At 34.6% G+C, this 72,089-nt stretch overlaps 3 protein-coding genes and 1 long non-coding RNA gene across 4 annotated transcripts in view; 1 reads left to right on the top strand and 3 right to left on the bottom strand.

Annotated features, from left to right (window-relative positions):
- Positions 1–4,347: 4,347 nt before the first annotated feature.
- On the bottom strand, positions 4,348–23,992 carry LOC128215043 (uncharacterized). Its single transcript, XM_052921773.1, has 26 exons — positions 23,862–23,992; positions 23,111–23,211; positions 21,680–21,808; positions 19,794–19,855; positions 17,403–17,650; positions 16,624–16,758; positions 15,699–15,843; positions 15,285–15,431; positions 14,747–14,895; positions 14,306–14,473; positions 12,475–12,512; positions 11,650–11,763; positions 11,153–11,266; positions 10,692–10,805; positions 10,182–10,295; positions 9,234–9,347; positions 8,757–8,870; positions 8,316–8,429; positions 7,553–7,666; positions 7,027–7,140; positions 6,743–6,856; positions 6,259–6,372; positions 5,683–5,796; positions 5,475–5,588; positions 5,088–5,248; positions 4,348–4,788 (listed from the first exon to the last, which is right to left on the bottom strand). The coding sequence occupies exons 1-26, from the start codon at positions 23,990–23,992 to the stop codon at positions 4,348–4,350; spliced, it is 3,537 nt and encodes a 1,178-aa protein (XP_052777733.1).
- A 2,684-nt stretch (positions 23,993–26,676) lies between these two features.
- On the bottom strand, positions 26,677–59,209 carry LOC128214492 (integrin beta-like protein C). Its single transcript, XM_052920987.1, has 15 exons — positions 59,032–59,209; positions 55,868–56,115; positions 54,939–55,073; positions 54,339–54,483; positions 53,954–54,100; positions 53,496–53,644; positions 53,068–53,235; positions 51,395–51,432; positions 50,218–50,337; positions 49,742–49,855; positions 28,907–29,020; positions 28,336–28,449; positions 28,072–28,185; positions 27,692–27,852; positions 26,677–27,319 (listed from the first exon to the last, which is right to left on the bottom strand). Exons 1-15 carry the CDS (start codon positions 59,149–59,151, stop codon positions 26,879–26,881), a joined length of 2,328 nt encoding a protein of 775 aa, XP_052776947.1. The 5' UTR covers positions 59,152–59,209; the 3' UTR covers positions 26,677–26,878.
- On the top strand, positions 36,333–42,238 carry LOC128214493 (uncharacterized). Its single transcript, XR_008257929.1, has 3 exons — positions 36,333–36,462; positions 41,634–41,756; positions 42,162–42,238. It is a non-coding gene; the product is annotated as an uncharacterized LOC128214493 (long non-coding RNA).
- A 6,403-nt stretch (positions 59,210–65,612) lies between the features above and the next one.
- Positions 65,613–72,089, bottom strand: part of LOC128214994 (uncharacterized) — a 7,892-nt gene continuing 1,415 nt past the window's right edge. The window contains exons 2-7 of the mRNA XM_052921729.1: positions 69,603–69,821; positions 68,903–69,027; positions 68,382–68,449; positions 67,122–67,255; positions 66,259–66,424; positions 65,613–65,956 (exon numbers count right to left, since the gene is read on the bottom strand). Coding sequence (XP_052777689.1) covers positions 65,934–65,956; positions 66,259–66,424; positions 67,122–67,255; positions 68,382–68,449; positions 68,903–69,027; positions 69,603–69,764 — 678 coding nt within the window. The 5' untranslated portion in view covers positions 69,765–69,821 and the 3' untranslated portion in view covers positions 65,613–65,933. The remainder of the gene's footprint in view (positions 65,957–66,258; positions 66,425–67,121; positions 67,256–68,381; positions 68,450–68,902; positions 69,028–69,602; positions 69,822–72,089) is intronic.

Below are 72,089 nucleotides of genomic sequence, written 5' to 3' on the forward strand. Positions count from 1 at the left end.
TTATAAAATCCATATGATCGTTGCTTTGTTTTGTTTTTATATAATATATACTAGTATGCACTTTGTTCTTTGTGGAATTTGGTGCTGTTGTTCGATGTGTCTTGTTTGTGATTTTTTTTGTTTTGTGTTCTAGGTCTTTGGCGTTTACCCTGGGCAGTTAAACAGGTTAATGTTTAAACGTTTTGCTACTGACTTTGTTTCAGTATTTATTTTGCATATATATAGTGTTACTCCAGCAAGCCTGTCCCGGTATTATGGTTCATAATCATTTAAACCATTCCGTTACGCTCCCATACAACGTATATCATCATTTATATTTTTATAAGCTCTGCCGTAATCTCTATCGTCATGTATTCTACGTTACTTCACCCGCTATGTCATTTTGTTGCGATCTCTATATTAGCATTCGGACATCTTAGTTTTTTAGTTCCAATTAAACAGTAGTTACCAAACAGAAAATCTATGATCTAGGTCAGCTTAATTCAAATATGAAAATAAACATTTAATTGGCCCAACAATATATTTGATAATTTCTCTACATTAAAGTTACTATGTACAGAAAGTTGTTGCTCTCGCTGCATTATATAATATTCAATTTAAGCATAATTCATCTTAAATATAAATAAATTTTCATACAAACTCCAAACAAATGCACATTTTCTATTTGAAGCGATAAACATTGACCATTGGCATTCCAATATTATGCCAAACGGACTAAGATTAACAAGTGTATTTTTATACGAATTAATTCATTCGTTTCACGTAAATGATGAATGATAGTGGAACTAACTATTGTAAACATACAGACAATTGTTTTAAGAGTTGCCGAGACGGCCATTTTCTAACGTTGTTATAACTTTATAGAATTATATTATTTGTTGAAATGATTTATATGACGTGCGTATATCATATACAATAAAATACGATTAAACTAAGAGTTGTGGTCCATTAAGATCGTTTTGAATGCTTTATTTCAGCATTTCAACGGAAGTAGAGTCGTGCCCTGAAACAGCAATTGATGTGTTGGTACATCTACTATCAGTCAAAAGGCAGCCGTCAATTTGTTGCAATGAATCGCATGATTGTCTTTGACCTCTTTATGGCAGAGTATATATTGAACTCAAAACCATTGTAAATGCATCCAAACTGTATATGGTACGAAGAGTGTCAACATGAATTAAACGGAAGTAAATGTCCATGCAGATTAGAACTTAACTAAAAAGATTGATCTTCTATTGATTTGAGTACTTTTAATTTCGTAGAACATAGTTGACATTTGGATAATGTTTTAATTTCAAATAAACATTTTGTTCTTATTTTCTTTTGTGCCTTTTTATATCCTAATCTTTATTGCCCATTAGTGTCTGTAATCATCGATCAGATCAATCGATATTGATTAGTCAAAGCACAATCGGTTGTCCTTGAACACAGCACTAAATGACAATTAACAAAAACAGGAGAAAGCACAGCTGGGGATAAAGAAATGATTTTTTCTACCATTTCAATTATGTGGTTTTGTAATCTCCCTCTATATTCACATTGTCAGATCTAACAAAGGAATCAAAAAAATAAAGTACAGCTGTTTTAATTCCATACTGCTTGAACCATACCTTTAGGACCCTTATATTCATATTAAAATGAACAAATGTTTTCATGGCCAGTACTTTAATAGATCGGATTTGAATAGGTCTAGATACATATCGATTTATTTATAGATCAGAATTGAATAGGTCTAGATACATAAATAAATATTGATTTATTCAATTGTGTATTATTAAAATAGGCTGTACAGAGATATATCACACTTAGACTTATAGGTTTTTACAAAAAAAAACACCAACGAGAAAAAAACAACACAACAAGTTTAAATGGATCAAGATCATTGGTTAATCATAGCAAGTTTGAACCATATCATGAACTATTGATAGTTGGCATCAAAGTCACTCGAAATGTTAAATATGATGCAGTATGAACGTTAAATCTACTGATAGCAAATCAAATAGGTCATCCGTGTTAAAACAGTTGTGTTTGGCGTTAAACAAAGGAATTGAAACGTTGCTAAAATTCAAATTTTAAAAAACTCGATGCATACGCGCTGAATACGCCAGACAATGAATGGAAAAGTGTATTGTATTCCAATTCAGTTAGAACATATTACGGTTATCGTATTGGTTATAGCTGGGCTTGCCAGCTGCGCTCGCTTTGCCACTTCTTAATCAATACCATTTCCTTAGATTCTAACTATCACGTGTTCTGGGCAGAACATATATTATTACATTCCACATGTTACATAATATCTCGTTGGTGCAGAGCAGATGCACAAATTCAATGTCTAACATTTACTCAACGAAGTACAATCAAAAGCAATTATGTAAGCGACCCTATTAGATGGCACACATTTGTAAACATATTGAATTCACCCAACGAAAGATACACAATAACAATCATGTTAGTGACCCTGTTAAATTGCACACATTAGTAAACATTTTAAATTCACTCAAAAAAGACACACACTAGCATGCTAATGACCCTGTTTAGCGGCAAAATGTGAAGCCTAACTTACCCTGAGTGAAAGACATACATAATTATGTTAATGACCCTGTTTAGAGGCAAAATGTGAAGCCTAACTTATCCTGAGTGAAAGACATACATAATTATGTTAATGACCCTGTTTAAAGTTTGATGTTAAGGCTAACATACACAAAGTGAAAGAGATGCAAAAGCAAACATGTTAATTACCATGTTTAGAGACAAACTATTAACCCTTTTCATACCCTAAGCGAAAAACATACAGTAGCTAACATGTTAGTGACCCGGTTCAATGGTACATTGTTAAGCCTAACATTTACTAGTTGAAATACACACTGTGGCAAACACATTAATAACATTGTTTAAAGGTCAATGTTAAGGTAAGCCTAACATACACTAAATGAAAGACATACAGAAGAAAACATGTTAATGACCCTGTTTAGAGGGACACTGTTAAGCCTAAAGCCTAACATTAATTATGGGAAAGACATACCGAAGTAAACATGATAATGACAGTGTTTAAAGACACAATATTAAGCCTAACATTTACTAAGTGAAATACATACAGAACACAACATGTTAATGAATCTGTTAAGAGACAAAATGAAATACATACAGTAGCAAGCATTTTAATGACATTGTTTTAAGACACACTGTTAGGCTTAACATTCACTCAGTAGAAATCATACAGAACACAACATGTTAATGAATCTGTTAAGAGACAAAATGAAATACATACAGTAGCAAGCATTTTAATGACAGTGTTTTAAGACACACTGTTAGGCTTAACATTCACTCAGTAGAAATCATACAGAACACAACATGTTAATGAATCTGTTAAGAGACAAAATGAAATACATACAGTAGCAAGCATTTTAATGACAGTGTTTTAAGGCACACTGTTAGGCTTAACATTCACTCAGTAGAAATCATACAGAACACAACATGTTAATGACCCTGTTTAGATGCTCAATTTCATGGCTAACACTCACTAAGTAAAAAGCATATAGTAGAATTTTTTCCTGTCAATGTTTAAAGGCATACTGTTAAGCCTAACGTTCACTAATTGGAAAACACACAGTAGAAAACATATTTATATGTCTGTTTACAGGAACAATATTAAGCCTAACATTTACTAAGTGAAAGACATAAAGTAACAAATATGTTCATGCTCTTTTTTAACAGCACACTGTTCACAATACAATATAAACTACAGGGACAAGACTAGTAGGCAAATAAACCTAGACATACATGGCACGGGCTCAAACTACTATGGACCCAAAATGTTAAACTTTAAATTCACTTAGTGAAAGACATACAGTAGCAAACATGTTAATGACCCTGTTTAACTGTACACTGATTATGCAAACTACACCTATTACCCCAATAGAAAACATGTTAATGTCCCTTTTTATAGTCACAATGATAAGGCCATACAGACACTCAAAGAGATACAAACAAAAAACAATCATGTAAATGACCCTGTCTAGCAACACATGTGTAGAGATACACCACATCACACAATACAGCATAGGCAGGCATGCATCAAAACGTCTTATAAAATAAATATTAATACCGCCTTGGAATGCGCAATGAAACAGAATTTTCTTGGATGTCAACTAGTTAAGGGTACTCAACCTTAAACTTGTTCCATTATTTATCAACAATGTGTTTGAGTAAGTCTTTTCACAAACGGAGTCATCACGAAATATGTAACACAACAGAAAATAAATAATTATTAATGTTAGAGGATATACAACGTAGCATCAATCGACGAACATAGAATGAAGAATAGTATTACAGCATGACGCTGTTAACTCAATATTTCTTAAAATCCTTCCTGTACCACAGTGGGGCAGGCGCCTTGTTGTATTTAACTTCGCAAGCCCAACAGTGATGTTTGCGCTTTTTAGGTGCGTCCAGCTTTTCTAGAGGAGATACTTTCACTTCTTTATTTTTCTCCAAGTGCGTATCACACACTTCATTTTCTTTTTCTACCCTTTCTTCTTCTAGTGTATAAGAAAAGTCATATTTTTCTTCGTGATCCCATTCTTGCGATATTCGGTTATGAAAACAAGGTAGGGATTTGTTGAAAACGCAGTAAAATAGAAAATACAAAATCATCGATGACAGGATTCCAAGCAGGACGGCAAGAACTCCAAATCCAGAGTGCTTGTTAAGAGTGTACATATAGCAGTAGTCTTGGCGACCGGAACCAAGTACACACTCACAGTCGGAGTAGTGAAGATACTCGTCCGTCTGAAAGTCAAAAAAGATAAAAAAAAAAGTTTTTTTACTTAAAATGCAAATATTGAGCGTTTCCATATCATAAAAATATAGAAATGCTATCAAATACGTGTAACCATCGCTCGATATTACTCTATATTTTCTAAGGGCTATCATTTACCATGCTGCTTCAATTCGCCAAGTAGAATGATCATTCTCTCTATATTCACAATAAGGTTGACATAAATGCCGTGAAGTTATTATACTTATCATTACAATCGAATCCCAAACACCGAGTTTAAATACTCCCTAGAGTGAGCTGTAATACCTACCATTCCAGTTTTATCACCCTTGAAAAACGTTTTGTTCTCTAGCCTATGGCCACATTGTCTGCCAACCCACCCATCTTGACACTCGCAAATGTATCCACTCGACTCGTTAAAGAGGCAGTGTCCGTCGTTTTCACACGGCAGGGATTCGCATGTGTCAACGCCTGGTTTATATTTGTGAAATTATTTGTATAATGTATATATAAGTTTTGAAGCAAAACACCACAGCTTAAAGAATATTTAAATGATGAAAAATATCATTTATACGTATTAAGATAATGTCAAAAGATAAGTTTATTTTAGGCATGTTTCAATATGCTAACTCCTACAGAAAATGTCTATACTAATTAAGTGAAAACTTTTCAAAGCAAAGTTTGTAACACACTGTACCTGTTTGGCAAATGTTGCCAGTGAACCATGGTGTGCACTGACAAACGGAAGTTCCGACCAGATCAACACATGTCCCGCCATGCTTACAAGGCTGAGCCTTACATTCATTAATATCTGCAATTTGTTTTAAATAAAAACATCAACATGTGTTAGAAATGAAAAAGATGTTATTTGAAAGTGATCTTCACGGTATGAACAGTGTGCTTACCTATTCCACAGTCAAGGCCAGAGTATCCATCAGGGCATCCACAGAAGAAATCGTTAACTAGGTCAAGGCAGGTCCCATTGTGTTGGCATGGGCTGCTAGCGCACTCGTTAATGTCTTGAAAAGAAAATAAGGTACATTTAAAGGTAACTTTATAGTCAAGATATCGGTTTATTTGATTGTCACAAAGTTTAACGCACATATGTACACTGTTGCACCTTTGTTCAATTATATAATGGGTGTAAACAAGGCGATGAAGGTATAACTATATTTAGCCCAGCGCCGACCTATCAATAGTACTTCTTGCATCACGAGTTACCATCCAACCAAATGTCGCTACTGGTATATAATGAACAACATCATGCTAACAAACGCGCCGACATATTAATGATACTGATTACCTCACGTGTATCGAGCACGAGAAATTCTCAAATGTTATAGATATGAACATCGTGCTACAAATAACGCTAAACACGGGAATACTGTTTCAAGTTGTGTATTTTTTCAAATGGTTGAACATATTGATATATTTACACGTTCTTACGATAGTTAGGTCTATGATACAAATGTTTAATCTACCTATTCCACAGTCAAAACCGGTGTATCCATCCAGACATCCACAAACGAAATGGTTTACTAGGTCAAAGCAGGTCCCGTTGTGTTGACATGGGCTGCTATCACACTCGTTAATATCTGGCAATGCAATGAAAGTGCATTCAATGATAATATTACGGTCTTGATATCGGTGTACATGTTCTTTATATGATTATAACACAGTTTATAGTGCACATTTACACTGAAAATAATTCAGATGAACGCGGCAAACCATTCCCGATATTTTTAGCAAAGCGCCGCCCAATCAATGCTGCTGCCTACATCACGCGTAGCTAGCAGATCTACGTTCGCCATATGAATTTGCTTAAGAAATTATGCTACAAAGAACCCTTTCCTCAAAAATACTATATGGAGATATCTATGTTTTTTTTAAATAACTATTTAAACGGATATATTTACAAAAATGGTGTAACAAAAGTAGGATCTACGTTATAAATAATCCCTCTACCTATTCCACAGTCAAAGCCAGTGTATCCATTATGACATCCGCAGAAGAACTCGTTAACTAGGTCAAAGCATGTCCCATTGTGTTTGCAGGGGCTGCTAGCACACTCGTTTATGTCTTGCAATACAAAGAAGGTACATTTAAAGGTAATATTATAGCTAAAAAGAACTCTTCACTCAGAAATACTATTTCAAGATACGTATGTTTTTAAAACAAATATTGAATAATATTGATGTACAAACACGTTGTTTCGATAGTAAAATCTACGGTATAAATATAATGCCTACCGGTATCACAGTCATGGTCAGTGTATCCATCCAGGCATCCACAGAAGAACTCGTTCACTTGGTCAAAGCAGGTCCCATTGTGTTTGCATGGGCTGCTGGCACACTCGTTAATGTCTGGCAATGAAAAAGAAGTACATTTAAGTATCATTATAGTCACGGTATTGGTGTACTTTAAATGGTCGACACAGAGTTTAACGCATACATGTACACTGTTGCACCTTGTTTAAATGGCGTAATTAATGTAAAAATGGCGATGAATAGCTAGCTTAATTTACAACAGGGCCACCCTATCAGTAATATCAAGAATGACCAGCCAACCAAATGTTGCTGTTGGTATGCAATGAGCAAACTCGGGCTAAAAAGGACGAACCAGAGAATGTCGCAATTGTTATACCTAGGAACATCGTGCTACAAGGAACGCTAAACACATATTATTAGCTGTGTATGCTTTTAACCTAATTGAACAGATTGATATATTTACACGTTGTTACGATAGTTATGTCTTTGTTATGAATGTTCAGTTTACCTATCCCACAGTCAAAGCCGGTATATCCATCCAAACATCCACAGACGAACTCGTTCACTTGGTCAAAGCAGGTCCCGTTGTGTTGACATGGGCTGCTAGCACACTCGTTAATATCTGGCAATGCAAAGTACATGCATTCACTGATAATATAATGGTATCAATGTTGTGTATGATCAACACCCGGCTCACTATATTCGTGGACTCGAACTGGATTAAAAGGACCGATTTCTTTACTATATGTCCATATAAAATTTGATCGGACGACTCGATTTCTCGATGGTCGATATTTTACCACGTTCGCATTCATTTTCGCGGTCCCTTCTTAAGAATTCCACTCTTTGTTTTGTTCTCTTGGCTGGATGTATTTTTTACGGCCCATTATGTGAATTTACACCTTGATTTCTTAGCTTGGCTTGATTTCGCATAAGGCGCCTCTTAATAAGTCTGGCTTGATTGGTATCATAATAGTTATCAAATCAAACTGGCTTAACAAATTGAGCAAACATGCCATCACTTTAATTCCCATCTTCCTTATATTATTACATGTATATATTTTAGTTGTCCTATCAATAATAATGCCAGCAACAATATCCGCAAGCCAACTTAACGTCGTCAGTAGATGTGCTGAAATAAACGTGCTAAAGTAACACTTTACTCATAAAAACTATTTCCAATCACATATGTTTTTAAAAAGAATTGTAAATAATGATATACAAACACGTTGCAACAATAGTTAGCACCACGGTATAAATATAATGCTTACCTATTCCACAGTCAAGGTCAGTGTATCCATCAGGGCATCCACAGACGAATTCGTTAACTAGATCTACGCAGGTCCCATTGTTTTGACACGGGCTGCTAGCACACTCGTTAATATCTGGCAATGCAAAGTAGGAATATTTAATTTTAATATTCACTGTTGCACAATTGTGTCATTACAAATTGAGTGTAAACACGGGGATGAAAGTATAGCTTTATTTAGCACAGCGCCGACCTATCAGTTATTTTTCCGGCATCACGAATAACCAGCCAACCGAATATCTCTGTTGGTATATAATGAACAAAATTACGGTAAAAATAACGCGCCGACATATCAAAGTTGATACTATTCCAAGGGTGTGTATGATTTAAACCTAAATAATCATATTGATATATTTATACATTTTAACGATAGTAAGATCGATGTTTTAAAAATCCAAACTACCTATTCCACAGTCAAAACCGGTGTATCCATCACTACATCTACAGACGAACTCGTTAACTAGGTCATAGCATGTCCCGTTGTGTTTACATGGGCTGCTAGCACACTCGTTAATATCTGGCAATGCAAAGAATATGCATTCAATGATAATATTATGGCCACGATAGCGGTGTACATTTACTTTACATGGTTATAATCACACAGTTTATTGTGCACATTTAGACTGTTTCACTCTTATTAATTACAAATTGCGGGTAAAGGCGGCGAAACAATTCCCGATATTTTAGCAGTGTGCCGCCCAATCAATGTAGCCACAGAATAGAACGTCACCATCGCTTAAAAATGTGCTGCAAAGAAAGCTTTTCACATAAAAACAACTATAAGGTATCCATGTTTTAAAAAGCCTTTATTTGAACGTTTTTTATGTATGTGTTACGATAGTAACGATAGTAATATCTACGTAATAAATAGTATGTCTACCTAAACCACAGTCAAAACCGGTGTATCCATCACTACATCCACAGACAAACTCGTTAACTAGGTCGTAGCAGGTCCCGTTGTGTTGGCAGGGTATGCTAGCACACTCGTTAATGTCTAGGAATACAAAAAAGGAACATTTAAAGGGAATATTATTGTCACGATATCGGCATACAGTACATAATCATCACACATGTTGATTTTCAAATTTTCCACTGATGTATTTTTTATATTTTTATATTACGTGACGCGGCTAAAGACAGCATTGAATTTTAGAATACAATTATCTCAACGCCGTGCTATAAATCATACTGCCAGCATTGAGTGTCACCATCACCCTGAACATCGCCACCTGATGTGCTGAAGTAAAGCGTGCTAAATATTTACGCTTAACTCAGAAATTTTATTTCATGATACATATGTGTTTTACAATTATCGAAAATAGTGATATACAAACACGATTTTACGATGGTAAGCTCCACGGTATAACAATTATGCTTGCCTATTCCACAGTCAAGATCAGTGTATCCATCAGGGCATCCACAGAAGAACTCGTTTACTTGGTCAAAGCAGGTCCCATTATGTTGACATGGGCTGCTAGCACACTCGTTAATGTCTTACAATGCAAAGTAGGTACATTTAAAGGAGACATTATAGTAAATATAATGGTGTACTTTAAATGATGATCACACAGTTTAAAACATACATGCACATCGTTGTACCTTTGTTCAATTACGTTATGGGTGTAAACTCGGCGATGAAATTCCAGCTATGTTCCGCACAGCTTCGACCTATCAATAACGACATCACGTGTACACAGCCAACCAAATGTTGCTGTTGGTATATAATTAACACTATTGAAGGTGTGTATGTTTTAAACACAATTTAACGTATTGATATATTTACACGTTGTTACGATAGTCAGGTCTATATTTTAAATGTTCAGTCTACCTATTCCACAGTCAAAGCCGGTGTATCCATCCGGACATCCACAGACGAATTCGTTAACTAGGTCAAAGCAGGTCCCGTTGTGTTTGCATGGGCTGCTAGCACACTCGTTAATATCTGCAAATAAAGGTAATAAGTAGGTTCGTCAAATGATAATTTTATGATCACTATTTCGGTTTAAACCATATACAAGTTATCACACAGCTTATAGTGGACATTTACACATGTTTCACTCTTACTAACTTACATAGTGAGGGTAATCGCGGCGAAAACAATCCCCTGATTTCTAGCAGAGCGCCGCCCTATCAATGATACTGCTTACAACACATGTAGCCAGCAAACCGAACGTCGCCATTGGTATGTGCTGACGCAATTATGCTATAAAGTCCGCTTTCCACAAAAGTACTATTTGAAAGTATCGATGTGTTTTGAAACAACAACAACAATTTAACGTATTGATCTACAAATATAGTGTTATGCAAGTAAGATCTACGTCATAAACCTTGCGTCTACCTATTCCGCAGTCGAAGCCGGTGTATCCATCAAGACATCCACAGATGAACTCGTTTACATGTTCAAAGCACGTCCCATTATGTTGGCATGGGCTGCTAGCACACTCGTCAATGTCTGGAAATACATAGTTGGTAGATTTAAAGATCATATTATAGTCAAGATATCGGCGTTCGGTAATTTTTTATCACACAATTTGTTTGATGCACTCTTTTTAAAGTACATAACGCGGATAAACACGGCGTTGAAATTTAGGTTTTATTTATCTCAACGCCGTCCTTTAATTGATACTGCCATCATCAGCTGTGCATCACCACTGGATGGTCTGAGAAAAGCGTGCTCAAATAAATGCTTTACTCAGAAATACCATTTCAACATACATATTTTCTTTTAAATAATTGAGCATATTGATGAACTAACATCTTGTAAAGAAAGTAAGATCACGGTATTAATATTGTGCTTACCTATTTCACAGTCATAGCCGGTGTAGCCATCCAGACATCCACAAGAGTACTTGTTAACTAGGTCATAGCAGGTTCCATTGTGATGGCATGGGCTGCTAGCGCACTCGTTCATCTCTGGCAATGCAACGTAGGTACATTTAAACATTATATTAAAGTCACAATATCGATGTTCTTGACATGGTCACCGAACAGTTTGTCGTGCCCACGTACACTGTTGGCCGCTTATTCAGTCACATAATGCGGGCTCTACCGGTGATGTAATTCCGGCTTTAGTTCGCATATCACCGGCCTATTTATTATACTGCATGCATCACGTGTAAGCAGCCAAACGAACGCTGCTGTTTGAACGTGCTGAAGAAAATCGTGCAACAAAGAACGCTAATCACAGAAAAACTGCTATATCAAGGTGTGTATGTTTTAGAATATATAATTGAACAAATTGTTATACAAACCAATTATTACGAAAGTAAGAACTACAGTTTACTTATATTTTCTACCTATTCCACATTCAAAGCCTGTGTATCCATCAAGGCATCCACAGAAGAACTCGTTAACTAGGTCAATGCAGGTCCCATTGTGTTGACATGGGCTACTAGCACACTCGTTAATGTCTGAAAATACAGAGTTAATACATTAAAAGGTTAACCTTTTACACATTTTCTCGATATCGGTGTACTTTACATGCTCGTCAAACGATTTGACGCATACAGTACACTGTTGTACATATATAACATTACACGGCCTTGTAATACCGCCTGTATTAAGCACAGCCCCAGCCCATCATGATTTTGGCTGTATTACGTGTAAACAGCAAACCAAAAGTCTGGGTTTGTATGTGCTTAATGAAATCGTTCTACCAAGAACGCTTAAAAGATATATACTATTCCAAGATATCTCTCTCAATATATATGTTGTTTTAAAACGAAATTTGTTGTTTACTTCAACTATTCAATTGTCTCAACAGTGAAAGATACGTGACCTATTATACAGTTGTGTCCCGTGAAACCTGGTACGCATGCGCAGTTATAGTTGTCCATGTGTCCTTGACGTTGACAGGTTCCATTGTGTTTACATGGTGAACTGTCGCATGGATTGATATCTGAAAAGAAAAACAATACCAAATTTTCAAAACGTTCTTGTTCTTTATTTGAAATAACCAGAACGTCATTTGATTGCACAATGTAATAATTTGCCTAATAAGAATGACCTCAAGAAACCGATGTCACAGGACGCTTACATTATTGCATTAAACATAAACGGTCTTTTAGAACATTCATAAAAAGCTTAGAGATGACCAACATCATATAACGTTCAGTACTTACCCAAGACAAGAAGAGTCACACAATGTTGGGTACTCATCCTGAAAAATTTAACATTTTCTATTTGTTCTTGAAATACTCATTAGATTTGCACTGAGAAATTGCCCTGAACATTGTAGCGCGGTAAATATTCTTTCAATGAATACAGAGAACAATTGAAGTCGACAATCATTCAATATGAGGACGCCTATTATTTCTTCTTCACCTGTTCCCTATATCATGCAAAAAACAACATATTCATACAGCATCACCTACACGATCAATTGTCTGCTATTAGGCATATATCACTTCAAGTTCTATTATTTGGATCCAAACAACGCCACGGACCTGACCAACAAAATCAATCACGTTCAACATTTCATTCGGCAAACTAAAGCTTTTTTTTATCTCTTTAAGATAAAAAAAATATTAATCAACTATCACGTAATTGACGCGATACGGGGACAATCGCGGTATCAATACCAGATAATTGAAGACAATATATGCCAAAACTCGTCCAATATTGATCCAACACGGCCAATATTAACCAAACTCGGCCAATATGAGTTTCCTCCATTTTGATTGGCTGCAAAACTCACCAATTATAGGATTTGAGAAATGGACCATTTTTATCGGCTGTTGAAACTCGCCTTATATGAGACTGGAAATTATTTTATAAGGGTAGACATTTCGTTATCCGTTTTACCGTTTTGTGCTTTGTTAAAACCTTTATGCAATTGCTAGCCTATTAAATTCTTCAACCTTTTTTGTGTACGGTTTGATGCTAAAGTTGTATTTAACCCGTTGGTGGATTTTACGACTATTCTGATTTTGTACATCGATACAATGGACGACAAATGTGAAACTTTTGACGTTTTGGCAAAAGATTTACGAAATTAAGACGAAAAGGCATGCTTCCTTAGACTGCATAGCGCTTAATTCAAAAGTATGTGCTATGTTACTGAAGGATGCATATCAAAATCAGCATAATAAAATCTAGAAAAGCAGACACCATGAATGAATAAGGGATAACTACGGCTTCAATGTGAACTTAAGATAACTTATTTGAATGTTTTTAACCAAAATGTTGTACCATACGTAATTGTTAATTAATACTTATTAATAAGGTGATTTTATATTGGACGAGTTATTTTTCCTCGGTCAGCTGTATTTGCCTTCGCCCTTTTGGGCTTAGGCAAATACAGCTAACCTCAGAAAAATATTTAGCCAATATGAAATCACCTAAATGAAATGACCTGCCCTGTACCTGCCATCCCCCCCTCTTTCTGCCCTGAACGTTGCTACCCTTTGGCTACTTTCGTACTTCAAACGCATTTTACCACCTACTACTTCATATATTTGTCATTCACCTTGCAACTTATCCACCAAGTTAAAACGATAACATAAATCAACGAACAATTACAACATTAACAACATTACAAGAAGCTTGAAAGAGTGACAGACGCAGAGCTAACACGCTTCCTTCTCAATTCTGTCGAAATTATTTTGTTTTTTGCATATATAAATTGTTTAGCTTTCATATATTATTACCTTAGAAAACCCCCCATTTATTTTTGATTATACTATAACTTTGTGTAACCGTAAAATGCTCTTTTGAAAATATTTTTTAACCAATATGAATTTAAGTCTAATTTGTATTGCATGAAATTAGGATCCAAGCAACAAACACATCAATTATACGATAGAAAGCCAGACATGTCATTAAATTGCATATTATCAATAAAATAGAAAGTTGGATTCATAACAAAACGAGGCTTTTATAAATGAAAACATGAGTTGCATACACCGATATAACAGGGATATATTCAATACATATTATTGAGTTCACTCTTACAAGAAGTTGTCAGTCGCCTCCACACAGATGGTTTTAGAGCCCCTGGCAGCAGCCACTGGTGTCCATGTGAGGTCCATTGCATAGACGTCAGGTCGGAACCTGTCGTCATTGCGCAGAGCAGACTGTCTTACATTGGTTGGTGGATCAAGTAGTGTAAATGATATAATCCTGTGAAATGATTAAAAATGACAATTTCTATTAGCTCCATGTTGTCCACGAATATTATCAAATGAGGTATCTTGATTTACATTGAATGCTTGTTCCTAATTCATTCTCTGTTCATATGTTGTTGTTTTTTTCATTTCTCTCACTCTATTAAACTGAAAACACAAATGTTGATACTGTATATGTATATGCATATGATACGTACGAATTGTATATTTAAACTTATTTTTTTACAGAAGAAAACATGTAACACAGTGAATATGAGTGAATTCTTACGTTGCTGCTCTTGATGTTGCATAGAACCTCAGACTAACAGTATCCCCTGGTTTGTACACAAGAACGTCATTTTCTGACGGAGTTGGTTCAAGAAACATAGGCTTATCAGAGCAAGATCTGTTACGAGGTTCGGGCGTCAACAAAACAAACTGTAAACATAAGATGAATGTGTTTAAGTATTTTGACCACTGTCTAATAGTGCTGAAAGAGATGCGATAGCCGATACGTATGTGTTTGTGTTTGCCAAAGGCGCTTTTTGATGTTGACGCTTATATTTTTCTTATACACACAATTTGAACATCATAACCAACGCCTTATACCAAACATATAGTGACAAAGAGTATATGCTTCGATGGTGCATACGTTTTAATATCAGCGCTTTACATAAAAAATAGAGAGTCACTTAGGATTTGACCTTGGATGTTGCATACGTTTGAATATCCTAACAAACGTCTTATAGCATACAGCTAGGGGGCTAAGGATATAAATTTCCAAGGTGCATACGTTTAAATACCTTAACTAATGCCTTATTGCAAACCTGTAGAGGTACCGATGATATGACCCTCGACGGTGCATACGGTGTGCTCCCGATGGTTATTGTTGATGTAGGTTTGTCCTCAATCGTAATTGCCAAGGCGTAGACACCATATTGGTCTAGGCTAGCATCGATCGTTAAGTCACAATTCTAAAATATTAAATAGGGAACACTAAAACCTCATTATAATGGAACAGCATAATGTTAAATATGTCGAACAGAATGTTGCCATACTTCAATGTTGACCCAATTTTGGCCAGATGTTCTTGGGCGCATGTATTATAATACACCACAGGAATAGTTTATATAATTTTCAAGTCGTTTTGGGTTAATAAAACTTGATTTGTACGTCTTGTATCATATAGTTCTAATTGACAAACTTTTATCTCAATAACTTTGAAAGCCAGCATTTTATACCGTTTGAAGGGTTGCTACTGGTGCCTTTCCTGCAGAGTAGCAAACGCCTTCACACTCAAGACCCGTTGACCATCTGCATGTCACGCGGTCACCATCTTCATCTGACACTGGTAACCGGAGCGTTTCCTTACATCCGTTTTGAACACTGCATGAATAGATATGTAAGAGATCATCAGGACACCAAGTGTTGGCAATTTGTAAGTTGAAAAGGTGCCATAACTTAGTAAAAAATGTTTAGTTTGTAGCAACAGTCGAACTTTAACTGTATTACTTCAATACTGATATGCATGTATTATCAAAACTCATTTAAATCTGTCTATCTGTCCGTTTTTGCAAAATCTAGCTTGAAAAAGGGATAAGACTGTGGTGGTTTGTAACTAATTATCTTGATCCATATTTTTATCAAAAATGATATCAATCCTTAAGCTATTTCATGAGCAAATTTCTTGACACTGTAATATTAGCAAATTTAGAAGTTGAAAAGGGCCCATAACTATGTTAAAAATTGGCGGTTTACAACTACATGTTTATAATGATAGTAAACTGTTGAACCACCTAAACGCATTAACGAATAACTGTCAAACTCTAAGTTGAAAAGGGGACATTTCTCTCAAATGAATAAAAATGTTAGTTTATATCAATGGTCAGAATTGACATGTGGTTTCCACACACGTGTACCAAATATAATTTGAAACCGTCAATCCTTTCATGCATTAAAATTCTGACAAAACCGACCGACCGACCAACGGGCGGACCGCCGACCGTCCGAACTACGATCAGACAAACTTACTCCTAGATGACCACAACACTGTTAATGATTAAGTTGATTTTTTTTTATCAAATGCCGATGCGTTTTCATTTTTCCCTGGTTCTCACTAACAGTTCATTAGGAAACATATAATTTATTTAAAGTTAATACACCCACTAGTAAACAGGTTTGGTTGGCACAACGGGGCTGAAGTTTGGGGCGAGAGTGTCTGAACGTGTATGCAAATCCACCGTTGTAGTTAATCGCCAGTTTCCACTTCCAAGTTCGCTTATCCATGCTCCACCTGTAAACCTGATTGAACACGAATATAGTATAATACATTCTTGAACACAAACCCTTTGCAAGTACCAAAATAATATAACGTAAGGCACAATTTAACTTTTCATTGAAGAAAGTTACATGCAATACTGCAAATGCCCAGTAGCCTCGGCTGAATATAAATGTTTTTTTTTTCTATTTTCAAAAATAACTGAGTCATATTAAACTATAAAGAAAAAACCCAGACAATATTCACCATACGGTAAACGAATAAAATACTACTTAAAAAACTATTGACTTATAACATATTTCTAACTGGATAACATAATTTTACTTTTATTTTATGCATTGTCGTGTTATTTAGTTTACCTCTTTGAGAAAAAATTGAAGTTTAAACATATCTTAAATAAAAAATGACCGTCATCACGTGTCACAGTAAAGTAAAGGGTAGGAACCGTTTTGTTTTCAATGATTGCATAACTTGAGCGCTAGGTTTAACTACTACCAGATACACTCTTCGTAAAACGTTTTATTGTGGTACTTTACAGTTTACTGATGAGGTACTGCATATATTTACTGTATGAGCATAAGCTCTAGGACAATGGCAATCTATTTCCAGTTCATTTTCACGGATACAACATAGAGAAAACGTTTTCATTTATAATGGAGATATATACTCAATGACGTAAGGTCCTGGCCCAGGAAAGACGTAACTGAACGTGCTTTCAGTCCTCTCCCAATTTTGTGAAGCGTCAAACCCAGTGCACGTAAAACCTGGCCTGTTTGCGTTAACCATCGTTCTGTTCCCTGGACATCCAGAAACGCATATCCAGGAAGCGATGGATGAGGGTTGGTACACGTTAAGGTTACTTGAACTACACGCATTCGTTCTGTATGCCCATCCTAGCTTAGCACTGAATTCGACCTGGATAAAATGCAAAACAGTTATAAACTAAACTTATTGTTATGACACTAACAAGATTTGGCTTAAGATATGAAGCAATAATTAATGCTTGTTAAGTGTAAGATTTTAACGATCATAATTTGCTTTTTGATACACTACAAAGTGTGTAAGTTGCACAATCACTGATAAGATTAATATGTCACATAACGATTAAGTATTTAAATATAAAATAGTGGTCATTGAAGAAATGGATTGGTGACATTATCAGGATAGGGACGCAGTTGGGCTGGTTAAAGTGTGACGGACTACATGAGTACTTTAATCATCCCAACTACGTTCATATCCCTGAAAGCCATTTATCACGTGTGAATTAGGTACGTTTGGAATACTAACATTCAGTATTCATTGGGTGAAATGGATCTCAATTGTTATCTACTGAGTAAAACATATTATTTTCATTTGTATATTCTACAATGAGATGGAATTGACAGTTCATTTTACAAAAGCGCTTTAAAGTTTAGCCTACGGTCGCCATTCCAGATATTACTTTCATTTTTATGAAAATATAAAATTGACGAAAGATAGGCAAAAATCGACCCAATGAAGATTATTAATGAATTTACAACATTATCGCTAAGACAAGCGAAATAAATTTACCGTTGACACACTCCATTTGCAGTAATGAGTGCAACTGGTTTTAAAGGTTGAAAGAGTTATGTTGAAAAGTGTTTAATTTACTTATTCAGATAAGAAATGTTCATATTTTCAGGGAAATTACTAGGGTCTCTCAAGCTTATATATTAATGAATCTGTTTCTAGGCTTCATAGACCCTAGTCGTGTTCACATTATAGTATGATCATCATAATAAATCGACATTAAAAATAATTGAGAAATGGATATATTGATGTTGAAAAAACAACATGTAAAATGTTAGCTCTTTGATTTCTTATGGAAAACATATGTACGAGTATTATACAGAATAAGTTAATGTTGATAATTGCTGAGGTTGATGATTTTCCCAGTGAAAAACAAGAAGAGAGACATCAAGTCATCGCTAAACATAGAAGAAAACAAACAAGCATGTAGATCACAAAACAATGTTGTTATTTACGTCAATTATAACATGTTAAGTGTACATATCTTTGAAAGACATTATTGTTGAAATTACTGTAACAATTGTATATTGTTTTTGTTTTTATGAACTCATTTTTCTGTTATGAGTAAATTAAAACGGGTGAAAAAGGCTTTAAAGGAAATAATCTAAAATATATTCTTTTGAATGACATTTGCAAAACTTATTAAGCTTAATTTTAGTATTTCAAAACTCCCTTCATCGCTGCACGCCAAGGGAGATTACTGTTATTGAGAAGCAATATTTAAAAAAAAAACATTATTCAGGGCCGTTATAATTTAAGACTTCGTTATCAATTAAAGTTAACATTTTTAAAAAAAAAAACACACTATAATTCACATTTTATCTTGCAACGTGAAAAATATCGAAAGCATTCACTTAAGATAAAGCTATATTTTAAACAATATCAAATATAGTCGGCGCACTCCTGGGCGAGATATCGTCCGCTGTTTGCTACTAAAAACATTCTCTATTGATCTCACCTGTTTAATTTATTTCTTATTAAAAGATAATGTTTATACTGTTATCAGTTCCTGTCTGTTCGAATCAAAATGATAAATTTATTATGAAGATCGTGTGAAATTGGCCAAATGTAACAAATTTCATTATCCTTGTTGTCCTTTCTGTAACATGCTTTCCTTTAAGTAAAACCTGGTATATTGAAGCAAGTTTCAAAAGAAGTAATAACAAAATTTTATTTTCAAATATCTTGAATAATGCAATCGATTTGTATTTAAAGTTACGCAATTCTTTCTGGAACCCACATTATCACTGCTTTTTAAGGTTAGCATTAATATGTTATCAACAAGCATACATTATAAAAAACATCAACACAAAATGGGATTGAGTTTTCTTAACTTTTACCTTGACAAAAATGCCCAAATTAAATATTAGTCTTTTTAGAAACGGACTTGGTTCAAGTTATCAGTTTTTTACCCATCCGTAATTAATAAATAACTTAGGCTAAACAAATATTCTGACACACATCACAGGCAGAGGCAGGTGTTTTATGGTCCAAGACTTGTACATACCTCGTAACCGTTACCAGTAGGTTTCCAGAAAATGGAACCACCCCGAAAATGGCTGGATGTCACTATATTAATACATCCTAGACCGATAACGAGAATTTCGAAGAAGAATATTGGTATCATTTCTTTTCGTATAATTAGGACTTAGTCCATACACTTTGAGAATTAAGAAAATATTACGCTGTCACCTAAGCCTATACTTACTTTACATAAAGTTTCATATATTTCTGGCGAATGCGTAAGATATGTATGTTATATAGTTATGATGTATTTATATCTCAAACCCGGAACACTTTCGTAAACCAAAATGTATTTTTCTTCTTCTGAAGATTGCCTGATGTGTTATCTGCTTAATGAATCTGAAAATAATTTGCATATGAAGGTCTTATAGATAAAGCTATTGTTAGATATATGACGGATACATATATCTGAGGCTAAATGTAAAGTATGTAAATACCCATTCATGTCAAAGACATTAATCTTTGTTGTTATCTTACAGTAGTATTTGTATAAAGCTTATATATTGCATCCCGGCCATTTGTTGTGCAGCATTTTTGAAGAGCAAACATACATCCGGGTAATGAAATGTGGGACCCTCTTGAACACATAGATATGCTAATCGCTTAAATATAGCATCGAAAGGGAAGTTATGCATTCCTTCCTTTTAATCCATTGGTCATTTAGCTGCACATAGATTATATTACTGATATGATTTGAGAAGGTGGCTTTTTATCTCAATTCAGGAAGACTATTACTTCACTGTAGAGATAAAACGATGATCGAGTATTACCAAAAATCGAATGTTTACATTTGGCGCTATTTGGTTATATTTTCAGTTTATCTTTCAAATTGAAAAAAAAAAAATACAATTTATCTGTCTATTGGTATTCCATGCACAGATGCAAATTTATCAAATACTTTCCTGTGGTTTATAGCTATTTATCAGTGAAACAAAATGATGTCTCACTGTTTCAAACAGTGAACATATCTATTTCATATTATATACAGTTTTGATATTTTAGCCTGCTCTAATGCCCAAGATGAAACGTCAGTTCGCACAGGTTTGGTTAAAATTTTGAAGACGCCATCTGAAATGAAGTTACGTCCGCAAATGTTTTTAAACTTTCCACTTATTTCATTAACTGTCACTTTACATTAACTGTCATTTCATTAACTGTCATTTCCCTTTTATACATAGAATACAAAATATTCGTAACAGATAAGATCGCCTTAAGCTTCTTCTCGTGAACACCAAAAGTAACTATTCACTCTTTTGCGCTGTGAAACACATACCGCGGCTTTGATATTAGCCGTGGCGGGCCTAAGATTTGACAGCCACAAGGCAGAACTTGGTGTTGCAACGTCTGAACGGCGCCCCTCCCAACAGTTGACAAATATATTGTTAAAGTGTTTAAGGAGGTATGGAGTCCTACACTAAAATATTTTGTCTCTATTGAGTTTTGAATGGTGCATTTAACTGCATATAATGTTTATTATCCGATAATGACATACACACTATCAATTGGTCATTTTGTGGTCCCATGTCAAGCTTTTGATTATACACATAAGGTAAGAGTAAAGATATATGTAAGGAAGATTTAAGTCTAAGTATCTAATAAGCATATACAGCAACTACATAAGTTATATAAATCAAAATATTTCAAATTTCAATTATTCAATTTAGGGTTACTAAAACCTGACGATGTAAGTGTTTACTACACTATATTCATATAAACTTAAATAATAAAAAGTAAATCGGTGTTCTGTCTGTGTAAACATAGAGAGAAGACAGCCGTTGTTTAGTCTGACGTGTATACATTAGGGTTATTTAATCGTTGTTCAGTCGGATCTGTATACATTGAGGTAAAAAATTCATTGCTCTGTCTGACGTGTATATATCAAAGAAAGACAAACTATGCTCTGTCTTACGTGTATACATCGGGAAAGGCAACCGTTGTTCCGTCTGACGTGTATGTATCTTGGGTAGAAACCGTTGTTCAATCTGACGTGTATACATCCTGGGCAGAAAACCGATGTTCAATCTGGCGTGCATACATCCTAGGTAGACAACCGTTGTTCAGTCTGACGTGAATACATCCTGGGAAGATAACCGTTGTTCAGTCTGACGTGTATAGATCCTGGTTAGACAACCTTTGTTCAGTTTGGCGTATATACATCCTGGGTAGACAGCCGTTCTTCAGACTGGCGTGTATACATCCTGAGAAGACGACCGTTATTCAGTCTGGCGTTTATAGTTCATGAAAAGAATGCCGTTATTCAGTCTGACGTCTACAAATCTGGGGAAAGACCACCAGTGTTCCGTCTGGCGTGTATACTAAGGGAATACAACCGTTGTTTAGACTGACGTGTATACATCGGGGGACGGCAACCGTTGTTCAGTCTGACGTGTATCTATTGGGGGAATACAACCGTTGTTCGGAGCGACGTGTATACATCGGGGCAAAACAAGTGTTGTTCCGTCCTGTGCGTATACGTTGGGGAATATATGTTTTGGCTTCCCATTATACGGTTTGGTAGAACCCGCTGAAAAGTAAAGTTTGGGACGCAATTTGCGGCCTTGGAAACCAGTGGCCGAATATGGTCCCAGGCACCCCGAAGAGTGCACAACGTAGGTAGTAGAAAACCCTAAACAACAATACTAAGCCCGACTTCTGCACGTGCAGGGATGCTGAGCTATCTTCGACGCAAGGTACCGCATTGTACGGTGTTTTGGCGCAATTTTTACAATAAATGATAAACTGGTACGCGAATGTTAACGGCGACAGTTGATATTCGTAGGCAATCGAGATACCTATAGTATAAGACCGGTTCCGAACACGTGGCTTTTGTGGCTCCGGAGATATCGTCGGCATTTACTTCCCATTATAAGGTATTGCAGAACCCGCTGTTATAATAATAATGTTTTGGACGCACTTTGCGTCATTACAAACCGGTGAAAGAATAACGTCCAAGGCACTCCGAAGGGTGCATTAAGTAGGCATAAGACAACCCTAAACAACAATACTGTTCCCGACTTCCGCATGTGCAGTGATGCTGAGCTATAGTCGACACAGGGTACAGCATTTTTCGTTTTTTTTGTGCCATTTTTACAATATAGGAAAAACTTGAACGCGAATGTTAACAGCGACGCAGGTAGGTCAGAGATGCACCGACGGTCGCGTTACGTAGGCAACCGAGATACCAAGACTACAAGACCGGTCCTGTTAACGTGGCTTCTGTGGTTCCGGAAAAATAGTCGGCATTTACTTCCTATTTTAAGGTATGGCAGAACCCAATGAAAAGTAACGCTTTGGACGCACTTTGCAGCCTTAGAAACCTGTGACCGAATAACGTTCCAGGCACCTCGAAGGGTGCACTACGTAGGTAGTAGAGAACCCTAACTTCCGCACGTGCAGGGATGCTGAGGTAAGGATGGATACGTAAGAACAATTAAAATAAAAGATTATCAGTGTCTTTAAGTTTGAGACTATGAGAATGTGCATCATTTGGTCGGTGATGTTGTTTTTAGTTTGACAGTTTAAGGTGTTTATATCATTCCATTAGTATTTAATTTTCCCGTTCTTTGATTTTCATTTGGTTGCCCAAGTGCTTAAAACACTATTAAATATGAAATGCTTAAAATGCGTCTTGAGTTATTTTTGTAGTTAGATATGGAGTATGTTCGTGGAACTATATTATAATTAAGGTTTTGGGTTCCCAAATAAAAATAATTAGAGATGATTGGCAGAATATCTAGGTAAGCTTAATTCAACTATGAAAATAAACAGTTAATTGGCAAAACAGTATATATGATCGTTTCACTACATTATAATTACCATGTATAGAAAACTTTTGCTCTCGCTGCTTAATCTGATGTTTGCTTTAATCATGATTCATCTTCAATATAATTATGTATGTATACATTTCAATTATACATCGGATATATAAAATCACGAAAAATTGACCATTGACTTTTCAATACTGTGCAAAACGGAATAAGATTTACAGATATATTTGTATTGAAATTATTTCATTGCTTTCACGATAATGATAAATAATAGGGGAACTTACTGTTGGTAACTTATGGACGATTCTCGTAAGAGTTGTGTTCCATTTAGATCGTTACGCTTGTTTATTTCAGTTTTTCCACTGTCGTTTCCTGAGGCAAACGATTTATCTATTGGCGGACATGCTCTGCTCATATTTCAATGGACAACTGTCAATTTGTTGCAATGAATTCAATGAAAACTGACTGTCTTTTACCTCTGTGTGTTTGAGTATTACTAAACTTGATCTCCAATACAAGTATAACGAATCAACGGCAAAAAAACACGATTTAAAAACACCAGAAATGTTTTATGATATCAAGAGTTGCAACATAATTTTATATTATGTATTGTTCTTTCGTTTTTCTTACTTTTTATATCAAACCAAACATCATTTTAATTATATTTTTTTGTAAACCTGACCGTATCAATATGGTAATCGCAGAAAATTATTATGCGCCAAAACATTTTTTCCCCATTTATTATACATCAAGTATTTTTTAGTTCTCGTATCTCAAAAAACTTAAAGATATGCATAAGGTTGCGCTCTCGGAAACCTTTCGAAACATTGACAGTTCAGAGGCGATATTACCAAACTCACAGAAAGCCCAATCATTCTCGTTGATATTACCGCAGCACTCACCAAACATTCAAACAATTCATTGTTTATGACCTTTGTTCGAGGGCTTAAATAATAATGCAATCAAAACACTCAACGAAAGACACCAAATGTTAAAGGCAACACACACACGCACGCACGCACGCACGCACGCACGCACGCACACACACAGTGTCAGTGTTACCATATTTAGAATTTTTTATTTTTACCCTTTCAACCACGACATGCGGTATGTCAACTGTTTTTACATTGTCATATCAAGCAGAGAAATCAAATTAATACAGTGAATGATTTTTTTTTCATTATTTTGAATTTATTCCCTAAGAATCCTTATAAGAAGCGATGAGCTCCAGCCCAGTATTTTAAGGAAACCTGAAGAAAGTAGATTTAGGAACATCAATATTTCGTTATTTTATTTTAAATAGGTTGTATCAACATCAACAAAAATCAACAAAAACATAAACAAGAACAACACAATTAAAAATATTCGATAAAAAAAATATTTTGCGTATGAGATTCACTGGCTATTTTAGTTAAATGATACAGTTTTTTGTACGAAAAAATAGAATCCTTTATTCTAATTCTGTCAGAACTTATAACGTTAATCGTATTAGTAAAGGAGAAGCTCACTGCGCTTTCCTTACTCCTGCCTTATTAATACTTTTGTCCTTAATATATTCTAACCAGTACGTAAAAGTAAATAATGGATGAAAATATAAATATGGGCAAAATGATATACAAAATAAATGGTCTTTTATAAGAAATGATGAGCTCAAGCCCGGTATCATAAGGAAACCGGAAGAAAGTAGAGCTAGGAACATCAATTTTTCCTTATGTTATTTTAAAAGTTTGTATAAAGACTTGAAAAAAATCGTCTACTTAGACTTTATTTCAATAAAAACATAACCAAGAACAACAAAAGTAAATTCGATAAAAAATATTTTGCGTATGAGATTCACTGGCTGTTTTAGTTAAATGATTCAGTTTTCTGTACGAAAATAATAGTATCATTTTTTTCTAATTCTGTCAGAACTTATAACGTTACTCGTATAAGTAAAGGAGAAGCTGGCTCATTGCGCTCTCCTTACTCCTGCCTTATTAATACTTTTGTTCTTAATACATTCTAACCAGTACGTAAAAGTAAATAATTGATGAAAATATAAATATGGGCAAAATGATATACAAAATAAATACAAACATTCCGTGCAGAAGATGGTAAGATACCTTGTTAATGACCCTGTATAGATGCAAAATGTTAATACCTAACATTCACTCAACGAAAGACACACAGTTGCAAACGTGTTAATGAGGAAGGGTTGAACGCCTCACATAAACTAAAATTTATTATACAACTCTGAGGGTCAAATTAAATTATAAGGACCGGCCAATCGAAGGTGTATATGAGCGTGCGTAGGCCGATGTCCATTCGCCTTCTGGGGCTGACTGACCGGTCCTTATAATACCATATGGCCCGAATTGTTGTGTTATATTTCTTATATTATACCGAACACTTTCTTTTACCATTTCGAATTTTTAATACGCTTTTGATGTTTCCTTGAACATAGCTTATTATGTTACTTCCGAATTGTTTTCGCCTTTGTTAAATTGTTATATTTTCGCGAGGTCCGGACCGGCCAAAAATATGATACTAACCGCTGATCTCAAAAAAGGTGGATTTATTAAACTACATTGATATACGGACCGTCAAACTATATACACACAAGGAAGGGACGCATTTATGTATGGTTTATTATCAAACAAAGCAATCATGTTAATCACCCATACGGCAATATTATGTCAACTACGCATAAAAGCTCAATAGCAAAGGCGGCTGGCATTGACATAGTCAACCCGAGAGCACAATGTCACCCGAGGCGTTAGCCTACACTATCAGTGTCAGACATGCTGCCATTTGATATGTATTTTATTAAACCGAACAAAATAAAGTACACAAAAAAAATTAAAATGTGTTTTATTCATTTAATTACACAGCTTTATTAAGGTAAACAAAATATAACATAAAAAATAACTATATCTAGAACAAAAATTCACTGTGCTGACAGTTCCTATCGTCTGAGAGTTCATGTACACATTGTGAAGTCACTGCTGTATGTGTAAAAGGGCGGCAATTGTGTCGTGATTTAGGTAAAATATTGGAGGAGTTATTTGCCGTTATATGGCATTCAAAATATCCCTAAGGTCACATGACCTGACTGTGAATTTTCGCTTGATCAAGTGCCAAAAAGATTGAAAATGTATCTGATAGTCAAAATATCTGTTTTTTGGATAGACTTCAGAAAAGGGTATTCAACCTTAAACGTATTCAAACATTTATCAAAATTAATTATGTGAGAGTATATACAACGAAACACCAATCGACGAACATAGTAAATCGAATATTACAAAAGCATGACAGTGTTAACTCAATATTTCTTAAAGTCCTTCCTATACCACAGTGGGGCGGGCGCATTGTTGTATTTAACTTCGCAAGCCCAACAGTGATGTTTGCGTTTATTAGGTGCGTCCAGTTTTTCTAGAGGAGATACTTTCACTTCTTTATTTTTCTCCAAGTGTGTATCACACACTTCATTTTCTTTTTCTACTTTTTCTTCTTCTAGTGTTTCAGGTAAGACATCTTTTTCTTCGTGATCCCATTCTTGCGATATTCGGTTATGAAAACAAGGTAGGGATTTGTTGAAAACGCAGTAAAACAGAAAATACAAAATCATCGATGACAGGATTCCAAGCAGGACGGCAAGAATTCCAAATCCAGAGTGTTTGTTAAGAGTGTACATGTAGCAGTACTCCTGGCGACCCGAACCTAGTACACAATCACAGTCGGAGTAGTGAAGGTACTCGTCAGTCTGAAAGTCAAAAAAGTTAATTTTGCTTTAAGAGGCAGGGATATTGAACACTGATGGAATCCTTACACTCTGTTTAAATGACAAGCACCTTCAAAATCAATGCATTTTATTTAAAATCCATAAATTGAGCGTTTCCAAATCGTGAAAATATAAAAAATATTATACAATATGTCTAACCATGACTAGATATTAACATATATTTTCTAACGACTATCATCTACCATGCTGTTTTAATTGCCCAGGTAGAATGATCATACTCGTGAAGTGAAGTTATTATATTTGCTACGCAGACAGGTGAAACCAATGCCATCATTACAATCGAATCCAAAACTCTGAGTTTCAATAATTCCTAGAAATAGCTGTAATACCAACCATTCCATTTTTTTCACCCTTGAAAAACGTTTCGTTCTCAAGCCTATAGCCACATTGTCTGCCAACCCAGCCATTTTGACAGTCGCAGAAGTATCCTCTTGACTCGTTAAACAGGCAGATCCCGTCGTTTTTACACGGCATGGATTCGCATGTGTCAACACCTGGTTTATATTTGTGAAAATATTCGTATGTAAATATAATCAAAAATCCACAAGTTTAAAAATAATTAAATGATGAAATATATTATTAATACGTATTTAGATAATGTTAAGAGTTTCTATTGGGCATAATGCTTTCTTGAAATGTGGTCACTGGTACAAAATATCCATTATACTTAAGCGAAATCATTTGAAGCAAAGTCAGTTTGTTACACACTGTACCTGTTTGGCAAATCTTGCCAGTAAACCATGGTTTGCACAGACAAACGGAAGATCCAACAAGATCAACACATGTCCCGCCATTATAGCAAGGCTGGGCCGTACATTCATTTATATCTGCCAAAAATATAACAAAACAACATTTAATTGTGCTAAAAATGTTAAACGTTGCATTAATGTGATTATGAATAAATAAAAAGTTTTCTTTTTATATATACAAACACCTTCTAACAATAGTAATCTCCATGGTTTAACTAGTTTACTTACCTATTCCACAGTCAAGGTCAGTGTATCCAACAGGGCATCCACAGAAGAACTCGTTAACTAGGTCAAAGCAGGTCCCATTGTGTTTGCATGGGATGCTAGCACACTCGTTAATGTCTGAAAATGCAAGGTAGGTACATTTATAGATAATAATAAAGTCTAGATATCGGAGTACTAAAAATGGTCATCACACAGTTCAACGCATACATGTACTCTGTTGCACCTTAAATCTATTTCATAATGGATATAAACACAGCGATGAAATTCCATCTTTATTTTGCACAGCGCCAATCTATCAATAATACTTCCTGCAACACCAGTAACCAGCTAATCGCACGACGCTGTTGGGTTTAAAAAAATCATGCTAAAAAGAGCACGCCCACATATAAATGCTATTGACTGAGTCACGTGTATGCAGCAAAGAGAACGTTGCCATTAGCATACTTAGGAACATCGTTCTACACAGAGAGAGCTAAACTATTTCAAGGTATGAAGGTTTTAAAAAATATTGAAATATTGATATATATACACGTTGTTTCGATAGTTAGGTATATGTCATAAATTTTCAATCTACCTATCCCACAGTCAAAGCCGGTGTATCCATCCAGACATAGACAGAAGAACGCGTTAACTAGATCAAAGCAGGTACCGTTGTGTTGGCATGGGCTGCTAGCACACTCGTCAATATCTGGCGATTAAAAAAGGTTCATTCAATGATTTATACTATTGTATATACATGTATCAAACACTAGGGATAAATGACGTCTTGACTAAGCCATAACATAATAAAAGGTTATAGGTCGATAATTTTCAAGCCGGCTAGGATCTCCTTTGTTTTTATATATAGGATTTAAATTCCATTTGTCTAACCTTGACGAACAATTCCCTTGTCTAAAATTTAATTGAATAGTATATATCTTTAAACGTTTGATATACTCATTTGACCAATTCCACAGTCTTTATTATAGATCAATGTTTTTACATGGGTTTCAATCTTTTCAACAGTCATTTTTGAATTGATTTCTTCATTAATTTCATTATTCATCTAGTGTAGGCAACGTTTGTCAACATTTTAACGAATCCATTACGTTTTATTTTTCCATAGTTTTAGTTTGTCTCCCTTGCCTTAATCGTTATGTTTATCATTCTCTTTTTTAAAAGTGTACCTAAAACTAACCGGAGTGTGTGCATCAGAAAGCATTGGGCAAAATTCCGTCACATTACGATAACACATAAAATAATCAACAATACTAACTCTACTACAGGTAGGTTTTCCTAATATATCGCCATTTGTACGGCCATTCAATATATACATATAAAAAACAATAGAAACTTTTAAGCCTATAATTAATGCTTGATTTGACACTATTACTTCTTTTAATGTGAACATTTTTCGATTGTTCAAATATAACAGCATCCGGATTAAGTTTGCAAATCCGGAATTTTTGCAAACTTATTTTTTTTATTTTTCACCCAATGTTTTTTATTTTTGTATTTTTAAAATGTGTTAGGTAATACTAATAAGAGATATTTTTTGTTTCCTGAAATTTAATTTAGAAATATGTTTTTTTGGCATTTAAAGTCAACTTTTCCAATGGGAGTCCCATTGGAAAATGGCCTTCCCATTGGAAAATGGTTTTTTCCAATTGGAAAATCAGCCCAACATTTTTTGTTGGAAAATTCTCCCACATCTTCAAAAAAAGAATTAGTGATTAATAACAATCATTATCATTAATGGTTAAAATGTTATCTAGAAAAAGTGCGTTTATAGTACTTTTTATCATTTTTTGTAAAAAAAAATCCCCTCGACCAATTTTTCCAATTGGATATTTCCCACAATTCAATATGGGAAAAGTCAGGAAATTGGTAAACTCCAATTGGAACATTGTTCCATTGGAATCTTCCAATTGGTAACATTGGCAATGGGCGTAATCCAATTGGAGGTTCTGGCAATAAATTTTAATGGGAAAATATTTCAACTTTCCTAAATCTCTTAAAAGAATACCTATTTATTTATTTAGGAATATATTTGAAGTTTTGTTTTATTGTTTACCTGTGTCCTGACATTGTATCCATCCAATTCCAAGCTAATACTTCTGTGCCGATATATTAGCGATAAGATTTAAGCATCTTTTAATGAATTTGAATGCAATAAATCATATCAAAAATTACCTGAAGTATTCTTATTCAACCAGTGACACAAATTCCATTTTTTAAATATCTTTACACTAGTTTCATCTCCTCAGACGCCATTTTTAATCGATTAAGTTGTGGTTACAAACGACTAAGAACTTATTCATTTTGGGACCAAAGCTATTCTCAGTTTTACGCTTGAAAATGTTATTTCGGTTGTCAGTACCTTTACACAAAAAATGTACCATTTTATTGATTTTTAATGAAGATGTAATTAATTGATGGAAATCCATATGAAATGTTTTACCTAAGATAATAGTTTATTTCATACACACTGTTCTGCAGGGAAGCAGGACCTTTCAACCCCAAGAGGCTTTTCAACTCTTCTAAAAAAGAACACTTTTCAATTTTCAACCCATAGACTTTTAAACCCCTATTTCAAAGACTTTTCAACCCCTACCTGTTTGGACTTTTAAACTCCTATATCAAAGACTTTTCAACCCCTAGTTGAATTATTTTAATAACCATATTAAAGACTTTTTAACTCCTAAACCAAAGACTTTCCAACCCCTATTATTTGGTTTTGAGCTGGTCCAAGCTAAACACCATTAAAAATGCTGGAAGGCATTTTAGAATGTTAACATGCATCATGTGCCCATGAAATGCCTTCTTCAAACAGTAATACTAGTATATGTTTTAGAAAAAAATATCGAACTGTACAAAAATATAAGGCTGGTGAATTTTGCATTACAAAATAAACGCTATTGGTAATTAATGCCATGGTGTCACTTTACTACATACCCGGTAGTAGTATATAAGCCAGTCATCCTACAAGATAGCAGTGAAGCAAAAATACACATATGATGATTACTTGTAAATCATCTTGTATATGTGGAAAAAATTGAACTTGTTATCTAGCTGATTGTAAAAACACTTTGTCATTCTTAAAGGGACTCGTACCTCATTGGCACCAAATTATCATTTTCCAGGTAATGTGTCTGAAATAATTAGTTAACTCTTTGATACTGAAATTGCAGAACAAAATACAATGAAAGTATGAAAATAAAGTCTTGTTTTAATCAGGGGTGAACCTACGCTTGTTACGTCAAGGACAAATAAATAGCATAACCACTCAGCAAAAGGGACTCATACATAATTTATGAATATTTTGATCATGCATACCTTGGAAGCAACATCTTTTATTTCGTATTTAAAACAAATCTGCTAAAGAACCACATTTTACAAACTACGAGCTATAACTTATAGAATAAACTCATACCTGGTTGAGCATTTTTGAGGTAGAAATGAGGCACCCAAAATGCCAACAAGTACATATGCAAGCATAACTATTGAAGCAATGGTTAACATCGTCGCTTAAGTATATCCCTCACGCATCAAAATTAATTTTGCAATTGCACTAGTGGCCAGAAGGAGGGGGGGGGGGGTGACCCCCCCCCCCCCCAACCACAACGTACCGATGTCGTCCAAGTTAACTTTTCGTTTCGAGGTAGGGGATACAGGGTAATCCAGAAGAACTGGAAAAAACAGGACAACCTTTTAGGTTGTGAAATTGCGTAAATTTGTTTAATTATTTTTTGTTTAGTGACACTGTTATTCAAAATCAATACATACACATATATAACAAACATCAATTGTGACTGATAAACCTTTAACTACATACTAAATAATGCATTGATTGAAAATATTTATTACTGATAACAAGATTGTAACCGTGTTTTTAATAGCAGAAAGCGCAAAAAATATTAAATGATTGGCAAATGCTAAAAGATGTATTGTGGTCTACTATAGTCTCATAAGGTAGAAATACCGTGTGTAATGCTCATTTCTTTCAAATTTAACTCGATATCCTTTATAAGAACCATTGTTTTCGACATTTATTCATCCTTTTAGGAATATTGAAACAATATTATTAATTGTGGTAAACCTTATCTGGGAGTACTTAAGAGTGCATCTTTATTACTCGAGTGAATGTACGTTCAAACCGGTTTAACACAAACATGTCACAGTAATCAATACCATCTGCGTTAAGATGTCGGGGATGTGTTAGACGAATGATTTTGTTTTATGGAGCTTTGAAGAGCGATGAATGGCACTAAAGTGGTGCCAAATTGATATCTCAAACACCCATTGGTAAGTCATTTATCTTTTCAATTTATTTTTTTGTCTTGATTTTTTAATATATAAACAGTCAAGAAGTAGGACATCTCGTAAAGAACGTTCACTTGAAACAGGCCTCTTCTTATCCACACTTCGACAGAGAGTGGGGATACTCTGCCTAAATAGCCGTCAACGAGTATTTTAAGAAATATCAAAATAATAAAAAATGGTGTCCCAGTGGTTGCACCAGTCAATTGTAGCCTTGCCCCCCCCCCCCCCCCCCCATAGTCCACCTAAATGACCGTCAATGAGTCTTTTGACGATTTTTAGACTATGGCAGTTACAGGGATACAAATGAAATGTCAAAATAATAAAAAAGTATCCCTAATCGCTCATTATTGTAGCTTCCCCCCCCCCCAGTCTAAAATTATAGACGTGTAATACATTCTTCCAATCCTTACTGGTTGACGGTACATTTCCGAACAGGGCACAAATCCCGAACACCGGCTAAAACACGCGTTTGTTTACCGTGATCGATTATTCGATGATCTAGATCAATACAGAGGCTTGCCTTGGTCACACTTGCGAAGTTTCATCTTGTTTTGTTAAGTATTTTTCTAAAAAATGCCATTCAATGTTTATACGCTTAAAGATCAAAATGTAGCACATGGGGGAATGACATCAGAGGGCGCACGCACATCTTTAGGTTTTGCAGTTAAGATATTTATAAATAGAAATCACAGTTTACATTTGAAGCAAATGTTTTGAAAAAACCTCGGAAACAATAAATCACTTTGCAGCTAAGTGTTTATTTAATATAGCATACTTTTTAATTATAATTGTATGACCATGTATTTTCGCTTTTCAAGTGTTCGGTATTTGTGCCCTCCATAGCGTAATTTGAAGGGTGATTTACTGTCCATAAAATAAACGATTTTCGACATAATATTGACAAGATCGTGAATCTGTACTTTGACAGCTGTTTTCACATGAACCAAAGATGTTTCATACGAAAGTTTAACTTACTACAACATAAACTCTCCAAGATAATTGTAAAAAACATCAGAAAGTGTTCGGATTTGTGACCTTAGCCAGTAACGTCTTAGCAGGTTTGTGCAAAAACCGGGGGTGTTTTGAAAAATATTGAAATTGTATTAAGTGAAGTATTTTATGGTTTATATTGATCATAAAGGTTTTTATTCATATTTTACCATGTAAGTGAAAAGTTATTTTGCATTAAAACACATTATTTACCTTTCCAATAAAACGAAAGTTGACTGACACAGACAACAATTATGCCAAGCAGAACAACTCGACCCAATCGTAATAAATCGGCCACCACTGACAAGCTTCTAGATAGACCTCGTAAATACAATCGTAACAACTCAGCCATGGCCGAAATGTTCTGATTGTTTAAAAATTGTGCCCTGAAGCCTTGCAGGTGCCCTTCATGTATATATTGCTATGTTTTGACAGCAAGAAATAAAAAAAAACACGTCAAACTCATAATTATTTGTAGGATATGACATTTTTATGTATGGAACTGATATAAAATAACATAATCTGGTAATATTTCTTGTTTTATGATATTTTTGAGATGTTAAATGCTTTAACCCGGAATCCCGATCGGAATAACTACCAACTTTTGATACTAAACAATTTGTACGTGAAGGATTTGCCATATCAAAAAACGTAAAAAAATCTGTAAACATACAATTCTTTGGTCTACTAAGATTTAGATGGGTTGGCTGGACCGAAAGTAAAAGTCCCGGCTATTCCCCGAACCTTGAGGGGGGGCATGGTTACAATTGACTGGTGCATTATTGTAGCAAGGGGGGATAGAGATGGCGCATTTCCCACTAAAATTGTGTAAGAATTTACTTATTTGATAATTTAATATAGTTGACTAAAGAGTATTAAACTAGTTCAAAATGAGCTATTTCAGACAAAGTCTCTGCTATCCCCCGCACCTAAAACAAGGAAAGCTGTTTTATTTTTTGTTAGGCATATGTAATAACAGCATTGAGGAACAACGTTTAAGTAATATCTTTACTAAGCTTTTAAGGTTTTTTAAACTGCATGTATATTTAAAGGTAGAATACCCCTTATGGGCATCATTTCAAACTATGATCAGCTTGATAATTTCTTATTATTATGTGTATCATTTCCTGGTTTTAAAATTTAGAAGAATTTTACTGTCAAATCAACAAATATAATCAAACTGTACTTAAATAGTAATTAAAATTTTAACACAATGTTTTGACAGCATAAAAAATGGGTCCTTGTGAATGTCATTTTACAGCGATATCAACAAGTTCAAAAAATACTCATGACCTGTTCCTTATCAATATGAAATATCTTTAACCTTTTTGGAACATTATGCAAAAAAAAACCAGTATGTTTTACCTTCGGTATAAGAAAATAACTATTTTTTAATAAAACTACTGTTGAAAAATGTAAGCTAATGAAATGGAAAATAAAAAGACGCTTCTGGGTTGCTTTGAAGTTGAACTGCTCACATGAACCCACAAAAGATGTGTAGGTATGTGCTTAACAATAAAGGATAAAGCATTAAAATGAAGCATTTCAAGTGGAGGTTTTCATTAGGGTAGTGCTACCTTAAACACACACTTTACAATTATTGTTTCTCTTTTTTAATCTATTTTCTTTAACCAATGGACTATACAAACAGTAGGGTCAGTCCCAGTATACAGGACAATTATTCAATAAAATGTTTATCCTTTTGATATCATAATTGTTAAAAAAAATATCAAAATGTAAAGAAAAAATAACAGAGACCGGGTTCAAACTGTGGTCGCCAAAATTGCAGTCCAGTGTTGTATCCACTGCTACGAAAGTTTACACTTGTCTATTTAATTTAATATATACCTAGCTTGGTAACATTAAGTGATAACATCGATAATTTAATGGAAAAAAAAAATGTGAAAAATCAATTAATTGTAAACTATGTGGTACTTCAGTTAGTTAGTTTCAATGCATTGTTCACATTGATACCAAGTTCATGTCAGTTTTCGGCAATTTTCTCTTCTTTCGCTATTTCATCATACGGTGTATAGCCCCTGAATAAAGTTTCACTCTGTTTCATTGAGGAATTATTTCTTAAAAATCCTTTCTTTGTTCTAATCTGCTAAAAGGTCAAAATGTCATAGTCATGTGAGCATCTTTGAGGCCTCTCAGTTATTATAACCAATGCACCAGTCAATTGTAACCACGCCCCCCCCCCCCCCGGTCCGGGGGATACCGGGAATAGTCGGGGAAATGGGCCGTGTTTATACTTTCTATGTGGCCACACAGGGCCGGGTGACCGCGGTGGTTTTGTCTTTGAGCCAAATATAGCCGAGATTGGGCCTTATATAGAGTCTCTGGTGTGCGGGGGCATTTGGCGGGGGTTTTACCATCAGTTCGTCCCCGCAGGGGAGGGGGATTAGACCCAGGGTTGGCTGGACCGAAAGTCAAAGTCCCCGCTATTCCCCGGACCTGGGGGCGCCGTGGTTACAATTGACTGGTGCACAACATATAAGTAAAGATATTTATAAAATAAATAAAAGTACAGTTAATCAATATATTTTGATTTTAATGTGGTAAATTAACAAAGAATTAGATAGATGCTTTATGCAAAATCTCACAAAGATGTAAAAAAAAATACTAAAGAGTTCGGTTTTGCTAGTTTGTAAAAATATTTCATGGAATCATGGTAAATTGTTATATTATGTCCAATGACAGCCCATATATTTTTAACTACTTGAACCTTTCTTGTTATAATTCTTATTATTTATTTTTTTAGTTGATGTGTGATGCTGATAATACAGAGACAGCTAGAGTGACAGAGTTTGATGAATAAACTTAAATTAAAAAACAGTGAGTACAATAATCCATTTTAACATGTCTTGTGTGTAAAGTGTGATTCCGAAGCAGTAAATATATATATATATATATGTATCTTTAAGTTTTGAATCACAAATTTAGATCAAAGATCTATTATCACACAAAACTTAAAGAATATATATGAAAAGTCATGTGAATGGTGCAAGTCATATAATATAAAATTTATATTGATCAAGTCAAGCCATGCCATGTAAAAAAAAACTGACATCATATCAAAGATTGTATGAATCATTCTCAGAGCTTATAATTGAAAATATTTAATTGGTTGTAAGCGGACCATGCACGGTAATTTTGAGTAACCCCACCAGCCAATACAATATGGCTATTTAGAAAGGCTTTGATAATATGTTTTATCTAATGTTTATCTTTCCTAAAATATTTATATTTATAAATCTATTTACCGGTATAAATCTGTATTTATTTATTTATTAATGCATTTATTTGCTCACTAATATATACAATACACTTATCGTCGTATATTGTCTAGCTAATACATGTATACAAATATGCATAATATGCATAATTATGGGAGGGGGGGGGGTCATAATTACCTATGGTGTACTGTCTTGTTCTTACGAATATATGATTTTGACTAAAATCCTTACTGAAAAAACAGTGCAGACTGGCCTGTTTAAATAATTAATTAAATCAATGGGTTTAAATGTATTCTATTTTATTTTTAAAGATATTTTAGAGTTTAAAAGGAAGAGAGTCTGTTTAAAAGACTAAATAATTATATAGTCAGGATAAAAAATAATTATTTTTCAAAATCAAGTTCAAATAATTTTCCATTATTTGGCAAATGGAAAAAAGCTTTATATATTAAGAATGTTTTACTCATAGAAAGTAGGCCCAGTATCTTTTGCATTGCAACACTAAGAAAGTAAATATTTATTTTTTGTCTACCAATTCCATCAAAGTCTGTGAGTGGCTTATGATGCTAGGCCTGCAAATTTAATGGTTTTTCGAAATCATAAATTGAGACAACTTATAACTTTTGTATAAAATCTTCAAAGCTTTCAATAACTTAACATGTCATCCACCTTATTGTCTCAATTTAAAAATAGTTTTCACTCAACAACTTACTTATAAATCAGGATAATAGTTTGATAATGACTATCACTATCATTCTGTAAGATAATGTACTGGTACATAAATTTAATCCCCAATATATCAGATGAGTGTGATAGTATATGTATATGCTCTTAAAAGTTGTAGCCCGGAATTATACTTAGGAAACAATAGAGTCATTGGACTGTTACATGAATTTCAATAGCTAGAAATTCACCTTTTATTTGTTACCGGCATGGGAAAACCCAGTTATGTTAATTCCAGGCTATATGTATTAACATAACAGGGTTTTTTTCTGAAGTAACGTGTATATATTACAACGGTTTAATTTTTTTTGTACCGTAGGATTAGGTTGGGAAAACCAGAATAGCTATAATTCCGGGCTACAACTATTCCGGGCTATATGTATTAATATATATATATATAAATGTACGGAATCAATGTGGGATTTTCATTAAGTTTTGATTAAAGCATCTTTGTAACAAATTACAGTTACTTCCAAATTACATCTTATTCTACATAATACAAACTGGAGGACAGTTCTTTTTATTTGGTAATGTTAAGAGACTTGAAGACAAAAAAAAATGTTTAAATTCAGAAAACCTTACACAAAGTAGAAACCTTCTTTAATGTATCAATCTGTGAAAATCTACATTTTGCCTTCGACATGTTATACAATTTAAGGATATTTACATGGAAATTAAGCTCAATTCTAAATTGACAGTCATGTATTTCTTCCAAAATTTTCATAGTATAAGGAACATGAATTTTTTATGAATTTAAGTGCATAACTGCAGATAATGATCATTATCTTAAATCAATTACAGGCCAATTCATAGTCATGCATATAGCCCCCTTTTCAAAATATGATTGTGATTGTCTCAAATGACCAGTCTTTCTCTGTGGGGGGTGGGGGCTGTCAGTCACAAGGAAACCTTTAAAAGGCATATTCATTCAGCCAATCAGATGTCAGGTTCAGTGAAAGGGGCAATGTCAGGTCAAGTAAAAGGGGTGGAGCTAAATCAAATACTGACATTCAATGTAGGTGGATCCCCCTTTGGCCTCACAAATATGTTTCAGTCACACTAGGGGGTGTGACAGGGTCAAGCCATAATGGAGCCATAGGCAAGCAGACTTTTATTAACCCAACAACAACAACAGGTGTAATTCTTACCAACTGAGGAAAAAACTTTAAAGGTTTTATTATTTCTCATTTTCTTATACAAATTAAATATCTAACAATGACAAATATAAAATATGATAATTCAAGCATAATATTGACACCAAACATGACACATCTTGCAAATGGTCTTGAATAAAATTCCAACACTTCTTATAATGATAATACATGGGACCAATATCAAAACCATTATCCTGTTAAGTAGGACAATGGATTTGATATTGGTAATTCGCAGACAATACAATGTAATTAAGTAAAAAAAATACACAGTATGCACACCTGGCTTCACACAAAAAATTGTTGCTTAGGCCAAAAAAAAGTATTCATAGTTTCCATTTAAATATCAAAAAAAGGTAGGCATACGGTAAAAAAGGTAGGCATACGGTAACTGTTTTTGGTGGGGTTTTTTGAGGACCATCTTTCTTAAAGCAAACTGACCTATATCAGGGTATTATTAAGGTCTTTACTAAAAAAGCACATATTGATCAAAACACCAAAAACAAAAAAGGATCAGAAGGATTAAAATAGGGTCAGTTGGGCGGAAACAAAGATTTTTTAATCCTTATTTTGTCAATGATGTCATGTCAGTGATCAAAATGATAACACAATTTAAGCCCTGCATTCTGGAATGTGGGGCTAAATTCTTGATTGTGTTATAGTAGGGCCAAAAATAAAATGATTTGGTTAGGGTTACATCCTTTTTTAAAACAGAAAGAGTAAAAAGTATAAAGGATTACATTTTTAAAATACATAATCTCATTATTTTTAAGAATCCACCAGTCATTTAATATGTGCGTTTTCACTTTAAAATACATGCATTGTTACAGTCTTGTTTTCAGTAAGTAACTTTTCCTTAAATGTATTCTTTGGAAAGTAATTTAAGGTTTATTATTCAAAATATATGTTAGTCAACTTGTGTATGTATTGATTTCCAACTTTTTTATTTTTTGTTTAAACTTTATGTATTCGAATTTCTTTGCGTAAATACCTGCTTATGTGATAAAAGACTGCTGACAAAAGATTAGATTTCACATTTTGATATTTCCATTCCAAATTTAATGTTTTATAGCTTAAACTGCTACTAACAGTTTAAGAAAAATGTATAAAACATCAATTTTGGACGGAAGTATGAAAAGCTGCAATCTGATATTTTGTCAGCAGTCTTTTACCACTGGTTTGCAGATATTTATGCAAAAATTCGCTTGTTCGAAGACAAAAATTTAAAAAAAATTGTCAAAACGTTCAATCTGTGAGGTGGCAGCTTTAATATAAGACTAAAGTAAATATTAAAAACACATGAGGCCCCTTTAATATTAACATGTCAATATCAAAAAGAAGATGAAAACTGAAAACTATGAGAAGGTGTTTTTATAATTAAAAATAAATTGCTTAAAGCAAATATCTGAAATTAATAATTGTCATGCAAAGCAGCCTGTAATGAATATGAATATTAGATTTTGGCCTTGAACACCTTTTTAAGAAGAGTGTTTTGAAGTAAGGATTATCATAATGCTGAACTTAATATTATACTGTAGCTTTGTAGCAAACCCTTATGATTAAAGTCACTGTGTCTTCCTTATGCTGTGATAAAGATCTCCATAGTAACATTTCTAAACCTAATAAATTAAGTGAAAAAGGGTGTTTATTGGGGGTAATAAAACACATCTTGATAATGACCAATTAGTTTTAATCTTTCAAGTGTTGGTAGGATGGGAGGGGGGTCTTAACTTTTTGAACTGCCAATATTTTCCTGGTTATTTTGTCCACCATGTCAAAATGATCTGGGTTGTTTTGTCAACCCTGTCTAAATGGGTTGGACATGTTTTGTCCCCTTAGTCAAAAATGACATGGGATGTTTTGTCCTACATTTTTATAAAGGAGTTCAGAATAAATAACACATTAGTTTGCATGCTTATATTAAATAAATGCAAATGACTTTCATTATAAGTTTAAAAAATACTCTTAAAGCTGCATTCTCACAGATTTACCATTTTTACAACTTTTTTATTTTTGTCTTGGAAAGAGCAAAGATGGTTGATAAAAAAAACAGATCTTAGATTTTCATATTTTCGAAAATTAATGTTTTAGAGCTTAAACCCTTACTAACGGTTTAAGAAAAATGCATAAAACATCAATTTATGAACTTAAATATAAAAATCAGCGATCTAATTTTTTGTCAGCAGTCTTATATAACTGGTCTCCATGGATTGTAGCAAAAATTGGCTTGTTCCAAGACAAAAATTAAAAAGTTGTCAAAATGTTTAATCTGTGAGAGTGCAGCTTTAACTATGGAAGCTTTTTAGTCATTTGCCTATATGTCTATTTGATTCAGTAAATTGTATGATGATTCATATAAAGCTAGGCTTATAAGGATATGCTTATTTTTCATTGGGTTCTATTTTTAGCACATAACAGCTTCATTACAAGAATATATTAATTATTATTAAAGCTGCACTCTCACAAATTTACCGTTTTTACAACTTTTTTATTTTTTTGTCTTGGAAAGAGCAAATTTTTGGGTAAGTATCTGCAAACCAATGATAAAAGACTGCTGACATAGATCATATCGCAGATTTGCATATTTTCGTTTGAAAGCCAATGTTTTGTGGGTTAAACTATTACAAACGGTTAAAGAAAAATGCATGATCTAATTTTTTGTCAGCAATTTTATATCACTGGTTTTCATGGATTCTTGAAAAATAAAAAATTACTTCCTCTGTTGGCCAATTGAGAACAAAATCAAGAGGTTTTGGGTTTTGCTGTTTATACGTTCTGGGATTTTTCCAAAGCATTTATTTATAGGACTTATAAATTTTATGTACAGCATTCTGTATATTGTCAAGTGTCCTTTTTTGAAAATTATATACAACATGTATAAATATTCATGTTTCAGGAAATAACCACCATCTCTCTCAGAGGTCGTCTTTCTCATTATTGTGGGGAAACCTCAAAGGGCATCAGGAAAACCTTCATCAACCTCTTTGTGCCCAGTGGCTTGTGCAACAGTGTTTCAGAAGTATAAATACCTTTTTAATTTGTGTATATCAATTGTATAATGACTTATTTTTATATATTAAATATATATATATATATATGATTATATATATAGATGGTTAATCTTATGACTTCCTGATAGTATTTAAGTTGTGAAATATTAAATAATCTAATCATAAAAAATGCTTTGAAATGACAATAAAGAATGATATTTGTCGAATAGGAAGTTTCACCTGTCCTGTTTATATTACAAATCATTTTAAATTAGACAGAAAATTCAATATACTTGTAGTATCTCACTGTTTATTTGTCTTCACATTTTGTATTGTCACATCAAGCCTGTTTGAACATCCTAGAGAAGATAAGTGTATAGAAGCGGATATGATATAATAAATATGCATATAAATGTGCTTGGGATTATTTTTAGATTATCATTAAAATGGGGATAATGGATGACTGGCCACACATATGGGGCTATTGACAAGCTTCAGAGCAGGCTGCTAGGTGGTGGTTTAGTAGTTTATACTCCGGGTCCCGGCGTGAGCACATTGAAGGTTCCCAGAGTGACAGTTCAACCACCGCACACCTATCCTGGGCAGAACCAGTACTAGGTGCCTTCACCTCTGCAAGGAACTGACAACTTCTGTACATGCCAGGGGCAGTGGTACAGTGCGAATGGTCGTAGAAAGGATTTCATAACCAATCACAACAGAGGTGACCTGGTCCGCCCGGGAATCGAACCCGGGTTGTCCAATTCAGAGTCCAACACTCTACCGATTGAGCTAACCGGGCGGACATATTAGCTACATTAGATGACAAGCCATCTATGCTGGACATTCTTCACAATAAAATGTGATGTCACAGGAGCTGTCTATCTCAACAGCTCACACTGTCCGTATTTGACTAAAGGAATGAATGAAGTCACGGCAGAAGTTGGATTGAGGAATGTCCATGTCACTACCCATCATTTGGAAGGAGTTGGATAAAAAAAAGTGTGGCCTATGTATTGAAACTGGTCCGACATTCCAGTTACGGACAGTCTTGATTTGTTTGATTACATTTCTGACCAACATGATGGTCTAAAAGAACACTTACTGGTAACTGGTAAAATCATGGCCAAGTTGTTCCAAGAGGCAGGCGAGTGGGAAGTTACTAGACTCCATTTCTTTATGGGTTGATCTGAGGTTCCAGTTCAGTTAAAGTACTGATGGAACACCAAGTGTTTGCCATAATACAGCAACATTTGATTTGTAACTATGTATTTGTTTAAATTGTTGAAACAGTACTGTTTACTAAATAATGTGTATATATATGAAGAATAATATTATGAATAATTTGTAAGAACCTTTTGATATTAAGTAAAATGTTGATAAGTCTAAATATGTATCTGTAAATCATTTTTGTATATCTGTAAAGATTACATTGCCTATATTCCTCAATTTTTTTTTTCTTTAAGCCAGTCAATAACTTTTCTTAAGTGCTATCTTCAAAATTGTCGGGACAGGGATTATAGCCCTTAACCCAAATATGTAACATTCAATGCAAAATTTCTAATTGGCTGCAATTAGGCAGTTCAGATGCAGGGACAAACATCACTTGGGTCCTTAATAATAGCTTTCCATCTGACAAGGTCCAATAAAAGGAATATGTCATGCGACTGTTTAGTAACTCTCGAATTATTGAAAGTGAAATTACTTACATGATTTGTAAGAACTAAATTATATTGATATCAAATTATTGTTTAAATTAAATAAAATAGACGATTACATACATGAACTTTTTTTATTTTTTGTTTGTCAATATGAAGAGTAATGCAATGGCTTTTGAATTTCATAAAAGAAACGGATGGAAAAAATGTATGTTTATTGTTTAAGCAATTAATTAAGTAATAAAAGTATTTTTTTCTCTTTTTTTCAAATTGTGCTATCTTATAATACAGATCGTTATTTGTTTAATTTTGGTACAAATGAAGTATATAAGGTATGTCTAATGTTACAAATAGCAAAAATTCAAATGCAAATCATGGTGACTTGACTAAATGTGAATGCTAATTGAATCAAAATAGTTAATAAATAATAATGTTCATTTGAAACAATTGAGAGTGTAAGTTTGGTTTGTGAATGCCATATATGCCCCAGGGGGGGGGGAATCCCCAACCTAATAAATTAATAATGGAAAGTATACTACTATGCGCAGTGCTATAATAATTCACTTATTAAAATAAGTAAATGTGCTGAGTAAAATTTGTAAAAATTCTGTCTTGTTTTTTTATGTATTATTTATTTATCATGTGCTTTGACAATTGATTATAATTTCATAATATATTATTTATTCTTTTATTGTATGTATTCTAGATCATTAAATAAATATAAGTAAATATGCATTCAGATTTCTGTATTTAGTCTTAAATAATAAATGTTGATATTGCGCTTAGTTTCATTAAATCCCTTGGTCTAATATCAAAATCCCCTGAAATTAAGACCAATATCCCCTGGAATTTAAACGAAAATCCCCTGGAATTCAGACCAAAATCTCTTGGAATTAAGATCAAAATCCGCTGGACTTTAGACCAATATTCCCTGGAATTCAGACTAAAATCCACTGCAAAGCCTCTCAAAAATATGGCATGCATGTATTTGTGTCTGTCTTTTACCTTAAAGGTTGTACCCACCAGGAATACATTTTGTATCCTCTCAAAATTCAGACTAGGAAACTGACTTGGGGTTGAATATATAAGATTATGTTTTTCATCATCTTCAGACAAATAGAAAATAGCTATCAGCTAAAATCTTATTCAACAATAAATGTTTGAGAATGCTAAATCTTAGCAGTACACAGGGTATAAATCTTGTGAAACACATAGCAATAACGTGCTAAATAATGCACGTGAATGTAGGTAACTTGTAGTAGTAGAAGTCAAGTATCATCTTGGTTTATTACAACAGAAGCAGTGATTACGAACTTCGTAATCACAGCCCCAGAAACAAAAGCGTTTTTATTATATCTCCCAGGTTGCGGAAACATGGCACATCGCAGGTGCGGATCCAGGAATTGATGTTAGAGGGGTAGTAACTTAGGGGCGCAACTTTTGACATGTGCTCCTCCCTCAGAACCGAAAGTATATGGCATAAACTGTTTTACGGGAATTTGGGGTTACTCCCTCATGTATGTAGTCGGAAATGGTGCATTATGAGCATATTTTATTACCTTTGTTTCTCCGATATTGATGAAAACAGTAAACTTCGATTATTTTAGAGGTGACGCACGCCGGGCGCTTAAACCGCTAGTGCTTCGACCAAATTCCTTGAGCTACACAGTCGGTCCAAGGCCAATTCCCCGCTATTTTGGCGCGAACACAAAACCACCGACTGTCCCCCCGGACCTGGGGCGGGGGGGGGGGCATGCTTACCATTGACTGGTGCATTACTTTAGCGACAGCGATAGGTTTTCATATTACTTTTCCCTGTTTGAATGTAATATCTTAATTGTCTGTTAATATGTTCACTGATAAAACTTTTGCGGCCTGGCACATTGCATCTCATCAGTCATGGCAGTATTCTTCAAGTTCAAGCGTCTCCGTGGCCTAGTGGTTAAGCGTCCGCCTACGGAGCGGGAGGTCGTTGGTTCGATCCCTGGCCGCGCCATACCAAAAGACGTTAAAAATCGGTACAAGTAGCTCCCTTGCCTGGCGCTCAGCATTTAAAGGGTAGTGCTTGGAAAAGTGGTGTACTGGTTTCACCCAGGAAAGTTGTACCTCGTGTATCGGTGCTTTACACCGAGCACGCAAAAGAACCAAGGGGTCTCTTCGAAAAAGAGCTAGGGTATCGCACCCGGACTTCCTTGTATCCCGCCACTGTCTCTTCAGCGTGCTGTCCCTTCAGCAAAAACAAAGGACCCCGTTGGAAATAAGTGCTTGCACTTTCACGGGTTATCCTTGACCGCAAGGTCTAAAGAAATACATACATACATACATACAAGTTTCTTTTTTTCAAAATTCAAAATGTTTATTTTCTAAACCATTAATCGATTTATCAACACCATATTCACACATTCTCATTTACAAGAGGTTTGATAGTGATAAATCAAATGTGGAACGCATGGCACCATTCACTCTGGTGAACGAGAATAATTTAATATAGCACAATGTACATGAAATAATGACAGTATGGCGAGTCGTTCCTTCACTATTTTCACCCATAAATACCATAAATTAAGCCTTTTCATACAATAGATCTCCATCACCTCTCCGACTCCTTTCTAATTTGTGTAAATATATGAAAATAATCATGTGGTCTTTAAAAAAGATAGAAGTGTAAAAAAGTTTATATCTTCGACTTCAAAGAACTTCATTAACGCTAATTCTTGACCAAATTTTAGTTGCCTTTAACCTTGAAAATAATCGGTTAAATGACAAGATGTTTGTAATCAAGCTTAACGACAGCGTTTTTGTGACATTGATGAAAGATGGATTTTTTTTGTTTGTCTTTTTTTCAATCGGATAAAAAATTGTACTAGTATCTGATACAGGGTTAATGTAGCAATGCGATGGTTAGACGTCATGCTAACCATTGTATAGTATAACAGCGATGAGGAATATGGATAAGTCGACAGTTGACAGGTAAGGACATTGCAAGAAGTGTCATTTTGCTAATTAATGCTTTAAATATGACAATATTTTTCTTTATTCCCATTTCCTACATGTTCCCATTACCTGTCCTTCCAATTGGAAATTTCCCATTTTAAAACTGAACTTTATTCTCCAATTGGAATTTTCCCATTAAACAAATATTCCAATTGGAATTTTCCAATGTTCATACTTTCCCACTTTGAATGTGGGAATCCTCCAATTGGAAAGATTCACTCATGGGAAGGATTCGCAAACAAATGCCTTAAATGAATCTATCGGTTCTTCATTTTTAATGATTATATTATTTTTCATGTATTTAGTGTAAAATATTCTTAATTAAACAGTCAATTTCAATTTTAAAAATTATGTTCCAAATTCTCCCACAATTTTAATAGAGCCAATTTTCCAATTGGAAATGCTTGAAAAAGCCATTTTCCAATGGGAAGGCCATTTTCCAATGGGATTCCCATTGGAAAAGTTGACTTTAAATGCCAAAAAAACATATTTCTAAATTAAATTTCAGGAAACAAAAAATATCTCTTATTAGTATTACCTAACACATTTTAAAAATACAAAAATAAAAAACATTGGGTGAAAAATAAAAAAAATAAGTTTGCAAAAATTCCGGATTTGCAAACTTAATCCGGATGCTGTTATATATTAAGTTCACACTGGAACTCTTTATCAACTGCTTCAAATTGTTGCTTTTCGGAAAAAGGCCTTATCAACAATCAATAAATCGCCAAGACATTATTTCGTGCGTTAAAATCACCAAAGATGCAATTTAAACTATATTGATAAGAAATTGTATCTATATCGCACTGAATAACAAAATGGGATCTTTATTTGAATATATAATGAATATCGAGGTGTAATACACCGTAACAATTGATCTTATGACAATATCTAAATTATCTATATGAGTTTCTTGTAATTAGACAATGTGTTGGTTTAAACAAATTCAGGACAAATAAGTTTCAATTTTAAACCGCATACATTTCAAGACAAAAATCTGCAAGTTTGTCGTGTTCATAATACTATAAACAGTTTGTATTTCTTATTCCATATTCATTTAAATTATCTGACTATACATTATTAAATAAACATTTTTTTTCTACTGAAAACGTATAGGCAAACTTTTTTTCACTTTCATAAGACACAACACTAGTATGCATGTATCCATCGGTTTTTGTTATTCAATGCAAATCTTTCAACATAATTAAGATGCGTATGGCATGGTTGAACACACATATGGAAAAGGTATGTAGTTGTTACAATGGCTATAGAAACAAACACTGTACGGGTTTGGCCATTTATACACATGGCCAATGTTATAGGTTCAAAGACCATCAGTGACTCTCCATGCCTGTCCTAATTTTGAAGACTGCCCACTGTGAGTTGAGGTTAGGCGTGGGCTTCGTTTGAGATCAGTTCGATGTCGAAGCTGTCGGTGATTTCGACAGGCACTTACGGGAATGCAGAGGAGCCTCTGTCGTCGGTGCGCTAAGGAGAGGAATCGAGTTCGAGTGCGGAAACGGCTTTACATTTACTGTCCGACACTAAGAACGTCGGGGTTTCGGCGACGAATACTGAAAGCGATTTGGTGTTTCGAACAATGACCGATTTTCAGGTGGTTCAATGGTCCTGCGGACGAGTTGTCAGGTTGTTACTGAGCGGAGGCGTTAGATCCGACAGTGATATATAGTTGAAGATGTGCCAGCGCCTGTTCCCGGGGGAAGGTGCTGTTGTAGATTTATGGTCATATGACCGTTGCTGTATATGTTTGTATCCAGCGTGATTTCTCTGCGGAAACTGTTGTCGTGCAAACACATAGTGAATTTCGAACGGAAAACCTTCGGGGCACTGGGATGGTTCCCGGTGCGGTTGAAAGATTTTGTTTCCGAATACTCTCTGGCATGCGGCAATATCATTGTTCCTGCATCTTATAATTAACGTGGGAAATGTTTATATGTTTTGTACAGGCTCTGTGCCTTGTTAAATACGAGACCCATTTTACGTGCTGCTTCACACTGCGAAAATATGTCAAATGTAGCTACTATTGGACGGACCTTCCTTTTGAAGAGGGCAGGTTTGGACTACCAAAACGGTTTGTCCAGTGCTGTGTTTATATTATGTGCTATGTGTATAATTATGTTAACCACGGTATAAAATTTGTTGTAATCTCTTTTCGTATAGATGAGTTTGTTTTTTTTATTGTGTAAATAAATCGTCAAATGAATCATCTATGTTGTCTTCATATCGAATGTGTCATTTTGCCATTAGTTCGATGTGAGGGAAATATGCCATATAAATGCTCTTCTTTAGCAGGGATAACCAGCTAAACATGACAATATTTTTGAAAAATATTCACTCAATAAAAATTCCCGAGTCAACAACTGTCAACTGCATGGTTATCACAAAGTTTATAGTGCATATTTTCACTGTTTCACTATCATTAAACAACATAATGAGGGTAAACGGTAATGATCGGCTATCGGCTTGGATTTTCTATATCGATTAATCTGAGACCCCGATCGATCGATTATCCGATCAATCGGCTGTAATCGGACAGTATCACAAAAACATCATTTTCTGATATATATATCAATAAGGACCTTACTATTAATGTATATTTCATTTTTAATGCTTCAGTCGGTAAACAGATATTATTTCTGTCACTTGGAATAATTCTAAAAAAAACCCTTTTCTAACGTATTTTTTTCTAAATAAGACGGTTTATATTTCGATTCTTTAAATATTTCTAGTTTTTACATCGACTGATTTTAACGTTCATTCCAATATGTGAACACAGCTAGGGTCGATTAAGCAAATGTAATCTGGGCTTGCATGACCGTAACCAATTCGCTCGAATAATTTGCACTTTTCCGGCGGACGATCGATTACAAGGGTAATCTAATATTTTGAGATCGGGGTCACTGTCTGCCATCATAAAACGATTTGTACGCAACTTAAAAAAAGGTAGCGGTTACTTACATAAGCTCAAGTTACTGCGCTACATAAAGTTTAAATTTACTAGATTCAAGCAATATTTTTCGATATTTCGATTATCGAACGATGAGGTCGCCGATCGTTACGAATGTCTGCCGATATAATCGATTATCGGCGATCATCGGCCCATCACTAGTAAACGGGCTGAAAAATTTCCCGCTTTTTAGCAGACCGCCTTCCTATCAAGGATACTGCCCTCATATCGTGTAGCCAACAAACCGAACGTTGCCATTGATATTTGCTTAAGAAATTGTGCTCCAAAGAAGTACTATCCTAAGGTATCTATGTGTTTTAAAAAGTATCTGAACGTATTGACCTACATAAATGGTGTTATGAAAGTAAGATCTACGTTAAAAATATATTGCACTTACCTATTCCACAGTCATAGCCGGTGTATCCAGCAAGACATCCACAGAAGAATCCGTTAACTTGGTCAGAGCACGTCCCGTTGTGTTGGCATGGGCTGCTAGCACACTCGTCAATGTCTGGAAATACAATGTAGGTACATTTAAATGTAGAATGATTGTCTCGATATCGGTGTACTTTAAATTATCATCAAACAATTTGACGTAGATATGTAGACTTGATGTACATCGATTACATTATATGGTTATACGCAGTGATATAATTCCGGCTATATTAAGCGCAAGCCCTGCCCATAAATGATACTGCCTGCATCACGTGTAACCAGACAACTGAAAGTTGCCATTTGTACGTGATAAAGAAATTCGTTCTAAAATTAACACTTAATACAGAAAAACTATTTTAAGTTTCTTTACATATGTTTTTAAATACATGTTTTCAAATTCCAATAATTGAATCGGTTCAGAAAAGATAGACTCGTGACCTATTTTGCAGTCGTGTCCCGTAAAACCTGGTACGCATGCGCAGTTATAGTTGTCCATGTATCCTTGACGTTCACAGGTTCCATTGTGTTTACATGGTGAACTGTCGCATGGGCTAGTATCTGCAAAATTAAAACAATAAAAAACATTTACAAGGTTCTTGTTTTTTATTTGAAATACTCAGAATCACATTTGGTTGATAAATAGATATGCTGTTTAGTTGGCAATACATCAAATGAAGCTGCATATCAAGCTTACATTTAACAGTAAATAACCGCTATTGTCATGAACAAATCGCGATTTGAATCTTTGAGTGTAAGAAAGGTAAAGGTCCATCTCAAAATTTGTGTATGCACCAGGTATGGGGAAACGGACAAAACATGCGTTTTATCTTAATTAAGGATTGTTTGGATAAGAGTGAGGTTTGTGCACATAAACTGGTTTAAACCCCCCAGTAAATTCACATTTTACTGACCGTTCCAAGACGGTACCTAACAATTCTTGATAAACATACCTATTTTTAATATAAAGTATATGTATGCACTGTGCTTTTTGTGGAGTTTTGTGCTGTTCTTCTATGTTTCTTGTATGTGATTTTGTGTTCTATGTCTTTGACGTTTGCCCAGTGCCACTAAACCGGGTTCATGTTTAAACTTTTTGCTACTGAGCTTGTTTCTGTAGCTTTTTGCATAAATATAAATATATATGTATGTACCGGAATGCACACTCATATAAAAAATTGAACACCAACATAGCATTGCTTTTCTCATAACAGAAAAAAATGCATTCTGAAGCATAGGATTCATTTCTAACACAGAAGATTCAGAGTATCGAAACAATATTCTGGTAATCATTGGGCGATTTTATTGGAAGTGTTGCGCGGTAGGTAAACAATAGAACGAACGTTATAAGCAGAACGTGTAGTTTTTCCAGATTGACTGACTTATATATTAAGTGATCCGAAAGAACTAGGAAATCAATTACTCTATTGTGTAGTAAGTAGGGTAACACAAACCAAAATATTTGAAACCGATGCAATAATTAACATGTATTCTTATAGCATGGCCGAAGAAACCGATCTCACATGACGATACACTTAAGTTATTGCATTAAAATAATTTTCAGAACATTCATTAGAGACAGCGAGATGATCACCGTAAAAAAACGTACAGTACTTACCCCAGACAACAAGTGTCACACAATGCTGGGTACTCATCCTGAAAAATAAGACTCTTTTTATTTTCCGTTAACATAACTATCAGGTTCGTACTGAGAAATTGCCCTAATCAATGCAGCCGACAATCAGTCCTTTGTATTACATAAAATCATGATACAGACTAACATTACTAATTAAGTAGGGAATATTATTTTCTGTGTTTGAGTGAAACGAATTAGAAGAAAATTATTTCCCTTGTAATGGAATAACCGCCAGGTGGCGTTTTATATGCACGATTGGTGTATTTCGTGCGCATATGAATGTAAAAGAAGCCGATACGCTCACATCGATACAAGTGATTGTAAAATTTAAGGTCGTTACGGGCAGTAAACAGAATTCCGTGTTCACTGAAGTGACCAGACAAAGTATGGTTTTAATCCTCTTGCAGAGGGTAAGTCGTATTGAAAATACGTTTTTTGTATGTATTTGAAATGAGGAAAACATGTTTTATCATGATAATTCAAAATATGCAATAAAAAAGGGGACATGTATTGTGAATTATTTCAGTTCTTACATACATGCTATTTTTAAACAGTGAAATATCCTTCTTTTGTTTTTTAAATGCATCATTAATTGTGTGTTAGAGGAACTTTTGTTCGCCACTTTAATATCTAGTGATTCTAGTTTTACTAAGAAAGTTCACTAATAATTAGGTGACACTTTTAATTTCTATTTTGTGAGAAACACATAGGAGCAAGATGCGAAACAACGGAGCCATTCAAATATATTTTCCTGAGAATATTTAGCATTGCGAATGTTGGCTGTTGGCATTAAGAATGATATTTTTTAAATTATATAAACTATTTAAATAAACATATGTTTTAATTGACGGTTTAGGGAGAAGGGATATTTTGCCAGCTAAAGGGTTTACTATTGCTATATATTTATTTTCATCAATACGAAGTGCTTAAGTTGCAAGTGTTTAGTGACTTTTTTCTGGCTTCATCTGTACTGGTTTCAGTACAGAAATATTAAATGTTTAGCATTTGATATAAATTTTATATATCATATTTATATATAACAAAAACAATATTTACACATAAAGGGACATTTTTTTGATAATCTTAGCTAAAGCTCGTCCCACCTAGTGTCAAGTTTTACTGTTGTATCCAAATTTATATTGTCTATGCATGATTTTGATGTATATTGATATCTTATACGAATATATGAGATGAATTTATTCCGACGTTTGCTCATCATGTTGACGATAGTTAGAAACAGTGATCATTGATGAGATCTCCTTAAGGAGCTAGTGTTTTTAACAAAGACAACATGTAGTTAGTTTAGTGAATTAAGTAAGATAAGCATTTAGCTTGTAAAAAGATGATTAAAATGCTTTTATTAGTCAACAATGAGTATATATAAGGGTATCATATTAGGAATATTTGGTTAGGTGTATCACCTTTCCCGTTCTTTGAATTTTATCGGTTTATCAAATAGCTTCACTGAGACATCCAAAATAATACCATTGAAAAGTATTGATTTTTTTGTTTTCTATAGGATAGGAGGTTATAGAATGGGTTCAAGGGACTTTGCATTCATACCAAAATCAGGGTTGTAAAACTGAATGAAAATGTGTAACGTATACTGATACAACAGGGATACGTTAAAAAATTATTATTGAGTTCATTCTTACGTATAATTGTCTGTCGCCTCCACACAGATAGTTTTAGAGCCCCTGTCAGCAGCCACTGGTGACCACGTGATGTCTATCGCATAGACTGCAGGCCGGAACCTGTCGTCGTTGCGGAGGGCTGACTGTCTAATATTGATTGGTGGATCAAGAAGTGTGAATGATCTGATGCTGTAAACGTAATTAAAACAATTATACTTTATAAAATGTTAATGTAATACAGCCCATTGTCCTAGAATACTATCAAGTGGGGTAGCTTGATTTACATTAATTTTATGTTTATAATTCATTCAGAGACTTCCCGACTATTAAACACAAAATTAAATATTGTATATGTCTATACGTGTCAAACATATGTATTGTATGTTATAACTTATTTTCATATCGAAAAAAAACAACATGTTACACACTGAGTGTGTTGAAATTCTTACGTTGTCGCCCTTGATGTTGCATAGAAGCTCAAATAAACAATGTCCCCTTGTCTGTACACAAGAACGTCATTTTGTGATGGAGTTGGATCCAGAAAAATGGGCTTATCAGAGCAAGACCTGGTAGGAAGGTCGGGTGTCAACAATACAAACTGTAAAACAAAATCATAAGCATCAATATGTTATTGTTGTTTAGACCACATCTTGATAATGCCGAGAAAGACACGATAGCTGATACGTATATGTGTCTTTTCCAAAGGCGCCTTTTAATTCAAACGCTTATATTTTCTTATACACAGTTTGGATACCCTATCAAACGTCTTATAGCAAACATGTATATACTCTAAGTATATAATCTTCGATTGTGTATATGATTGAATACCCTATCTAGCGCTTTACAGCAAGAATGGAGAAACACCGAGGATATGACCTTTGATATTGCATACGTTTGAATATCTAACCTGTAGAGGCACCGATGATATGACCCTCGAAGGTGCATACGGTGTGCTTCCGATAGTTATTGTTGATGTAGGTTTGTCCTCAATCGTAATTGCCAAGGCGTAGACGCCAGATTTGTTTTGGGTAGCATCTATTGTTAAGTCACAATTCTAAAAAAGCAAATAATGCACACTAAATCCTTAGTTCAATTGCACAAGAAAATGTTTAATATGTGTGACCATGGTTCAATAATGACAATATTTTGGCCATATGTTTTTGGCGCATGAATGTTAATATTCAACAGTTGTGCTTTCTTTACAAACAATGGTATATATCATATTAATCAAATTGACAAAATACTTTCCAAATAATTTCGGAAGCGAGAAGTTTACACCGCTAACAGTATACCGTTTGAAGGGTTGCTACTGGTGCCTTTCCTGCAGAGTGACAAACACTAGCACACTCAGAACCCGTTGCCCATCTGCACGTCACGTGGTCACCATCTGCATCAGACACCGGTAACCGGAACGTCTCCTTACATCCGTATATAACACTGCAGAAATGGATATGTAAATTATCGCCAGGACACCAAATTGCGGCAATTTTTAAGTTGAAAGTGGCCCTAGCTCTGTCAAAAATCAGTAGTTTGTGACCCAAGTCAAAATCTAACTGTGTTTTATAATGAAAGGAAAGTATACTAAAACTCGTTTAAATTTGCCACTCATTCATGAACTAAAGTAAAAAAAACTTGTTACCTACGTAGAACGTGATCTTTACATACAATGTGAAAAATGTGAATATTATTCAATTCCGTTAACCCTTTCAAAGATATTGCCAGGACATCTTTATGTTGGCAAATTGGATGCTTTAAAGCGTCTATAAATGGTGGATTGCAACAAAAGGTAAAACAATTAAGTTGAAATGTTTCTATCAAATGGGAAAGTATTTGTACTTTCCCTAGCTTGCATTTATATAAGGAAACATACACTTTATTAAAAGAACACCTACTTGTATACGGGTTTGGCTGGCACAACGGGACTGAAGTTTGGGGCGTGAGTGTCTGAACGTGAATGCAAATTTACAGTGGTTGTTAATCTCCAGTTTCCACTTCCTAGTGCGTTAATCCATGCTCCATCTGTATACCTGATGAAACACGTATTTTGTTATAATTTCTTGAACAGAAGCCATTCGTAAGAACAAAAAAATAATCCAATTTAAAGAAACCCAGTTTGATAGGGTTTATTAACTATTAATTAAAAAGGGTTACATGCAACACTTTAAAAGTCTTGTAGCGTCAACTTAATATAAGAGGTTTTCTTGCTTTCTTAAGTAACTAAGGCATATCAAATTATTCCGATGAACCAGACAAAACATCACCATACTGTAGACAAAGTTATCACGTGAAGGAGGGACAATTTAAATGCTGTTTTAAAATAACATTAAAGAAATAAAAACACTTTCGATACTTTACACAACTGTTGATTATTAACATATTTGTAACTAAATCACAGTTATTCACTCTTTAAGAACTACATTTTTATTGTATTTATAGTCGTGTTGTTTTGCATACTTTTTTTAAAGAAAGTGATTTTTTAAATCTTAAAGTTTAAATATATCTGGAAAAAGAAAGATCGTCATCACGTTTTACGTGTAAAGGCAGTAATTAATGTTCAATAATGGTAAGAAACCGTTTCTTGGAAGCTTATGTTATGGAATACTTAATTGTTTCGTTTTCAATGATTGAATAACTTAAGCGCTAGGTTTTAATTACTATTACTATTACTTTTACTAATAATAGGTTTTGTTGTAGAACCATAAGGTTTACTGAGGTACATTAAACATACAATGTATGACTATAAGTTAAAAAAACATTATTCAAGTTTAGTTTTACAAGTACGACAAAGAGTTAACATTCTTTTATAATAAAGATATATTACTCAATGACGTAAGTTCCTGCACCAGGAAAGACGTAACTGAATGTGCTTTCAGTTCTTTCCCAATCTTGCGCAATATCAAACCCAGTGCACGTAAATCCTGGCCTGTTTGCGTTAACCACCGTCCCGTTCACTGGACATCCAGAAACGCATTTCCAGGCCACGTCCGTTGAGGTTTGGTACACGTTAAGGTTACTTGAACTACACGAATTCCATCCATATTCATATCCTAGCTTAGCGCTGAATTCGACCTGAAAAACATGCAAATACAGTATAACTAATAACTATCGTTATTACAAACTGTTATCGCTAAACAATACATCTCCTAAGATATATCATGTTTTTTAGTGAAAGCAATACATTTTACCGTCAGTGTACCGAAACAGTGAAATCGCTTGATTTAGTGTAAGGTGTTAAATAAGTTTCATCGCACGAGCACTGAGTGATATTTACCATCTATGGTTTTGCCAAACTTGACCAAATAGCGTTCAGTGTTCATAATGTGAAATGTATTTCAATAGTACTGCAAACTGACATTATACTTTGACGAGTTACCACTGTGTAATCCACTGTCATTTGTCTTTTTTCTGTCACATTAAATGCGTTTTCTTCTGTAAGCACAGTATTTATAGGGACATAACAGTTTAATGCAAATCAAATATGTGTTTGTTTGTTTTTTGTGTGTATTTTTTTATCATTAAAGTAAAATGAGTTAAATAATAAAATGCATTGATTGGACCATTGTTTTTACATCAACCTATATTGTGCCCATTTAATTTTGTTTAACTGTTGAAAATTGTTGCCCCTTTTGAAAAATATCATCTAAAAAGTAATAATTATTTAAAACAATAATTAAACATTAACTGATATTTGTTGTTGCAATATTTCTTTCATTTGAATTAATACTTAAAATCTAATTGTAATCTAATCTGTTGTAATTTCTAATATTTTCTTTTCCGTTTTGGTCACAGCCAATGAAAACAGTCTTGTATTCTAATGGAGCTAATATTAATTTTGTACAGATTTTGTGTCGTTTAGTTCTAGCTTACAGTGTGTAAGTTGCATAAACAAAATCACTGATAAGATTAAGATGTCACGTTACAATTAAGTAGATTGATATAAAATACTGGTCATTGAAGAAATGAATTCCGAACTGATGTCATTTTTGTGGCATGAAAGTAGTTAGGGTAGTTAAAGTGTGAAGAACCACACGAGTACTTTAAAACAGCCAAGCTGCGTTCATATCTCCGATCATCAATCACGCAATCTTTTACTTATATTTACACCAAATATTTATGTAGATTTTTGGTACAGGCAATTAATAGAAGAAACCTATTAATCAATGATATTGTTTAAGTTGTAATCGTATAATTACTGTTGTAACCATTAACCATCTCCATTTCCATAATGTATCTTATTAACTATATTTGATGAACAGCTTTTTATATATATTATTATTCACAATACTGTTATACATGAACATTCTCCATATTTCTTAAGCTATTCTTGAATTGTTATTGATATTGCCTACCTTGTAACTATGATCTCATGCATGAAAATTGTGTTTACTTGTATATATTTGTTTGACGAAATGCTTTGTTGCATAAGTCGAAAAAACTTCTGTTCTTTTCTGTCCTGTATGTTAAAATATGCACTTATTTGAAGAAAACACACACTTTAAAACCATTCATTTATAAGATTTAACAGATAATTATAAAATGTTGATTCCAATTTTTTGGCTGTAACAACTCAATGCCAAATGAAGATATGACTGAGGTTTGCACAGCCTTTAAGAGAAAGGAAATGTTTATAAGTTGTATGTCCCTTAAGGAGTTGAAAACAAAAAAGTTATTAAACTTAAAACATTTCCGTATTAAGTTAATAATGCACACTTAAATCACAGTTTGCACTTTTTATACATCCGTAGAAGTTGAATTTTAAGTAATTGCAAGATGAAATGAATTTAAATACTCGATACTTTCACTTCGCACATGCTTAATCATAAGGTTTAATTCAGATCATCTAACTGACTTAGAATACAGCCTCATTGGCTGACACATTATCAACGCAAAATCTGACACAGGGAGTGTATATCGGATGAGTATTATTAGATGGACCTTTAAACACCCGGGAAAGTTTAAATTCTTAATGATTAAGCCTTGTACATAATGATTGCGTATCTGGCAATTCGTTGGCTGTAAATAAAGGTTAAATTCTAAATGTTTTTAGTTTAAAAAAATAGAATTTATATTTACACGTAAATGAGCGCCAACTTATTTTACTCTGCCTTAAATTTGCATGATAAGAATCTTTTTAATTGGTGTGACAGGTAACAATAAGTTAACATTAGCGCGAAAATCATGATTTGTACATCGTTGTTTACATGTTTAAAGTAAATGAAACGCCGAAAAAAACACTGCGTGCCTCGGAATGTTCTTTCTCTGACATAATGGACAGTTTTCGGCCTTTCACCCTTACTTAGTATAATTGATGCCTGTGGATGCCATGAGGTGTGTTCTCAACTTTTTTTTTGTTTTGGGAGTAACGATATAATATCTAAATGTTTGGCAACATTTAACAGCAGTGTTAACGGAACCGGAAACAGGCTATTACTAGGTTAAAAGAATCAAGTAACATCCGTTTCTTAAGATACTTGGAGGCGTTATGATGCCACTGATAGTTGCAGAGTCTGAGTGTATGCCTCAAGAGACGTTCACGCACTAGTGGAAATAAAGGCGAATACGTCCTTTCTTTAATAGTCCCTCAAATAACGTTGTTTTATCGAAACGTTTACATATTTTGATCTTATATTGTGAGTAGAAATGTATAGGTTTCATATAAGTCATCGTTCAACAAAAACAAACCATTAGTTCTCCAATACGTTTAGTAACTAAAAAATGAACACTGTTTTCAAGGATAGCAGAAACATTTTATCAACAGGTGTACAGAATAAATAAACAAAATATGAATAAATAAGATTGAATTATCTTGACGTTTACTTCTTCAAAATATGCCCAAATTAAATATTAGTGTTTTTAGTAACGAGCTGGTTCCAGTTATCAATTTTACACAAATCCATACATAAACATATACCTTCGACTAAACAGCCCTTTTGACTCACATCACAGCCAGAGTCAGGTGTGTAAGATTGAACGATTTCCACATACCTCGTAACCGTTACCAGTAGGTTTCCAGAAGATTGAACCACCACGAAAATGGCTGGATGTCACTACATTTATGCATCCCAGAACGGTAACGAGAACTTCTAAGGATAATTTTTGAACCATTTCTTTTCTTTGATACAGGACTTATTCCATACACGTTGAGCTCTAAGATAATATAACGAGCTGCCACCTAGACATATACGTTGTAGTTTCATATATTTCTGGCGAGTGCGTAAGATATGTTTGTTATATACCTATGATGTACTTGGATGGACTAATATATCAAACCCGGAAATCTTTCGTTAAACAAAATGTTATTTTGAGTGCAGTTTGTTTGATGTGAGATCTGTTTCATAAATCTTAAGTGAAAGTGCTTAATATGGAGGTCTCATAAATAAAGCTTAAGTATGAGATATAACGGAGATGTGTGGTTAAATGTAATGTAGGTAAATACCCGTTCATGTCAAAATCATTCATAGTTTTTATTTATTGTAAGTAATTTTAAAGCTTACCTATCGCGTCCCTGCCATTTTGCGTGCATTTTTAAGAGCATACATACATCCGGGTATTAAAGAGTAAGACGCTCTTGAAAACTCTATTGTAAATATGTCAATCGCTTAAATACAGCGTTGAAAGGAGAAGTTATGCACTCAGTGCTTTCATTTCATTGGACATTAAGCTGAAGCTAGATTTATATACTGAAATGATTTGAGTAGGTTATTTGTATCTCAATTCAGGAAGACTATTACTTCAGAGATAAAACGATTATCAAGTACTTGCAAAAATGGATAGTTTACAATTGTCGCTTTATGGTTATATTCTCTATTTATCTTAGAATATATTAACTTGTTATCTGTCTATCTGTTTTGAGTGCACAACCGAATTTTTATTTTATACTTTCCGGTTGTTTAAGGATATTTGTGAGTAAAACAGAATGATGTATCAGTGTTGCACACAGTAAAATATCTGTTTGATTTTGTATATTGTTTTGATATTTTAGCCCGCTTCATTTCCCGGAACAAACGTCAGTTCACACAGGGCTGGGTTAAAGTTTTAAAAACACCATTTGAAATAAATTTATGTTTGCAAACAGTTCTGAGCTTAATAACCGTAATAATAGTTAACTGTCATTTTACAGAAGAAAATTGTTTGTTACAGTGTAAAGATTTCCCTTTTGAACACCAAAAGTACGTATTCATGGGAAGACAACCGTTGTTCAGTCTGGTGTGTATACATGTAGGGGAAAGCAAAATTTATTTAGTCTGACGTGTATACATCTGGGGAAAGGCAACCGTTGTACAGTCGGACTTGTATTCATTGGGGAAATACAAGCGATGTTCAGTCTGACGTGTATGCATTGGGAAAGACAACTGTTGTTCAGTCTGACGTGTATACATGTGGGGAAAGACAACCGTTGTTCTGTCTGACGTGTATACATGTGGGGAAAGACAACCGTTGTTCAGTCTGACGTGTATACCTGTGGGGAAAAACAACCGCTGATCAGTTTGACGTGTATACATTGGGAAAGACAACGGTTGTTCAGTCTGACATGTATACATTGGGAAAGACAACGGTTGTTCAGTCTGACGTGTAAACATGTGGGGGAAAACAACCGTTGTTCAGTCTGACGTGTATACCTGTGGGGAAAAACAACCGCTGATCAGTTTGACGTGTATACATTGGGAAAGACAACGGTTGTTCAGCCTGACATGTATACATTGGGAAAGACAACGGTTGTTCAGTCTGACGTGTAAAAATGTGGGGGAAAACAACCGCTGTTCAGTCTGACGTGTATGAATTGGAGAAGACAACCGTTGTTCAGTCTGACGTGTATACATAAGGGAAGACAACGGTTGTTCAGTCTGACGTGTATACATTGGGAAAGACAATCGTTGTTCAGTCTGACGTGTATACATTGGGAAAGACAACCGTTGTTCAGTCTGACGTGTACACATAAGGGAAGTCAACCGTTGTTCAGTCTGACGTGTATACATTGGGAAAGACAATGGTTGTTCAGTCTGACGTGTATACATTGGGAAAAACAACCGTTGTTTAGTCTGACATGTATGCATTGGGCAAGACAACGGTTGTTCAGTCTGACGTGTATACATTGCGGAAGTCAACCGTTGTTCAGTCTGACGTGTATACATAAGGGGAAGACAACGGTTGTTTAGTCTGTAGTGTATACATTGGGAAAGACAACTGTTGTTCAGTCTGACGTGTATACATTGGGGAAAAAACCGTTGTTCAGTCTGATGTGTATACATTGGGGAAGAGAACGGTTGTTCAGTCTGACATGTATAGATTGGGGAAGAAAACCGTTGTTTAGTCTGAAGTGTAAACATAAGGGAATACAACCGTTGTTCAGTCTGGCGTGTATACTACTGGGTGAAAACAACAGTTGTCCAGTCTGACGTGTATACATTGGGGAAGACAATCGTTGTTCAGTCTGACGTGTATTCATTGGGGAAAACAACCATTGTTCAGTCTGACGTGTATACATTGGGAAAGACAACCGTTGTTCAGTATGGCGTGTTTATATCCTTGGTAGACATACATTGTTCTGTCTGATGTGTATACATCTGGGGGAAAAAACGCTGTTCAGTCTGACGATAATTCATTCTTGGTAGACAGCTGTTGGTCAGTCTGACGGGTATACAACCGGGGAGAGACAGCTGTTGTTCAGTCTAAATTAGACTTGTAATATAGACTTCCTTAGACATTTAAACATCAAAGAGGGTAAAGCTTGTGTTTCTCCGATTTATACCAAGCAAGCGTTCCGCCGATGTACAGACAACGAATGTGTTCCACCAGTTTGTCTCATCAGAATGCACATCTGTTTCTTTTTCATATGAGGTAAGCATACAAAACCGAAAAAGGTGTGTCTTTTTCTGATGGGTAACGGACAGCGCCTGACTTGATATGATGGTATGTAACTCACTGACAGGACCACGATTTTCTTCCTTCGATACATATGCATTCGACAGGGATATTTGAATTCTTCCAATGCATACACTTCTGACAGACCGTCGTCTTCCACCGATGTAAACGTATAAGACCGGATAACGTTTGTCTGTCTCTGATTGTTATAAATCAGACTGGGAGCAACTGTATTACTGAGACATCACATAATAATGACGGTACTATGTTTCTCTTCCACCGATGTATTGACTACAGACATGATCCTAATAAAAATCCGATGTTTATACTTCAGGAAAAGTACATCTGCCTTTCCTAAATGTAAACATTAGACTTGAAAAAATCATTCCTACGTCGCCTACAAATAATGACAAAGGACGTTAGTCGATTTAGTTCCTCCAAGGTTTAATCAGTAGACTTACTAACGATTGTATTCCTCCAATATTTAATTACTCCCGATGAATAAGCACCAGAATGGACAGGGTTTGTTTTCCTCTTATGTATACATACATAGGACTGGACACTATTACATTCCTCCGATATGTACACATCAACCCTGATAACGATTCTCTTCCTCTGACGTTCATATAATATACCAGACAACGTATGTTTTCATAAACATCAAACCAGACAAAGTGTGCCTTTAACCGATGTATACACATAATCAAGAACGTATTTCTTTGTCCGATGCAAACGGATCAGAATGGACAACAATTGCCTTCCTTTCATATATACATAATATGCTAAGCGTTGAACTTCTTCCTCCGATGTACATGTATGTACATAATAACAAGAAAATGTTTTGATTCACTTTCTCCATGGTATACACAGTGAACCAGCCAACGATTGTCTCTCTCCAATACATATATACAGCAGACCGGTTTACGACTGTCTGTCGCCAATGTAAACTCAACAGACCACCCATTTTTTATTTTTTTTCTCATTTATTTTTTACACAGAGTACAAAGCAATACACATACATTAAGGCATATGTAATAGCATATTAACTATTCAATGTTTTTTTTTATTTATTTATAAGCCCTAATCCCCCCGCCTTCACACACGCACGCCTACACACAAACATAAACGCATCCACTCACACGTACACATTCTTCCAATCTCTCAAGCTTTTTCCCCTAATGGATTTTACAAGCTAAGTATTGTAGTAAGTTATACATATTTAAAGGTGGAAAGGTAATAATTATCAATTATTGTTATAAAATACTGAATCAAATACTGGTTATAACGAGTAATTTATGACCGTATTATACGTTACGTTAGTATGCTAAATTTACTTTTATCTAAGGATCGAGGTTTAAAACTTGCCATTTCTTCTCATGGGTATCATATTATCATTTAACAGTGCAATTTGCGATTCAATTCTTTTTCTGAATATCAAATACTGTTTGTATGAGTTAAAAGTCGGTATAGTGTTTATATATTTGTCGTCATCTAAACTTGGAAATAATGTTCGCCATTTACTTTCTGACGACGGTTTTAAAATATCTCTTTGCTATAATGAATAAAGGAATTTATTAGCCTGTTTTGATTTCAGTAATTTATCAGTTAATTCATCTGGTGATATTTGGTCAATCGTTTCTGACATAAGTTCCGTTTTTAATGATTCTCGTATTGAATTAACCCATGGTTATGCTTTCTCCCGATTAATACACACCAGACTGGAAAGTTCACTTCCTCCGATGTGTACATTTTAGACTTGATAACGTCTTTTTTTCCTCTGAAGTATACACATCATACCTGACAACGTTTGCAATCTGCCGATGTACGAGTACACATCGAACTGGAAAGCTTTGTATATCTACGAAGTTCTAAGATGGGCAAAAGCGCAAGTGAGAGTATCCGACTTATACGGTCGAAGGTTGGGATTAAATATGCTCCTTCTGTGTTGACGGACAAGTATCTTACCACTTGGCCACGTAACTATAGTTTATCCATCCAAGCTTATGGGTTATGGGTTAGGTAAGTATAACGTTACATACTCCCTTGCCAAGTTCAAATTCGTCCTCGAATTATCAGGATTGAGGACAAGGTTTAACATGATCTCGTCGAAACCACGGGTAGGATATTGAGTATATATCGTTTGGCGCCAAGTGTCACAAGGTGAAAAAACTGTACAGCTAGACCGGGGCTCGAACTCCCGACCCCTCGCTATCAGGGCGAGTGCTTTACCGACTGAGCTACCGGACCGCTTACACATCTCTCAACATCCGTATAGGTAAGTTGAAACAAATATATGCGAATAAGCTCGGCTAGAACCACTCTTTTCTTATAGTGTGAAATGATTGACTGGTAGATCGGACTCCGACCGCAGTCAATTATCACCATGTACGAATAGAAAATCTGCTCGGTTTATGACATCCATCCTCGGGGGGGGGGGGGGTAATTATATATACATATAGAAGACACTGGTCTATTAATGTTAAATTTCTGTATGTTGAAATGTCCCTGTATGGTGTCTGGACATTGACGCATACACGATTAATATGTGTTTTGGCCAAGTGTTTAAGACCATGAAGTACAGATCGACTTTTGTCACAAACCACTATTTTTACGGAGTAACGTCCAAATTTCAACATTTTTCAAACAATTGCAACCAATGTGGGTCTAAGTTCCGATTATAAATACAACTTTCTTTTCATTTCGTTTTCCGGGTTGAACTTGGCAATGTAAAGAGGGATTTAAAATCTCTTTGCACAAATAGTCATCATGAGAAACGGGTGAATCGCGTGCAAGACTCATGCCTTGAAGGTCAATGGTAAAACTGGTAAGGGGTTATTGATCAACACCCTTTTCTGTCTTTTTCGGGTTGTTATCATGTCATATATAGGGACATTTTGAAATCACTTGGCAAAATTTTCACCATGACAAGACGATGTGTCGCTTGCAAGACCCGTGTCTGTCATTAAAAGTTCCTTAAAACTTGATCATTCCGGGATGTTTTTTTGTCATCCGTAGGGGGATTTTCAAATAATCTGGAACAAATGTTTGTCATGACAGGAGTGTGTTGTGAGCAAGACTTATTTCTGACAATCGTACTCCGAGATTACATTTAAAGGTCATTGGTCAACATTGCTTGTTATTTTGTTAGTCAGGGTTGTAGCTTGGCCATGCATTTAGGAATTTAAAAACCACTGTTCACCATAAACTCTCAATTGCTAGTCCGGACTGTGGTAAGCAGTTCATTGAAAGAACTTAGAATAACTCACATATTCACCTTGACAAGTTTGTGTGTTGCAAAAGCTTTGTCAGTGGTTCATAGATCAAGGTCACACTAAAGGTTCATTGGTCGAAATTTGTGGTACTTTTGATTGTCTGGACTGTTACATGCTAATACGCTTTGGATTTTAAAAGATTTAACGTGGAATTGAGAAATTGCTTCGAACATTTTTTGCCATGAGAATTTTGCCTTTCGAATAAACACAGCTAATTGAACATTATTATTCTTAAAGAATACTTTGGTATTTAAGTTCACAAATTTTCACAAAACTGTTTTATAACGTATATTAAGTGGCAGACATTGCTGTTGTTTGCCGACAATGTAACAACCATATATAGGGGGTATAAATTTACTCCTGTACATCTGTATGACTGATCGTCATACATCGTTTAGCCTTAACATTCCTAATATACAAATCGAACACAACTTTTGCCGCATTGTGCGATGTCTAGTGTTTAATATACCTTTGATCATTTATTTTACATATATTAAGGTATCAACTGGCAATGACAATGCCTTCCAAAAGATATAATTTATTAATTGTACTATAGTTATATCTTTTATTTGATTAATTAATTTGGGGGTTGGGGTTCACCAGACATCAATATAAATCGTTATCGCCATTTTCTTTGAAAAGGCACAATGTCAAATTTATTTAAAGGTTTTGAATGACGATGTTAAGTTTTTTTTGTAATTATTTTCTTTTTTCGTCAGAGGCAACCGTAGTACCCACAATACTGCTAAGGTGCTAAGCTGACAGCAACGTACAGTCTGAAAAAGTCACAAAACACGTATTTTTTGTACGAGATTGAAGTCTATACTTTTACTCCCGGCTTTTTACATTATTTAGTATGAACATTTTATGTTAATGTACATAATCAAGTTGTTTATCTCAAAGTAGAAAATATATAAATATGTACAAGTTACAGAAGTTAAATTAATTTGCATTTTCCTTAACTTTATTTTGTTAGTAACATTGTTAAGGTATATTCCCCATGATTTTGGCTATTATATACTACCAAAAAAAAATTCTTAAAAATATTATTGTCTTTTTTTAATTATTCTAAACTAACTTTCTGGCTGTGATCTTCCCTTCCATTTCCATCCAAGAAGATCGTCGTTTTCGAAATCCTCGCCGAGACAGTGTTTGGAAAACTTCTCAATTTCGCCCCACGGAACGTCTGTGAAATCCGGATCTCCGTCTGGAATCCCATCTCCGTCCTTGTCTTCACGGCGGTCCTTTATGTAAATGCATTAAAAAACAAATATGCAATCAAATGCAACACGCTTTTTAATTGTTAAAACTCGCTGAACTCGCTATCTATGAATACACAAACAGCAATATTGCATCAACAATAATTACTTTTAAACAGTATTTCCTAAATTAATCATGATTGTGAAGGGGCTAACTTTTGTTTAAACCAAGCAAGGCAATCAACAGACTCACCATTTCTGTTCGCTCATATCATTTCGTTGTCCAACATGAGAATCCCTTGTTTAACTAATCCATTCAGACTGTCTTTCATTTAATTGATAGTTATGATTTTTTTCTGAAATAATTTTAAACTCTCTAAATTTGACGAATCACTTGTACAGTAATTTAAGTGGATTTGAATTGGTATATTTGGCACGTGAATGCAATATTTTTTTGACAAAATGTATATGTCATACTGATTTATTTATATGGGGTCTAACTTTTTCCCTATGAAATCTTATTCGAAGATGTTCATTGTATTCAAGAAAAAAGTCCAGTTCTGAGTAATGGGCCTCTAACTAGTACAGTTAACCTGAATACACCATGTCAGCAAAACACTTCTTAAAGACAAAACAAACCGACCATGGTCCGTTTTGGTTTGAATGCAGGATAGTGTTTTAATTGTTTCTCCTTCATTTTCTTTTAATATTCATAACCACAAACAAAGAGTTTTTTGCTTACTCGGACATAGATGAGAACAGCGATTCTTGGACACTTTCCGCACACTATTTCAGTCACATCTCTACAGTGGTACGTTATCAAGTACTCTGCTGGCGAACAACTCAAAACTCTGAAGTCTCGATTTTCCGGTTCCGCTACAAAAACAATTGTGTCATACAAATTACAAATTTCGAGGGGCGTTTTACTGTCTTAATCAATGATGATGATGATGATGATGATGATGATGATGATGATGACTGCAATTAAAATAACAAATTCCGTTGAAACTTTATATATCGTATTTGTACCATTTCAAAGATATGACAAAAAAGTTGTTTGGTTTGCCAGCATTTATCTTCTTTGTTTGATATTGATTTAAAATATAAAAAAAAAAACGTTTTGATTTTTGCGAAAAATTCTCTCACAAAATTATTGCACTTAAACGTATCGGTACTAGGGCTAACCAATTATAATATTACACAGAAGAGAAGTGTTCCTAGAATGTAATAAAAGAAATCACAAAAGGATAACACCAATGCGGAAGTGACTGCTCAGTGATACATTGTTTACTGCCTTATACATGGCAAGTCAATGTATCGTTTGACCATGTCAGGACATGGGCTACTTTCCATCTCCCATCATGTTTTCAAGCGGAATGATTTGTGATTTGAACTCGCTGAACAAAAAGATCTACTGGGTCTACTTTTTTGTAAACTATTTTATCGCATTTGTGTAATCCTATCCGGGTTCTTGAAACCTTCTAGCATTGGGTACTCAGGCCAATCGGACACTTGACCCAATTTTTTTATTGCTTAATGTTAAGTACACAGATGGAACTTTCATCCATTATATATAGATTGGTTCTGCGTGCAAATTGGTCAATATTATGTATAATGTATAGACTATATGATTGTTGGTCTCTAACATACTACTTTTAATAAATACTAATTAATTTACCCGACCCTTTGTTAATGACCTAGAGTTCACACATTCGGAAAAAGTTTGTTAGACAACCATTTGCTGCAAGAGTATTAGCAAGTTATTACCTATTGATATGCTTTCTAACATAACAGAATATTCTTTGATAGGGAATACGTTTCTACCGAGCTCCATACAAATGCAGGTTGGAAGCTCAATGTGGCCTTTAGAGTGTTAACAATAAACTGTTAACCATGGGTAATGTACTACGGATGATGAACATTGACCGGTCACAACAGCTCACCTTCAGCACAGATGCTTAGGCGAGATATAGATAATTTATATAACTTGCATATTCCTTACGGAAGACTGCAATATCGTCACGAATCCCTGGATATATCACATCAAAGCTCTGGCAGCTGTCGCCCGCCCTGTTAAAAAAGTATAATGTACCGAATGAAATTAATAGCGTACATCAACTTATTTATAAGGGATTTGTAATCAGATGAAAACATATACCTTTCGTGTATTTAATTTAGAAAATTACATGATAATCGCAGACATTGGGTAATATTGATCATAATCTTAATAATACGAAACATTGAAAACTACAGGGGCAAGCCTAGTAGATAAATGTCATGGGCGTCCCGACCCATTGCCTCAATCAATTTTTCGAAACTTCGGAAGCAGGATTGAATGGCTTGTTGCAATTAGCCAAACAACATACTTAAGTTTGATTTTGATATATGAAACATAGTTAATTATGATTATCATAAAGAAAATTCCCATTTAAAGTCCAAAATTTCTAAAAGATGTAATAATTACGCACATAACTTAAAAACTAAAAATGTGTGATAAGCTAAATCCTGTTATAAGGGACTTACGCATATGCGAATGTTGACACAATACTGGCGTCGGGTTGTACTGTAAACCGACGCTGGGTAGATATAGCGGAGGTTAACCGTAAGGTGTCGATCACGTAGGCCGAGACGTATACCCTGTTGACAACCTGTTAACAGTAAAGTTAGCTTGTATGTGTTTCCGAATTATTACTTCGGTGTCGCTGCACAGGATTTCTTACCCCAGATCGAGTTTATTTTGAGATATCGATATGCAAATCGATATTGCAGTTCAATTTATCTTGATAAAGACAGGGATTTTCTTTGACCGCGAGGTATCGATATAGTGCCAAAAATCCTGTACGAGGACGCCTTGGATACAGTCGCGTTTTGTTCATCTATTATTTTTATTCATTATTACATGGTAAGTCATGATAATTAAGTAGTATTGATAAGTTAAATTTAAGCTGAACGCCTTTATATAACCGTTTTAGACCATACCGAAGTATTTAAATGATAAGTGCCAGTTTTCACACTCAAACAATATATAGTAGGCTTCCCGGCAAGAAATAAACAGACATCGTGCCGTAGATAAAGCCAAAATTATTATTTTTTGCAACGTTCGATATACGAATGTTGATAGTAGACTGCTCCAAATGAAAAACCATTTTCCATAATCTTTATTATAATAAGGAAGCATGCTTTGTAGACAGCAGAAACACCTTGGTTCACAAAAGATACTTGCGTATTTTAGAAAGTCTTCCGTGGGCACAGCACACTTGTCTGGAGGAAAGGGCAATCCGATTTCACCTCCAGGCATCTCGTTATTCCCCTTTGGACATTGTACGTGAGCGTTGACTGCGGTGACACACAGCACGACAATAAAACATCGACGAAGAAGGTCCATGGCCGTCTATCTATGAGCGATCCTCGGATGAAACGTTAGACACTTTACACGTGTATTCTGCAACACAGTTTGCATATACCGAAAATAAATATAGAAAATGCCGCGTTATCGCTGACATAACAAATTCGGTTGACTGACGTCCTGACCGACAAGTTGCTTTGTTATTTAATCTACTCTCAACGGATGAACGTATTTTGAAATCGGACAAAAGCATTTTAAATAGAATAGGTATTAACCACGATATGAAGTATACGTGGTTCTTAAATCTAATTTTCTTGTGAATGATTTGACCAAACAGCTTAAGAGTGAAAACTTGATGCACACTGTTCAACTGAGCCTCATTTTCCAACCCTGCCTCTCCCTTACCCCTCCCCTTCCGTCATCCCCACATTATATTCAAAATATAGACTGATATTGTTGCATTTTGTTCTTCATTTCCTGAATGTCATTATACTATACTAACTACACCCCTAATGGCCAGGCTTAGTATATTTGTATGAGTAGTAACAGAAGGTAAATGTGTATTTAAAAAAAATATACGCTTCATTGCACATTATTGAAGCCTTTTAATCCTTATATTTTTATTGATTTAAATTGTACAACTTGGTCATGAAAATCGAATTTTTTTCTTGACTTTCTGTTCGTTGATTGTGCACCTTACATTGGTTAAAATAACATTTCGTGTACCTTTCTTAAAGATATTTCATTGAAATTGAGCGCATCTGCTACATAATGTTCGTAATTATAACGAGTCGATTCTCCCTCGTCAATGACGACTGTGTTAAAGGCTCAGATAACCGTGAATGGTAATATTCAAAAAGAAAACCATAGTGCATTGCTTGTAGAATTTCATATTTTTTTATAAGAACTTTAGTGAAATTCATATGTTCATGATTGAGGGAAGAATGAAGCGTACAAGCAGCTACTCCTTCTAAAATAATTGGATGGTTATTATAATATAGATAGATAAAAGTAACAACAGAACAGAACAGAACAGAACAGAACAGAAAATTTATTGTTAACTTGAACATATACAGTTCATCGTTGTTACAATAACATAACACATGGCATGACAACATAATTTAACATATAAAATTTAAAAAAGACGCTTGACGAAAACAAAAGAGTTGTTCTACTGAGTAAAAATGCTAATATATTATCACGTATCAAATCATGACTTTCGGTGAGGCTTTCATACCAAAATACAAAAAACATCCATGTTTTGAATGAGATTTTTTAAGCCACCATTAAATTTCAAGGTTCAGGAATATTAGTGCACTGATTTTCAACCATTCTGTGGTCGCAATCGATCTCGATGTGAAGTATGTTTTTTGGATGGTAGATGCAAACTTATTATACGTATAATTGGTCGTATAACGTGCATTTAACAACATCTGTTTAACGCTATGTACACCGTATACATTAGTGGTTGATTGCATCAGATCTCGGCTTGCCATAAATAAGAATAGAGAACTAGCTCGATAAATTATTAATTTCTAATGATTTGTTTTTCCTGTTGTAATATATAAGTACCCTTTATTTAACTATCGTAGTGTCATAAACACTTTTCTGTAAAGCCGAGGGTCTTCGTAGGAACGTTTTAATTAGTTTAAATGCGACTACGTTTACGACTGTTATACGATACAGTTTCATTGGGCAGGATTTATAAGAGACAAATGTACGATAATGTTTATTATATATGCATGTCGTATTAGGGAGTTTTTTCACAGTACGTCATCGTACAAGGTAATGGCGTTACTAGTTTACGGTCGCTTCCATTATAAGTTGGTTCGTACGATATAACATGTACTGGAAGGTGAATTAAGGGAGTCGGTCCTAAATCGACGTCGACAATGAATCAAGACAAGTTAAAATAAAACAAAAAAAATTGCCATCATTTGTATTGTAATGGCATTTGGATGTAATTGGATAACCGTCAATTCATTTTCAGCACTTCAAATAATATATTGTTATTATATTGGAATTATTGCACCTAACAGTATCTATTTACGATCCCACGGAATAGCGTATGGTGTCACATGAAAGTGTCAGTCTTGCTAGGTTGATAGCGGTAATGTACATGCAAGATATAACACTGGAAGGAACTACCCATTTTTAATTTTGTGCCATTGCGAAGCCGTGATCTTAAACGTTTGGGTTAAAATTCAAGGAGTTTACAAGACAATTGATTCTTACACAATGGCTCTCGCTAATATTAATTCATTTCTGTTTAGGTCATCATTCCTATCTTTAGCTACTAAGTGGTCAAACTGCCATAGCATTTTATTAGCATAGGAACTTCATTACCGTTACCGGCATGTGTCG

The sequence above is a fragment of the Mya arenaria genome, chromosome 13, assembly GCF_026914265.1.
Source record: "Mya arenaria isolate MELC-2E11 chromosome 13, ASM2691426v1".
Lineage (NCBI taxonomy): Eukaryota > Metazoa > Mollusca > Bivalvia > Myida > Myidae > Mya > Mya arenaria.

What these genes read in the sequence shown, in the direction of transcription:
- LOC128215043 (XM_052921773.1), bottom strand. Translation starts at nt 23,992, where the DNA reads ATGAGCAGAGCATGTCCGCCAATAGATAAATCGTTTGCCTCAGGAAAC. An exon ending in TCGTCCATAAGTTACCAACA is followed by an intron (nt 23,212 to 23,861) that starts GTAAGTTCCCCT and finishes TCCTTACCTCAG; the next exon opens with CATCCCTGCACGTGCGGAAG. An exon ending in CGGTTTTGACTGTGGTTTAG is followed by an intron (nt 8,871 to 9,233) that starts GTAGACATACTA and finishes TTGCATTGCCAG; the next exon opens with ATATTAACGAGTGTGCTAGC.
- LOC128214492 (XM_052920987.1), bottom strand. Translation starts at nt 59,151, where the DNA reads ATGGTTCAAAAATTATCCTTAGAAGTTCTCGTTACCGTTCTGGGATGC. An exon ending in CCAGCCAAACCCGTATACAA is followed by an intron (nt 54,484 to 54,938) that starts GTAGGTGTTCTT and finishes CCATTTCTGCAG; the next exon opens with TGTTATATACGGATGTAAGG. An exon ending in GGGACACGACTGCAAAATAG is followed by an intron (nt 49,856 to 50,217) that starts GTCACGAGTCTA and finishes TTGTATTTCCAG; the next exon opens with ACATTGACGAGTGTGCTAGC.